The sequence below is a fragment of the Lampetra fluviatilis genome, chromosome 54 (genome assembly GCF_964198595.1).
Source record: "Lampetra fluviatilis chromosome 54, kcLamFluv1.1, whole genome shotgun sequence".
In the NCBI taxonomy this organism is placed as follows: domain Eukaryota; kingdom Metazoa; phylum Chordata; class Hyperoartia; order Petromyzontiformes; family Petromyzontidae; genus Lampetra; species Lampetra fluviatilis.
The window spans coordinates 5008409-5080497 of record NC_136328.1 but is presented as its reverse complement, the minus strand read 5'-3'; the positions used below and the strand labels follow the sequence as shown (position 1 = coordinate 5080497).

The 72089-nt window shown below is 52.9% G+C and overlaps 2 protein-coding genes across 2 annotated transcripts in view; one reads left to right on the top strand and one right to left on the bottom strand.

Annotated features, from left to right (window-relative positions):
• Positions 1-6802, top strand: part of TTR (transthyretin) — a 7037-nt gene extending 235 nt beyond the window's left edge. The window contains exons 2-4 of the mRNA XM_078879630.1: positions 3254-3411; positions 4417-4552; positions 6075-6802. Coding sequence (XP_078735756.1) covers positions 3254-3411; positions 4417-4552; positions 6075-6185 — 405 coding nt within the window. The 3' untranslated portion in view covers positions 6186-6802. The remainder of the gene's footprint in view (positions 1-3253; positions 3412-4416; positions 4553-6074) is intronic.
• A 7952-nt stretch (positions 6803-14754) lies between these two features.
• Positions 14755-58250, bottom strand: LOC144949647 (beta-1,4-galactosyltransferase 6-like). Its single transcript, XM_078879632.1, is given in 11 exon segments — positions 14755-14941; positions 15514-15542; positions 15544-15616; positions 17705-17827; positions 18390-18547; positions 18549-18578; positions 19588-19704; positions 24749-24873; positions 26204-26317; positions 27380-27508; positions 57380-58250. Coding segments are annotated over 11 exon segments (1152 nt in total). The 5' UTR covers positions 57483-58250; the 3' UTR covers positions 14755-14790.
• Between the last annotated feature and the right edge of the window lie 13839 nt (positions 58251-72089).

Here is a 72089-nt window from a genome sequence, read left to right as displayed (position 1 = left end):
AGCTTCCGTCTTCAGCTGTGACGGTTCCACCTGAAGACGGAAGCTTGTGTTGCCTCCGAAACGTCGTGATTTTTTATTTGTTTTATTTTATTTTACTTTTATTAATTTTAATGTTTTACCTACGTGACTTTACCGAAACAACCTAAGAATATGAATCCTTGCAGTCACGAAAGCTTCAAATCTAGAATTAAGTGCACATCATCATCATCATCATCGTCGTCGTCGCCATCACCACCAAACCACCTCCCGTGATCACCTTCGTGTGCATGCCGAACTTCTTTCGCGCCGTACGTAGCCGACCGCGTCTCTCGCTGGCGCGGTGTTGGCGACGTACGGCGCGAAAGAAATTCAACGCGCCCGTCATCACCTCCTCATCGGCCATCCCCACCGCGTCCGTCATCACCTCCTCATTGCGCAACCCTCATCCCTCGCCTCGCCTCTCCTCGCCTCTGCGCTCGCTCCCACCGCCCCTCATCTCCCCTCTTCCTCTCACTTCACCAGTCCCCCAAACCTCCTTCTGACCACGCCGTCGCTACCCCCTCCCCCTCATCATCACACCTCATCACTCACCCAAGCGTACTCACCTCCACTTCACCATCCGTGGGTGTTGTGCGCGTGGGGGGAGCGGTGGTCAGCGCTACGCCGCGCTGTCAACCGGGCCCGGGCGACCCCCTCTAGGTCGACTCAGCCTTAAATGAGTACCCGGTGCGGTGTGTGAAACATCGCCGCTGGGGAGACAAAGGCGGCCGGGCGTGGTGTTGGCCACGCCCGGCCGATCGTGTCACGGGTACCGCTCGCGAACGGCACTTGCCCCAAAAGTCTGTTGCGGGCTGTACGGGGGATCTTTGTCTTTGTGTCTGTGTGTGTGTGCACCTAGCATGGTACAAGCGCCGTGGTGACGTCTCCGCCACTGAGCGATGGGCGGCGGTCTGTGCTGTAGTTGCGCATTCGGGCACGAACAACCGAATGCGCGTTCATGTTTGTTAAACTTCTTTCGCGCCGTACGTAAGCCAACCGCGCACGCCGTAGGTGCGGGGGGGGGAGGACAACAATCTGGACACAACAACAACAACAACAACAACTAGACACCACAACAACAACAACAACAGAAGCAGCTCTAAAGAAACGAGTGTGTCGACTGAGACGATGATTTTAAAAGCCCACGGCTCCCAGTCGCCTCCCAACATCGGAAGGAAGAGAGCGTTCCAGACGGCTTCGTGACGTTATGTCGTGTGTAGTGTATAGTAGTGTAGTGCATAGTAGTGTAGTGTAAAGTAGTGTAGTGCATAGTGTAGTGCATAGTAGTGGTGTATAGTGTAGTGTGTAGTGTATAGTAGTGGAGTGTATAGTGTAGTGTGTAGTGTATAGTAGTGGCGTGTATAGTGGAGTGTGTAGTGTATAGTAGTGGCGTGTAAAGTGTCGTGTATAGTAGTGTATAATGTATAGTAGTGGTGTATAGTAGTGTAGTGTATAGTGTAGTGTGTTGTGTAGTGTGTTGTGTAGTGCATAGTAGTGTAGTGCATAGTAGTGTATAGTGCATAGTAGTGGTGTATAGTAGTGTAGTGTATAGTAGTGTAGTGTATCGTGTAGTGTATAGTAGTGTAGTGTATAGTAGTGTAGTGTATAGTGCATAGTAGTGGTGTATAGTAGTGTAGTGTATAGTAGTGTAGTGTATAGTGCATAGTAGTGGTGTATAGTAGTGTAGTGTATAGTAGTGTAGTGTATAGTGCATAGTAGTGGTGTATAGTGTAGTGTATAGTAGTGTAGTGTATAGTGCATAGTAGTGGTGTATAGTAGTATACCTATCAACCCATACGGTTTACCCCGTATTTTTGTACAGGGAAATTGAGTTTTCAGGTCCATACTGCGTTCAGCCGTTCCAATACGGGGAAACAACATTGTATTTGTTTGTGTTTCCCCCTTGTGTGATGGGATCTTGTAGAATCATATCTATAAGGGGCAAGGGCTGATAAACAAGTGTCTGATTGGTCTGTAACATGGTAGGGCACGGATAATGGGTTGACAGCTATTTAGTAACGTAGTGCATCGTGTCGTGTAGTGTACAATGTAGTGTATAATGTAGTGTATACCGTAGTTTAGTGTATAATGTAGTGTATAATGTAGTGTATAATGTAGTGTACAATGTAGTGTATAATGTAGTGTACAATGTAGTGTACAATGTAGTGTATACCGTAGTTTAGTGTATAATGTAGTGTATAATGTAGTGTATAATGTAGTGTACAATGTAGTGTATAATGTAGTGTACAATGTAGTGTACAATGTAGTGTATACCGTAGTTTAGTGTATAATGTAGTGTATAATGTAGTGTATAATGTAGTGTACAATGTAGTGTACAATGTAGTGTACAATGTAGTGTATACCGTAGTTTAGTGTATAATGTAGTGTACAATGTAGTGTACAATATAGTGTATAATGTAGTGTACAATGTAGTGTACAATGTAGTGTACAATGTAGTGTATACCGTAGTTTAGTGTATAATGTAGTGTATAATGTAGTGTACAATGTAGTGTACAATGTAGTGTATAATGTAGTGTATACCGTAGTTTAGTGTATAATGTAGTGTATAATGTAGTGTACAATGTAGTGTACAATGTAGTGTATAATGTAGTGTACAATGTAGTGTTTAATGTAGTTTACAATGTAGTGTATAATGTAGTGTACAATGTAGTGTACAATGCAGTGTACAATGTAGTGTACAATGTAGTGTATACCGTAGTTTAGTGTACAGGACGAACGTTGAGATGTATAAAGGGGCACGGGGTTGACCAATCGGGTCTCTGAATTGCTCTGTAGCAAGCTAGGGCACGGATAAGGGGTTGACAGCTATTTAGTAACGTAGTGCATAGTGGCGTGGAGTGTATAATGTAGTGTATAATGTAGTGTATACCGTAGCTTAGTGTATAATGTAGTGTATAATGTAGTGTACAATGTAGTGTACAATGTAGTGTACAATGTAGTGTACAATGTAGTGTATAATGTAGTGTACAATGTAGTGTACAATGTAGTGTACAATGTAGTGTATAATGTAGTGTATAATGTAGTGTATAATGTAGTGTATAATGTAGTGTACAATGTAGTGTACAATGTAGTGTATACCGTAGTTTAGTGTAGGTCTCTGAATTGCTCTGTAGCAAGCTAGGGCAACTGATAAGGGCTTGACAGCTACAGCTACGACGACGACGATGAATCGGTGCTCGCTAACAGCCAGTGCGCGTGCGCGTCCCGGACTCAGGATCACAAAAGCCACGAATCGCACGAGGGCGGCGTCAAGGACTCGTGCCCGCTCATGGTGAAGGCGATCGACTCGGTGCAAGGGAAGCCCGCGGCCGGAGTGAAACTCAGCGTGATGAAGAAGCAGGAGGACGCCTCCTGGAAGGAGGTGGCCACCGGGTGAGTGGAACTGTCCCCACACCCCCCAACTACTGCTGCCCCCCCCTGCCCACCAACCCCCCCCCCAACTACTGCCCACCAACACCCCCCCCCTGCCCACCAACACCCCCCCCCCCACCCCCACCAACTCGATCCACACCCAGTAGCTTTTACTTAAAAGTTGGAATTGAGAACTCGAGAGAGAGACCCGGGTCTCGGTCTCACTTGCAAGAGCGAGCGAGCGAGTGAACGATTAGGCGAGCGATTGGGCGGGTGGGTGAGTGGGTGAGCGGCAAGAGTGAGCGAGTGAGTGAGTGAGCGAGCGATTGGGCGGGTGGATGAGTGGGTGAGCGGCAAGAGTGAGCGAGCGAGCGAGTGAAGGAATGAACGATTAGGCGAGGGATTGGGCGGGTGGGTGAGTGGGTGAGCGGCAAGAGCGAGCGAGTGAGTGAGTGAGTGAGCGAGCGAGCGAGTGAACGATTAGGCGAGCGATTGGGCGGGTGGGTGAGTGGGTGAGCGGCAAGAGTGAGCGAGTGAGTGAGTGAGCGAGCGATTGGGCGGGTGGATGAGTGGGTGAGCGGCAAGAGTGAGCGAGCGAGCGAGTGAAGGAATGAACGATTAGGCGAGGGATTGGGCGGGTGGGTGAGTGGGTGAGCGGCAAGAGTGAGCGAGCGAATGAGTGAGCGAACGATTTGGTGAATCATTGGCTGGGTGGGCGAGTGGCAAGTTAATATTAATCTCGATTTGAAGCTTTCGTAACTGCAGGAATCCATACTCTGTGGTTCGTTCGGTAAAGTCACGTGGGTAGAAATAAATCAAATCACGAGGTTTCGGGCGCAACACACCTGACGGCGGACGCTTGTGTTGCGCCCGAAACGTCGTGATTTATTTTATTTTATACCGACGTGACTTTACCGAAAGAGACCAAAGAGTAAGTGAATGTGTGCGTGTGAACGATTGAAATAATTGGTTTAAAAGTGCGTGGCCTCCCCCCCGTCTTGCTCCCCCGTCTTGCTCCCCCGTCAGGGTGACGGGTAAGACGGGCGAGTCTCACCATCTCATCGGCGACAAGGACTTCACGGAGGGGACCTACAAGGTGCGCTTCGACACGCAGGCCTACTGGACCAAGGCCGGCATCACGCCCTTCCACGAAGCGGCCGAGGTGGGTGGTGGCACCGCCAACATCAACATCAACGCCATCAACACACATCATCAACATCATCAACATCAACAACATCGCCACCATCAACACCATCAACACACATCATCAACACCATCAACATCATCAACACCATCAACACCACCACCATTAACACCACCACCACCATCAACACCAACACCATCAACACCAACACCATCAACATCAACACCATCAACATCACCACCATCTCCATCAACATCACCACCATCACTATCTCCATCAACACCATCAACATCAACACCATCAACACCACGACCATCAACAACACCATCAACATCAACACCATCAACATCATCAACATCGCCACCATCAACACCATCATCAACATCATCAACATCATCAACACCATCAACACCATCAACACCACCACCATTAACACCACCACCACCATCAACACCATCAACATCACCACCATCTCCATCAACATCACCACCATCACTATCTCCATCAACACCATCAACATCAACACCACCACCACCATCAACATCAACACCATCAACATCAACACCACCACCACCAACATCAACACCATCAACATCAACACCATCAACATCACCACCATCTCATCAACATCACAACCATCAACATCATCGTCTTTGAAAGGACCTTGATGGAACATGCACGTTTATTAGTTCCTGAAAGTAATGCAATTTCCAACTTAATGTCGGTTGATGTCCGTGCAATTTATCTTTCCTTAATTTCCTTACATTTTATTTTGTGGAGCTTTTGCCATTTTGGGTGACCCCCCCCCCGTCCAGGGGCAGGTCACCGTTGCAAATGACACTTCTACCCTGACCTTTTGCATTCCCACCCTGGTTCAACAAACATCAACTTGAATTGACCACCCCCCACCCACTCAAATCAATAACCCACCCAATCGTCCTGCCACCCACCCACTTAATCACCCATTCACTCACTCACTCACACCCACACACTCGCCCCATTCAATCATTCACTCACACACACACCATTCACTCGCTCGCCAATTATTTCACTCACCCATTCAATAATTCACTCTCACCCACACACTCATTCAATCATTCACTTACCCATTCATTCAGCTCTCACCCACACACCCATTCACTCACCCAATCATTCACTCACACCCACACACCCATTCACTCACTCATTCATTCACTCACCCACATAAATTCACTCATTCACCCACACACCCATTCACTAATTCACTCTCACCAACACTCATTCAATCATTCACTTACCCATTCATTCAGCTCTTACCCACACACCCATTCACTCACTAATTCATTCACTCTCACCACACACCCATTCACTCACTAGTTCATTCACTCTCACCCACACACCCATTCACTCACTAATTCATTCACTCGCCCACACAAATTCACTCATTCACCCATACACCCATTCAATAATTCACTCACCCACACACCCATTCACTCGCCCATTCATTCACTCGCTTTTGCATACGAGAGTTCTCACCTGCCCCCCCCCCACCTTCCCCCAGGTGGTGTTCATGGCTCACGGCGCGGGGCACAAGCACTACCACATCCCCATGCTGCTGAGCCCATACTTCTACGCAACGGGCGCCATCGTGGGAGACGCAGAGGGACACTGAACAACCCCCAAGGCTCCCCCTCCCCCATGGGCCCCCAATAGGGTCCCGTGCCCCTGAACGACCCCCCCCCCCGAGGGGGTTCAGGAACCCCAAGGGGACCCGGATCCCCCCACCACCACCCCCCCCCCTCTCAGCTCCAGTTTTCCAGATTCGTTTCAGATAAAGGGGACGACTTCCCTGCTGCCGCCGTCGTTCAGGGTTTCGTTTCTTACCGCCGCTGTCACGAGCCGTGGAACGTCAAGCCACACCGCGTTGCAACCACACCGTGCAGAGCCACACATCACCACACACACACACACCATCTCAACCACACCTAGACTACATACCGCACCACACACACCATCTCAACCACACCGTGCAGAGCCACACATCACCACACACACACACACATCATCTCAACCACACCTGGACTACACACCACACATATACACACACACCATCTGCACCACACACCGCACCACACATACATACACACCATCTCAACCACACCTAGACTACACACCGAACCACACACACACACCATCTGAACCACACCTGGACAACGCACCGCACCACACAATAGACGAACCATACCACAACGTGTCGCTCTGAACCGGTAATAAACGACGTTGCCATCGCTGGAGTGAGCAGACTCAATTAGACTCAGTGTTTGTTGTGTGACCCAACCACCACCCGAGTTGGGATGGAGCAGTTGGTGTGGTGCGGATGATGCCGTCTCGATCGAGTCCGGTGCGATTGGTTGTGTGCATGGTGCCGTTGATGTGGTTGGTGTGGTTGGTGTGGTTGGTGTGGTGTGGTTGATGTAGTGTGGTTGATGTGGTGTGGTTGATGTGGTGTGGTTGATGTGGTGTGGTTTGTGTGATTGGTGTGGTTTGTGTGATTGGTGTGGTTGATGTGATTGGTGTGGTTGATGTGATTGGTGTGGTTGATGTGATTGGTGTGGTTGATGTGATTGGTGTGGTTGATGTGATTGGTGTGGTTGGTGGTGTGGTTGATGTGGTGTGGTTGGTGTGGTGTGGTTGATGTGGTTGATGTGGTGTAGTTTGTGTGATTGGTGTGGTTGGTGTGGTGTGGTTGATGTGGTGTGCACGGTGTGGTACGCTATGGTTCGTGCGGCGTGCATGGTGCAGTCCGGTTTGGTTGGTGTGGGGTGCATAGTGTGGTGCAGTATGGTTGGTGTAGTGTGGTTGGTGTGGTTGGTGCGGTGTGGTTGGTGCGGTGGGAACAGCGTAGTCCGGCACTCCGGTGATCACGGAGCGTGCGTTCGTGGCGCGCTACTTTGCCACGGGGTCTGTAGCTTCTTCCGCACATCGCGGCCCGGGTTTGCACCGGCAGCCGCTGATCACCACGGCGGTTGAACTCACACGAGGACACGAGACCGCTGTTGATTTTGGGATTCACGTCCCGTCTATTTCACAGGCGATTCAAACGCGAGCCCCGTGGCGCTGCGGCAGGGAGGGTTGTCGCCCCCCCCCGCCCCGCCCCGCACGACAAAACGGGTGGCGAGATTCAGTGACACAAAGACAAGACAAAGATGCCCAACCCCACGTGTAGCCTCGACAGACTGTTGGGGCAAGTGCTGTTAGCGAGCAGCACCTATGAAGGCCGCCACGGCGCACGAGGTGGGTGGGTGGCCAACACCACGCCCGGCCGCCTTTGTCTCCCCAGTGGTGATTATACACCATACCAGGTAGTCATTTGAGGCCGAGTCGACCTAGGGGAGGCCCGGGACCGGTTCAGATAATCGTCACCGGTGTTGGTGGCCGCGAGCGGGAATGGAACTCGGGTCGCCGGGTTCGCAGCGCAGCGCTAACCGCTGCACCACCGCTCCCCGTAGTGACACAAAGACACACAGTGACACACACAGACACACAGAGACACACAGAGAGACACACACAGAGACACACAGTGACACACAGTGACACAGAGACACACAGAGAGAAACACAGTAACAGTGACACACAGAGACACACACAAAGACACACAGACACACACAGAGACACACAGTGACACAAAGACACACAGTGACACAGAGACACACACACACACAGCTGCCGTCAATCTCAGCCTGAACTCATTCAGACCCCCTAAACCCGACCCGCGCTCTCCACTATTCGGAGCGCTGTAAATCCACGACCCGAGACCGGCGCTTGGCCTCTTTTATTAAATTAGCTCCTTTGTACCACTGCAGAGTGTCGAACTCAGGGGATGTAACGACTCGTAACCCTGTCGATTCGATTAAATGTCGTAATTCGATACCACAACAACAACAGCAGCAGCAGCAATAATTACAAGCTGGCAAATGCAGGTCCCTCTAGCGGTCGCAACGGGCCACGTGACGTTGCGAATGGCACGCGAAACGAAAATCGACCCGGCTGGATCCGACCACCTCGAGGTGGTGCGAGGTCGCGGTGTGGTGTGCACCGATTGTTGTGGTGTGGTGCGATCGTGGTGGTGTGCAGTGATTGGTGTGGTGCGATCGTGGAGGGGTGCAGTGATTGGTGTGCCGTGTCCTGAATGGGGCGATTGGTGGTGGGGTGCAGTGATTGGTGTAGTGTGGTGTTATTGTGGTGCGATTGTGGTGGTTCGCATTCATTGGTGTGGTGTGATTGTCGTGGGGTGGTGTAATTGTGGTGGTGTGCAGTGATTGGTGGTGTGATGGTGGTGGTGTGCATTGGTTGTTGTGGTGTGATGTGTTGGTGTGATTGTCGTGGTGTGGTGTGATTTTCGTGGTGTAATTGTGGTGGTGGTGTGCAGTGATTGGTGTGGTGTGATGGTGGTAGTGCGGTGTGATTGTGGTGGCGTGATTGTGGTGTTGTGCATTGATTGTTGTGGTGTGATGTGTTGGTGTGATTGTGGTGGTGCGCAGTGCTTGTCGCGGTGTGATTGTGGTGGTGGGTTTGCTGTGGGGTGGCGTGATTCTTACGCACGCGACTCGCCACGTGTATCCCGGGCTAATTGCGACCTACATCACCCCCTGAATTTGAATCTCAAAAGCCAAGCGAAGCCAAGCATGTGCCAAGCCTGGAAGCAGCTCTTGCACGCGCGTGAACGGTGCAATGCAACAGGCGGTGTAGACCGCGTCACGGCTACGTTACGGACCGGCGGTAAAGGCGTCACGCTGACGAAATGTTACCTCCCTCGCCTGGTACGCAGGAGGTCCGTGGGTTTGATCCGGACCCTGACGCCTGCTGTACAAAATATCGTTTTATTTTTTTATTGTTTGTTGGCCGACCTGCCCCTAACCGGAGTTTGCATTTCATCCCCGTGGTCACACGTCGATTCTCCCCCGGGTCCCCCGGGTTTGCCCTTCACACATCGAAGAATCGAGGTCACGCGTTTTTGGGAGTATTTGGCTGCCGTGCGTTTGCACGCGGCGGCGACGATGATGGGCCGCCAATTTCGTCGGGCGATCATTTGTGGCCAACGTCGCTTCTGAAAAAAATCGGCCGCACGAGCTCGGCGGGCCGTTAGCTGGTAAAAAAAACCCATAAAAAATAAAAATTAATAAAAGTAAAATAAAAATCACGACGTTTCGGAGGCAACACAGGCTTCCGTCTTCAGGTGGAACCGTCACAGCACAATAGCTGTATCAAGTGACGGTTCCACCTGAAGACGGAAGCTTGTGTTGCCTCCGAAACGTCGTGATTTTTATTTGATTTTTATTTTACTTTTATTAATTTAAATTTTTCACCTACGTGACTTTACCGAAAAAACCTAAGAATATGAATCCTTGCAGTCACGAAAGCTTCAAATCTAGAACCATAAACAAGTTTAATTTTCAGCAGAAGTTGGCCAATGCGGCCGCTGCTCCTTGACCGACCCCCTCACTGACCACGAGTGTGGGTCAAACTGCGGCCTCCAAATCAATTCCCACGACCTGCCCAGCGTGGGAGGGCGGAGGAGGTGTCTCTCATCCGGCAGTGGATTGACAGAAAATCTCCTGAATGTATAAAGCTGCACACTGCACACACACACACACAACATATATACTGCACCCAATACACACACAGCCCACGTACAGGCAACAGGCGTGTCCGCATAGCGCGCGGAGGCAACACGTGTTCGCATAGAGCGCGTACAGGCAACACACGCATGTTCGCATAGCGCGGGCAGAGGCAACACGTGTCCGCATAGCGAGCGCGCGCACACACTACGCATGTACACACGCAGCAATACTAGCGGGGCACAACACAACGCAGCTCCATCAGAGGGGGCCAGTGCCTCTCTTCATTGGGGCTTTCGTGGTAGTCGGGGAGGGGGGTGAGGGGAGGAACGCTGCCCTTTTGACCCCTGCCCTTAGGATCCCAGTTCGATCCCCAGTCACCGTACATCGGTAATGAAACCACGCGGATTAGATTACACAGCGGTGAGGTTTAGAGGTCAGTGTCCGGCCTAAGTGGGGATCTTGCGGGAGGGGGGGCGGGCGGGCATGGATCACCCCCCCTCCTCCCCCGACACGGAGTGTTGTCCATAGTGAGTAAGGTGGAGCAGTAGATCATGTAAACAAATGCAGGGGTGGGTGGGTGGGTGGGGGTTAGTACCGACAGTTTGTGGAAATTCGCGTTATCATAATCGCCAACGTCATGAATTATTATATCAACATCGTCGCGAAACATCATCACCGACCCGCCGCCATAGTCACGAATTAAACCGCAAAGTAAAAAGAGGGCGATCGCGTTGACCCTCGCCGTGCCCCACCCCGACCTCCACAGTGCAACTTGCGACCTGAAGGAGGAGCCCAGCTTTCAAACCCAGGTCCCAGATGTGAAACCCAGGCCTCAAACCCAGGTCTCAAACCCAGGCCTCAAACGCAGGTCTCAGGTGTGAAACCCAGGCCTCAAACCCAGGTCCCAGGTGAGAAACCCAGGTCTCAAACCCAGGCCTCAAACGCAGGTCTCAGGTGTGAAACCCAGGCCTCAGGTGTGAAACCCAGGCCTCAAACCCAGGTCCCAGGTGAGAAACCCAGGTCTCAAACCCAGCTTTCAAACCCAGGTCTCAGGTGTGAAACCCGGGCCTCAGGTGTGAAATCCAGGTCTCAAACCCAGGCCTCAAACCCAGGTCTCAAACCCAGGCCTCAGGTCTGAAACCCAAGTTTCAAACCAAAGTCTCAAACCCAAGTCTCAAACCCAAGTCTCAAACCCAAGTCTCAAACCCAAGTCTCAGGTGTGAAATCCAGGTGTGAAACCCAGGTCTCAAACCCAGGTTCCAAGGTGAGAAACCCAGGTCCCAGGTCTCAAACCCAATCTCAGGTCTGAAACCCAGCTATGCTTCAGGTCTCGATCCCAAATCTCAAAATCCAGTTATCAAACCCAAGGCTCACTAACCAGGGTGGCTCAAACTCAGGCCGCAATAGAAACCCGGAAGCCACGATTCGAACCCGAGGCTCGAAGCTCAAGCCCAGAGGAGCACGAGATGCAGATAATCTCGTGTTCCCATGAGCCACGGGGCATCTGGGGTCAAGGTCAGATGTTGCGGGGGTCACAGCCCTGGTGAGTCAGAGGGTAGGGGGGGGTGGGGTGTCCCTCTGTGCGAGAGGACACAGTGCTGCCCACTTTCCGCAAGCGCATCCAGAGCACACAGCGGCCCTGCGGGTGCGCTCACCTGGGAGCGCACTGATCCCAGGCGATCTCACCGGGGGACATAGAGCACACGCACGCGCCTAAGGTGAGCTCGCCTGCAGTGGACAGCACTGAAGGGCGTAGGAGGTATGTGGTGTTCGTGGAGGGCTGTGGGCGAGGCACGGGGTGGGGTCGGGGAAGGCATTTAGAACCAAAAAGGCATTTATGTACAAAGGTAAAATTAAATAAGGACAGGTAAATGGCCGCAGATTATAAAACACGCGCCCCGCCACATCGCTCCTCCCCTCGGCAGACGACGCGTTTCCGGAGCGGAGAGAGTGCACGCTACATCGTCCCGACGATGGACACGCACGCACACGCGCGCTCATTCACACGCGCGCGCTTATTCACATATGGAGACACATTTTTTTTTAAATCGTTCGCTCGGTACGCGCAAGAGATGCTCGCAGGTAAACTCACTCGCACACTCGCATCCCCCTTGGGGTAAGCCCCTGGGAGACTGTTGGTGGTGGGGGGGGGGGAGGGGGGACGTGAGAGAGGGGTGGCAATTGCCGCTCAGCGAGCAGGCTACAAAGGCCGGAATGATGGCACGGAAGGTGACGGCGTGGGGCAGCACCACGCCATGCTGCCTTTGTTTTCTCCAGTGCCGAACGCTTGCACACAGCACCACACGTCCACTTTTAAAGGCCGGGTCAAACCTGCGCAAGGCCCAGGACCGGTTCAAATATCATTAGCGAGCGACTGCTAGCCACGGCCGGGGATTGAACTCGGGTTCGCCGGGTTCGCAGCGGCACAGTGCGATAACTACTCTGCCACCGCTCACGACTCGCGTTCTCTACAGCCGCCCTTTGCCGCTGCGTGGCGGTGACATCACCACAGAACGCTTGTGCCAAGCTAGGTGCACTTTGAGGCCGTCACATGAAGTGTTGAAGGCTCGCACACACACACACACAGACTCGCACGCACAGATGCCATCTCGTGGTTTCATCACCGAGATTGAGGCACAGAAACATCACGTGAAAAATAAAAACGACACCCACACACACAGCTCTCAATCAGGCTCCACCACGGCTCGCACACTCCCTCGCACGCAGCTCACACGGACACACACTCCCGCACAGGTCACTCGCTCGCTCGCACGGCTCACGCAGCAGCAGCAGCACGGCTCAACCCCAAGGGCTTCATAAGCACTGCGAGGCTGCGAAAAGCAAAGTACGCACCGAGCGTACTACACAGAGCGCACGCGCAGCCACGTGACACAACCACACTCGCAGAACAATCACGCACGCACACACAATGGTAAAAAGATCCCCCCCCTCCCCCCTGTATACCCTTTAACAGACTGTTGGGGCAAATGCTGTTAGCGAGCGCCTATGACGGCTGGCACGGCACACGAGGGGTAGCCAACACCGTGCCTGGCCGCCTGTGGCTGCCCCGGTGTGGATGTACACGCACCGCACCAGGCACGCATTTAGGGGAGGCCGAGGACCGATTCAAATGTTTGCCACCGTTATTGGTCACGACCGTGGAACGGAGCTCAGGTCGCCAGGTCCATAGAACAGTGCGGTAACCACTACGCTACCGCTCCCCCACATATTGCTACGACACGAACATGTAGAGCACGCTCGCAGACAAAACAAAGCGCACGCCACGAATCGCACACAATACGACACACGCACGGCACAATCACACGCACGAAACAATCACGTGCAGCGCACAATCACGCACAAATGACAAAAGATCCCTCTCATAATAGCCTTAGCAGACTTTTGGGGCAAGTGCCGATAGCAAGCACCTGCGAAGGCCGGCACGGCACACGAGGGGGGGTGGGTGGCCAGCACCACGCCCGGCCGCCTTTGTCTCCCCAGTGGCGATGTTTACACCCCGCGCACCAGCTACTGAAATCGGCCGGGATCGGCTCGGACAATCGCCACCGGCATCGGTGGCCGGCGAGCGCGCGACCGAACCTCGGTCCGCCGGGGTTCGCGGCCACAGCGCGCCGACCGCTGCGCCACCGCTCCTCAAGCAACACAAATCCAAACCGCGTGCGCGCGCGCGGAGCGAAAGCGCACGGCGGCTCACGACCCGCAAGCGTAAACAACACTCGTTGGGCGAAGTGCCCGTGGACAACGCCGTCGCTCCGTGGGGGTTCGTGGCGGGCGCACCGATGGGCCCGTCCGTCGCCACCACGGACTTCTCCGGGGCCCGCTCAGTAGTTTCGCCAAGGCGAGGAGGGACAGGGCGTCGTGGGAGTGGTGGGGGCGGGGGGCTTGTATTTGAGGTGGTGGGTGGGTGGGTGGGGGGAGGGTTTCATTTTCCTGGGGTGTGAAAGCCACCTCGCCCCCACCCCCCCCCCCCCCATTTTCGGGGTGTATGTGCGGGTAGCCCCCCCCCCCTCCTCCCCCCTTCCCCCACCCTCGCCGTTTTTTTGGACGATCGTCATGGATCGTCAGTCGGTCGGTGCCGGCTAGAGTTTTGTTTAATTTCTTCTCGCGCGCACGACGCGGCCCGGTCGATGCACGGCCGGGCCGCGGGAGTTCATTGTGGTTTTGTGTTTTGTTCTTCACCCCTCCCCCCCCCTCCCCACCCAGACTTGCCGTCTTCCTCCCGACATCTCCACCCCGGTCCATCGTTGATTCCATAAAAAAAAAAAATCTTCGATAAAAAACCACAACCACCACAACCCGCCGCCCACTTCAGAAACGCATCATAAATAATGACCGCACATCGGCGAGACCGACGCTCGCTTCATCTCGGTCGCCACGTCTCTCTCTCTCCTCTTCCTCGACCTCCTCGACCTCCTCCTCCGTCACCGTCACAAATCCGGTCAGCTCCAGGCGCCAGGGGTGGGCGGTGCGCGAGGTTGGGAGCGAAGACGGCCTCCTACTCCCCTTCCTCGCCGTCTCTCTCCTCATCGCCCCCCCACCCACCTCCTGCTGCCCTCCCTCCCTCCTCCTCCTGCCACTGCTGCCCCCCTCCCTCCTCCTCCTCCTCCCGCTGCTGCTGCCCCGCAGGGCCGCGTGTCAGTAGTTGGCGGGCAGCGGCGCGAGCTCGGGGGAGAGGCTGACGGTGATGTTGGTGTAGAGCGGCGTGCGCGCGCGCTGGGCCCGGTAGCGCAGGTTGCTGATGCCGTCCACCGCGTTCCGCTCCCGCGAGTGGCGCAGCAGCAAGTACCTGATGGGGGGTGGAGGGTGGGGGGGGAGGGGGGGGGTGGAGGGTGGGGGGGGGAGGGGTGGAGGGTGGGGGGAAGGGGACTGAGCAACCACAAGCAACTCTGACGCTACACACAACCAACACCGACGCTACGACTACAGATTCCTACCCCCCCCCCCCCCATGTAGCCTCTAACAAACTGATGCGGCAAGTGCTGTTGGCGGAGGAGCGAACCCATGAAGGCTACTGGCACCGTGGCCAGCAACCACGCCCCAGTGGCGATGTTTACTACACACCGCAGCAGGTACTCATTTGAGGCTGAGTCGACCTCGCGGAGGCCCAGGGACGGTTCAGACAATCGTCACCGGTGTTGGCCGTGAGCGGGAATCGAACCCGGTTTGCCGGGTTCACACACCGCTACCACAACTACAACAACAACCACCAACACTCCGATCACCACCACCACCACCACCACGCCTATCAGCGCCGCCGTCATTACCACCGCCACCATAACAACCGTAGAGGTTGTTGAAGAACGGCTTTCACCACCACAGTCAGGGTGAGGGGGTCGGGGGTCACGGTCGTCTCCTCACCTGCCCAGGAACTGCACCTCCCCGCGGTTGGTGGTGGGGGATCGACTTGTACCGCCCCATCGCCCCGGGGGGCCGCGTCACGTTGTACCCTGCAAACATCACCCTGCAGCGGGGCAAGGGTGCAGGGGAACACAAGACAAAGATCGTCCGTCCGCGTGCTACTTCCGACTGTTGGGGCAAGTGCTGTTGGCGAGTAGCAGCTACGAAGGCCCAACACGATTATCCGAGGTCAACTCAGCTCAAATCAGTACCTTGTGCGGTGTGTGTGTGTGTGTGTGAACATCGCCACTAGGGGAGACAAAGGCAGCGGTGAGGGTTTCGGGCTCCGGATGACGTCAGTGCAGTGTCGCGTGACATCGCCATCGTAACAACGCTCTGTGTCAGCCCCCCCCCTCACCCCTCTCACCCCTCCCCCTCTCACCCCTCTCACCCCTCCCACCCCGTCTCGCCCCTCCCCCCTCTCGCCCCTCCCCCCTCTCGCCCCTCCCCCCTCTCGCCCCTCCCCCCTCTCGCCCCTCCCCCCTCTCGCCCCTCCCCCCTCTCGCCCCTCCCCCCTCTCGCCCCTCCCCCCTCTCGCCCCTCCCCCCTCTCGCCCCTCCCCCCTCTCGCCCCTCCCCCCTCTCACCCCTCACCCCTCTCACCCCTCACCCCCTCTCACCCCTCCCCCCCCACCCCTCCCACCTCTCACCCTTCCCTCTCTCCCCCCCTCCCCTCTCACCCCTCCCCCCCCACCCCTCCCCTCTCACCCCTCACCCCACCCACCCCTCCCCCCTCACCCCACCCCTCCCCTCTCACCCCTCACCCCACCCACCCCTCCCCTCTCACCCCACCCCTCCCCTCTCACCCCTCACCCCCAACCCCCTCAACCCTCGCCCCACTGCCCCCACTGATACATTCCTACAGCCGAGCTTGGACGTGGTCAAGTGCGATCCGTTCACAAAAACCGACCGCAGTCCGCCGTGGGCGGTGGGGGCCCCGAGGGTATTGAGCGGCGTGCGGTTGTGGGACGAGTTGGTGAGGGGCGAGTTGGCGAGGGGCGAGTTGGTGAGGGGCGAGTTGGCGAGGTGTGTGCGGGAGGGAGATAAGAGAGAGGTGAGGAGGGAGTGGGCGATGACGGGGAATGGCGATGGCGAGGGCGTGGAGCGAGTTCTGCGGGGATGGTGAGGAATGAGGGGCGTGGGTGTGAGAGGTGAGGGGGTCGGGTGAGCGGTGGTGGGGGGGGGGGGTGAGGGGGTCGGGTGAGCGGGTGGGGGGGGGGTGAGGGGGTCGGGTGAGCGGTGGTGGGGGGGGGGGGTGAGGGGGTCGGGTGAGCGGTGGGGGGGGGGTGAGGGGGGTCCTGGTGAGCGGTGGGGGGGGGGTGAGGGGGTCGGGTGAGCGGTGGGGGGGGGGTGAGGGGGTCGGGTGAGCGGTGGGGGGGGGGTGAGGGGTCGGGTGAGCGGTGGGGGGGGGGTGAGGGGGTCGGGTGAGCGGTGGGGGGGGGGTGAGGGGGTCGGGTGAGCGGTGGGGGGGGGGTGAGGGGGTCGGAGTGAGCGGTGGGGGGGGGGGTGAGGGGGTCGGGTGAGCGGTGGGGGGGGGGTGAGGGGGTCGGGTGAGCGGTGGGGGGGGGGTGAGGGGTCGGGTGAGCGGTGGGGGGGGGGTGAGGGGGTCTGGTGAGCGGTGGGGGGGGGGGGGGGTGAGGGGGTCGGGTGAGCGGTGGGGGGGGGGGGGGGGGTGAGGGGGTCGGGTGAGCGGGTGGGGGGGGGGGGGGGGTGAGGGGGTCGGTGTGAGGGTGGGGGGGGGGGGGGGGGGTGAGGGGGTCGGGTGAGCGGTGGGGGGGGGGGGGGGGTGAGGGGGTCTGGTGAGCGGTGGGGGGGGGGTGAGGGGGTCGTGTGAGCGGTGGGGGGGGGGGGGGGGGTGAGGGGGTCGGGTGAGCGGTGGGGGGGGGGGGGGGGTGAGGGGGTCGGGTGAGCGGTGGGGGGGGGGGGGGGGGGTGAGGGGGTCTGGTGAGCGGTGGGGGGGGGGTGAGGGGGTCGGGTGAGCGGTGGGGGGGGGGGGGGGGGGGTGAGGGGGTCGGGTGAGCGGTGGGGGGGGGGTGAGGGGGTCGGGTGAGCGGTGGGGGGGGGGGTGAGGGGGTCGGGTGAGCGGTGGGGGGGGGGGGGGGGGTGAGGGGGTCGGGTGAGCGGTGGGGGGGGGGGGGGGGGTGAGGGGTTACCGGTTCCACAGGTCGTCGTCTTCCCCTCCCCACCCCCAGAACGCGTTGGGGAAGCCGTTGATTTTCTTGAACTGCTCCGTGGTGAGCCCGCTCACCCCGCCAAAGAACTCGTCGTAGGGCAGGCTGCGGGGGTCACGGGGGTCAAGGGTCACAGGGTCACGGGGTGTCAACGAGGCCGTGTGGGGTGGTGCGCGTGCCGTGTCCAGGCGTAGTGATCGGGGCGTAGCGTTGGGGCGTAGTGATCGGGGTGTAGCGTTGGGGCGTAGCGTTGGGGCGTAGAACAAACACGGTTGTCACCACATCGCGGCGTTTTCAGATGTGCTTTTGCGGCCGTCTGGAACACTCTCCCTTCCGATATTAGAAAACCACTGAAGCTATGCGCTTTTAAATCATCATTGAGATTGAAAGCCAATTGCTTTAGAACTGCATGGAAGGGAGTTCCACCCGTTGGTGGAAGGGAGTTCCGCCCGTTGGTGGAAGGGGAGTCCCACCCGTTGGTGGAAGGGAGTTCCACCCGGTTTGCGCGCTGACCCGTCACCAACGACGCGTCGCTAACCGCCTCACTCAGGAGGCCCTAGGCCGGCAGCGCCGCCCGGCTAACCGCGACGTGGTGGTGGTAGCGGCGGTGTCGGCACCACGAGCGGTAGTAGTGGGGGGGGGGGGGGGGGGACGCGGCGTCACTCACATGTACATGTACTTGTCGAGCAGGTGGGCAAAGTGTCGCGGCATGTCGCTGCAGCCGTAGTAGTTGCGGTCGCTCTCGGGGATGTGGTCGACGTCGTGAAAGACGAAACAGTCCCAGGGCGCGTCGCGCAGCGCCTCCACGAAGCCCACGTTGAAGAGGCATCGCGCGGTTGAACGGCATGTCGCCCGCCTGCCACCGCCGGGGTGAGCACCGCGCCGCCGATTAGCGACGCGCGCCGGGACAAAGTAGTAGCCGCCCCCCCACCGCGTGACGACGCACGGCACAGCTTAGCGCCCCAAACCACATCACCACGCACTGCACAGCAACGCTAACCATACCACGGCACGCCACCGAACACACCGCACCGCAACATGAGCACACATCTTCTTGGTTCTTTCGGGAAAGTCACGTAGAATGGAAATAATAAAATAATAACAATAAAACATGATAAAATACAATTCTCACGACGTTTCGGCCACAACGCTAGCAGCCGTCCTCAGGTGAAAAACAGGTCTGTCGGGAAGACAGCGTCTCATTCAGACGCTGTCTTTCCGTCTCACTCAGACGCTGTCTTTCCGACAGACCTGTTCTTCACCTGAGGACGGCTGCTTGCGTTGTGGTCAAAACATCGTGAGAATTTTATTTTATTACGTTTTATTTTTATTATTTTATTATTTCCCTTCTACGTGATGACTTTACCGAAAGAACCAAGAAGACGAATCCCTGCAGTCACGAAAGCCTTTAAATCGAAATATAAAACAATACAAATTCTCACGACGTTTCGACTGCAACACAAGCAATCGTCATCAGGTGTGAAATCCACAGCAAGAAAAATGTTTTTTCTTCAAATTTTCTTGCTGTGGATTTCACACCTGATGACGATTGCTTGTGTTGCAGTCGAAACGTCGTGAATATTTTTTATTGTTTATTTTTTATTTCCCTTCTACGCGACTTTACCGAAACAACCAAGAAGATGAATCCCTGCAGTCATGAAAGCTTTAAATCGAAATGAGCCACACAGCGCCGTCTAGCGCGTCGCGCCTCTAACAGCGCCGCCCCTCTTAGCGCCGCTTAGCAACGAGTTGCGGAGAGTTGCGCCGTGTGGAGCGGTCCGAGCGTCGAGGAGCAGTGTGGTGAAACGAGGGAGTTGCCACGAAGCGATTCGTGACGAGGTGCGATGAGGTGGGCGCTCGCTAACCTGCTCGATGAGGTAGAAGGCGAACTCGAGGCGCTGGCGCTGCAGCATGGGAACGAGGTGGCGCAGCAGGATGGGCAGGTGCTCGTGCCGATTGCGGAACGGGATGAGGATGGCGACCTGCACCGCACGCACGAAACCCCAGCTACACCACATGCACCTCGGCTAAGCAGCCAACATGCACCTCTCGTTACACCTGCGAGCACGGCCGCCCCCACCACGTGCACACCACAACACTCAAGCCCAACACACGCGCGCGCACACACACACGCACGCGCGCACACACACACGCGCGCGCACACACACACACACACCCACACACACACACGCCCGCACACACGCACCCACACACACACACGCACCCACACACACACACGCACCCACACACACACACACACGCACCCACACACACACACGCACCCACACACACACACACGCACCACACACACGCGCACCCACACACACACCCACACACGCACACACACACCCACACACGCACCCACACACACGCGCGCACACACACACACCCGCACACACACCCACCCACACACGCACCCACACACAAAACGCACCCACACACACACACGCGTGCACACCTGCATGCTGGCCCCACACGCACGGCTCGGCACAGACACTCGACACAACCGCACGCGTCACCACTACAAATCGCACTCTCCCCATCGCTCACTCACACCACAACCCTCTCACCCACCATCCAACACGCTCGCACACTAGACATTCTCACCCACGCACACACGCACACAAAGATAAAAACAAAGATCCCCCGTATAGCCTTAACAGACTGTAGGGGCAAGTGCTGTTAGCGAGCACCTATAAAGGCCGGCACGGCACACGAGGGGGTGGGTGGCCAACACCACGCCCGGCCGCCTTTGTCTCCCTAGCGGCGATGTTTACACATCACACCAGGTACTCATTTGAGGCTGAGTCGACCTAGGGGAGGCCCAGGCCCGGTTTAGATAATCGTCACTGGTGTTTGCCGTGAGCGGGAATCGAACCCGGGTCGCCAGGATCGTAGCGCAGCGCAGCGCTAACCGCTACAACCACCGCTCCCCACACCTTCAGAGGGTTCATGCCAAGGTCAGAGTTCGTGGGTCACCGGGACGCGACCGCGTGCTGGGGGTGGGAGAGGCGGCGGGGTAGGGTGGGGGGATGGGGTGGGGGCTGTGCGGCGGGGGAGGGGGAGGTAGCGGCTGCGGCGACTGGACAGGAGCCAGGCACAACACGCGGCGGCCGTGGCGGCGTGGCGGGCCGTGGCTAAACTCCGCTCCCCAATTTAGATCGTAAACGACCAAACTCATTAAGCGCCACCGCCGCCACCACGACAACAACAACAACAATGGGAGAAGGAGGGGGAGTGGGGGAGAGGGGAGTTTGGCGGAGGAGAGGAGGCTCGAGGAGCGGCCAAAACGGAGCAATTAAATCGGTGAAGGAATGTGTTCATAATGCGAGGGGGGGGGGGTGCTCGTGTGGGCCACCAGGTCACGTGGCCAAAGCAGAAGGACCTCCCTGGTGCCGCCACACACACAGGGCGAGTCGTGGCCACGAGCCGAGCCGCGTCCGCACGGAGACGCGGCCGCGGCCACGGCTAGCATCGGCGATGAGCCACGGATCTGGAAGGGTCCTTCCTGTGCACCGCTAACCCCCACCCCCCCCCCCCCGCAGACCCCCAACCCCGCCCCGCCCCCACCCTCCTTCACCAACCACAGCCGGGATCTTGTGGGGGATCTCAAAAGCTAAGCAGGGTTTTGTGAGACTGGTTTGTACCTTGAGACTCAACTGTGTTGTCCGTTACATTTCGATTTAAAGCTTTCGTGACTGCAGGGATTCATCTTCTTGGTTCTTTCGGTAAAGTCACGTAGAAGGGAAGTAATAAAATAATAAAAATAAAACGTAATAAAATAATTCTCACGACGTTTCGGCCACAACGCAAGCAGCCGTTCCTCAGGTGAAGAACAGGTCTGTCGAGAAGACAGAGTCTGAAACGTCGTGAGAATTATTTTATTATGTTTTATTTTTATTATTTTATTACTTCCCTTCTACGTGACTTTACCGAAAGAACCAAGAAGATGAATCCCTGCAGTCACGAAAGCTTTACATCGAAATTTAACTGGTTGGTAACTTCACTTATTGATCGTAGAACCCGCCTGGGAAAAGCGATCGTCAGGGTTGTTCGTCTTGAATTGCCAGATGGGCGGCCAGCAGATGGCAGGGCGAGCATTGCCATCTTGATAATTGTTTTTTTACCCTTCTATCTGGCAACAAAACTGACACCTTTTTTACAAGGAGTCATGTTTGCATTGACCACAATACCTGCGGTCGGAATGCAAACAAAAAACACAACTCTGATAATGTATGCACTGTCCTTGAAGTTGATTGGTCCACGCCCGAGACAGCTTTTCTTAGAGCCTAGTCTCACATGGTGTTGGACCAGATGACGCCAAAAGGCGCACAACTCAAGGACAATGCACCATCAGAGTATGAGAGCTCGGGGTAAGCATTTACACCATTGGAACCTCCTTTGCCAGTAAAAAATATGATAATTGGTTTTTTTACCCTTCTATCTGGCAACAAAACTGACACCTTTTTTTACAAGGAGTCATGTTTGCATAGACCGCAATACCTGCAGCCATAATGCAAACAAAAAAACAGAACTCTGATAATATATGCACTGATAATATATGCAAAAAAGGTGTCAGTTTTGTTGCCAGATAGAAGGGTAAAAAAAACAATTATCATATTTTTTGCTGGCAAAGGAGGTTCCAATGGTGCAATTGCCATCTTGACTCCACCTGTGCGGCGCTATGAGCCCGACACTTCCATTTTTTGTTTTTTTGCGCGAGGTTGCTCCGGGTTTTTCGCTCCCACTTGAAGCCAAAACTCCCGGAGTGGAACGGGCAGAACATCACGCCAATGCAGCAAGCAGGATCACCCACCAGCACACAAGCGCCTTGAGACTCGGTGAGGCTTACCCAAGGTACATGAGGAACGTTGCCCATAGACTAAGATTGCCGAAAGACTCACACCACCGGTAGACTAACACCGCCCGTAGACTAACACTGCCCATAGACTCAACAACTGCCCGTAGACTAACACTGCCCACAGACTAACACCGCCCACAGACTAACACCGCCCACAGACTAACACCGCCCACAGACTAACACCGCCCATAGACTCAACACCGCCCATAGACTAACACTACCCATAGACTCAACACTGCCCGTAGACTAACACCGCCCATAGACTAACACCACCCATTGACGAAGATTGGGCGTAGACTAACATTGCCCAAAGACTCACATTGCCTGTAGAGTAACATTCTTGTGCACTAACATTATGGATATTTTTTTTTCTAATCTGTGCTTGTGCATCACTGCTAACGCAGCAGCATCACCAAAACATTTGTTAAGCATTCACGGGGCCGCTAGTAGCCTGGAGTAGGTGTCACGTGACCGAGCAGTAGCCACGGGCCCATCGTGGGAGTTATACTGGATGTGGTGTGCCGGGTGCAGAAATATTGGCCAAAAAATGTAACTATCCACAAGAGATCGATCGCACAGTCACACACCCACACAGTGACCGAGGTATGCACGCTCACTTTCACACGCGTGTTCACACGCCAACGGTGCCGCACACTCACACGCGTGCTCAGGCACGCACGCTCACTCAGGCAGCACATGCACATCCGCGATCTCGCACGCACACGATGTGCTTTCTCTCACCTACACACACACAACATGTGCACGCTCGCATACACACTGCGCGCTCACGCCCACACACAATCTGCGTGCTCACAAAGACCCCCGTGCAGCCTCTAACAGACTGTTGAGGCAAGTGCTACTAGCGAGTAGCAGCACCTATGAAGGCAGGCACGGCACACGAGGGCATGGGGGTGACCAACACCACGCCGGGCCACCTTTGTCTCCCTAGTGGCGACGATTACAAACCGCGCCAGGTAACCTATTTGAGGCCGAGTCGACCTAGGGGGAGGCCCAGGACCGGTTCAGATAATCGTCACTGGGGTCGCCGGGTTTGTGGGGCAGCGCGCTCACCACTACCGCTCGTGCTTGCCCGCACGCGCACGCACGCGCACGCACGCGCACGCACACGCACGCACACGCACGCACTGGTTGCGCTAGCTGCCTGCACTTGTTCGCCTCTCTACTGTGCAATGGGTAACCGGAGCGTGTGCATCTTCCTCCGGGTGTGGGCTTCACGCAATCGGCCGTCTATACACAAATCCGCAGCTCAAGTCCTCCATGACCAGGTCCTCATCCTCAGACTTTTACCATAAAATGACAGAGCTCTACCCCGAGCCTTAACCCTACACTCACCTAGCTCTAAGCCATAGCTTTAACCCTAACCTTAACTCTAAAGTTGCCTAGCCCTAGCCTTAACGCTAACCCTAGCCTTAACCATAAACAGACCCAGCCTTAACCCTACACTCACCTAGCTCCAACCCCAACTCTCATCCTAACAAGAGCTCTCGGCCCTAACCTAGCTCCAACCCCGACTCTCATCCTAACAAGAGCTCTCGGCCCTAACCTAGCTCCAACCCCAACTCTCATCCTAACAAGAGCTCTTGGCCCTAACCTAGCTCCAACCCCAACTCTCATCCTAACAAGAGCTCTTGGCCATAACCTAGCTCCAAACCCCAACTCTCATCCTAACAAGAGCTCTCGGCCCTAACCTAGCTCCAACCCCGACTCTCATCCTAACAAGAGCTCTCGGCCCTAACCTAGCTCCAACCCCAACTCTCATCCTAACAAGAGCTCTCGGCCCTAACCTAGCTCCAACCCCAACTCTCATCCTAACAAGAGCTCTCGGCCCTAACTGAACTCTCTTCCTAACATTAACCTAGCTCGGCTCCCAAACCTCACATAACCCTCACCTAGCTCTCAGCCTAACGCCAACCTAGCCCCAAGCCCTGGCCTCTAATCATACTCGTCTGTCGCTTGCTGCTGGTCTAGGGTCTCTGGCAGTGCTGGCAGGGGGTGTTACTAGCGGGCAGCAGCAGCAGCAGCAGGGCAGCAGCAGCAGCAGCAGGGCAGCAGCAGCAGGGCAGCAGCAGCAGCAGGAGCAGCAGCAGCAGCAGCAGGAGGAGCAGCAGCAGCAGCAGTAGCAGGAGCCGGGTGACGGCACGTACCCTCCAGAGGGGCTGGCAGTCGCTGGGCTTCCAGTGTCCACCCGGCTTGAGCTCCCAGGGCGAGTCCATCGAGCGCAGCACATTGTCCATCGTCGTCTCGCTCATGTTCACATCCATGGGGCCCTCTGCACACACGCACACACAGGCACGCACACGCGCACACACACACACGCGCGCACGCGCACACACACACGCACACGCGCACACACACACGCACACGCGCGCACGCACAAACACACACACGCACGCACGCACACACGCACACACGCACACACGCACAAACACACACGCACAAACACACACACACGCACGCACACGCACGCACAGGTGTTTACACACAAATACAACGAGCGACCCCTCTAGCCATACAAGGCTGTTGGGGCAAGCACGGTTTTAATGAGCACACGGTGCGGTGTGTAAACGTAACAGCTGGGAGGAGACAAAGGCGACCGGGCGTGGTCCCGGACACACCACAGCACCAGCTGCCCTTCGCCACCACGTGGCGTCACGACGGTGACGTCACCACGGTGACGTCACCTCGGTGCTTGTGCTGGGCTAGGTGCGCTTTCGAGGCCGTCACGTCAAATATCAAAGGTTCTCCGTTGGTAGGAAGTCATGGGACAGACTGCGATATTATGGGTTGTCCGACTGGCACGTCAAAGAAGACGCACTGGTCACGTGCGCTCCCCCACCGTGCCTATTCGCTGCGTTTCAGCCGACCCGGCGCTCCGCTCGTTGCTATTGCCGAGCGTCACAAAGACAAAGGTCCCCCCTAGAGCCTCTAACAGGCTGCCGAGGCAAGAGCTGTGTGGCGAGCACACCGGTGAAGGCGCACGAAGAAGTGGGTGGCCAGCACCACGCCCGGCCGCCCTCACCGCCGCGAGTGGCGATGTTTGCACGCCGAGAACCTGGCGCTAACTGGAGGCCGGAGCAAACGTAGGGGAGGGCCCGTAGGAGGACCTCGGAGTCGCCGGGGTCAGAGGGCAATGCGCTAACCACTGCACCACCGCTCTCGGTGCCCTTTGCGTCGCACGCGGACGCACCGCAGGCACACGCACACGGACGCACGCGCACACGGACGCACCGCAGGCACGCGCACACGGACGCACGCGCACACGGACGCACGCGCACACGGACGCACGCGCACACGGACGCACGCGCACACGGACGCACGCGCACACGGACGCACGCGCACACGGACGCGCGCGCACACGGACGCGCGCGCACACGGACGCGCGCACACACGGACGCGCGCACACACGGACGCGCGCACACACGGACGCGCACACACACGGACGCGCACACACACGGACGCGCACACACACGGACGCGCACACACACGGACGCGCACACACACGGACGCGCACACACACGGACGCACACACACACGGACGCGCACACACACGGACGCACACGCACACGGACGCACGCGCACACGGACGCACGCGCACGTACTCATGGAGGGCAGGCGCGAGGGGCAGGTCATGTGCGGCAGGTAGGTGAAGTTCTCCGGCAGGTAGGTGCCGGTCGGCATCATGTAGTCACTCGCGTTGTAGCCGTCCAAGTAGTCTGCACCACGCACCACACACCACGCACAGTGCACCACTCTCACCGGGGACCCACTCTCGCCGCGCAACTGTGTGCGGTGTCGTGTGGTGTAGGTGTTGTGTGTGCGTGCGAGTGTGTAGTGTAGGTGGGCGGGCGGTGTGTGACTGTGCGGTGTGAGTGTGTAGTCTAGGTGTGTGCGTGTGTACGTGTGTGCATGTGTGCTTGCGGTGTGTGACTGTGCTCTAAGGTGTGTGTGTGCGGTGCGTGACTGTGCGGTGTGAGCGTGTAGTCTAGGTGTGTGTGTGGTGTGTGTGTGTGTGTGTGGTGTGAGTGTGCAGTCTAGGTGTGTGTGTGGTGTGTGTGTGGTGTGACTGTAGTATAGGTGTGTGTGTGGTGTGTGTGTGGTGTGAGCGTGTAGTCTAGGTGTGTGTGTGTGGTGTGTGTGTGGTGTGAGCGTGTAGTCTAGGTGTGTGTGTGGTGTGTGTGTGGTGTGAGTGTGCAGTCTAGGTGTGTGTGGTGTGTGTGTGTGGTGTGAGTGTGCAGTCTAGGTGTGTGTGTGTGGTGTGTGTGTGTGGTGTGAGTGTGCAGTCTAGGTGTGTGTGTGTGGTGTGTGTGTGGTGTGACTGTAGTCTAGGTGTGTGTGTGGTGTGTGTGTGGTGTGAGTGTGCAGTCTAGGTGTGTGTGTGTGGTGTGTGTGTGTGGTGTGAGTGTGCAGTCTAGGTGTGTGTGTGTGTGGTGTGTGTGTGTGTGTGTTGTGTGAGCGTGCAGTCTAGGTGTGTGTGTGGTGTGTGTGTGGTGTGAGTGTGCAGTCTAGGTGTGTGTGTGTGGTGTGTGTGTGGTGTGAGTGTGTAGTCTAGGTGTGTGTGGTGTGAGTGTGCATTCTAGGTGTGTGTGTGTGGTGTGGTGTGTGGTGTGTGTGTGTGTAGTCTAGCTGTGTGTGGTGTGTGTGTAGTCTAGGTGTGTGTGTGGTATGAGTGTGTGGTATGAGTGTGTGTGTGTAGTGTAGGTGTGTGTGGTGCGAGTGTGTAGTCTAGGTGTGTGTGTGGTATGAGTGAAATCTCCCCGCGCGAGTGCGGTGCGTACCGGTGCCGTTGCCCGTGCCGTTCTTGCGCATGCCGTGCCGAATCTGCTCGTACACCTGGGCTCCGATAGTCCGCATGTTGTTCCGTATCATAATGCTGCTGGCTTGCACCATGAACAGGTACTGGTTGGCTGTGTCGACGAAACGCACCGGGAGACAACAACGAGACCGCGTCCACGTTAGAACGGCAACCACGGTGCAGTCGCGCCGTCACGACAACGACGGTCATTCGCAAACCAGGGGACACGGCAAACGCGGCGGCGACGATCGCAACGCCACAACGCGACCGGTCGGATCGTAGCCGCGTTGTCGCCGCCGCCGCCGCAAAAACCTGCCAACATCTTCTTGGTTCTTTCGGTAAAGTCACGTAGAAGGGAAGTAATAAAATAATACAAATAAAACATAATAAAATAATTCTCACGACGTTTCGGCCACAACGCAAGCAGCCGTCCCTCAGGTGAAGACCAGGTCTGTCGGGGAGACAGCGTTGTCTCTCCGGAAATAATAAAATAATAAAAATAAAACATTTAAAAATAATTCTCACGACGTTTCGGGCACAACGCAAGCAGCCGTCCCTCAGGTGAAGAACAGGTCTGTCAGGGAGACAGCGCTTATTTTATTACTTCCCTTCTACGTGACTTTACCGAAAGAACCAAGAAGATGAATCCCTGCAGTCACGAAAGCTTTACATCGAAATTTAACCTGCCAACAACCACAGCGCACCTACAGACGCGGGGTGGTTAAAGCGGATTGTGGGATATCTTGGTGCCCCCCGCCCCGCCACCCCCGTCTCAGCCCTGATTTATTGTTGATGCTGCTGCTGCTGCTGAATTGGCAGTGGTGATGCACAAGCACAAATAACAACAAGACTCGACGCATTCGTCAATAACGACACGTGTGTGTGACTGTGCGTGCGTGACCCTAAACACTTTTTTTTATTAAAATATTTTCACCTGGAAAACCGCTTGAGATAAAACACCTCATTTGCAAGGGTGTCAAATTGACACACACACACACAGCAAACATGTAACGATACGTGTACAAACAATGTATATCCATAACCCGTACAGTATGCAATTATGCAACTAGTATCACAAGACAAAGGTCAATCGACTCAACATCTAGATTGAAGACAAAGGTCCCCCGTATAGCCCTTACTAGACTGTTGGGGCAAGTGCTGTTAAGCGAGCAGCACCTATGACGGCCAGCCACGGCACACGAGGGTGTGGGTGGGCCAGCACCACACCCACCCGGCCACCTTTGTCTCCCCGGCGGCGATGGTTACACCCCACACCAGGCACTCGTTTGAGACGGTCAAGCTGGGGGAGGCCCAGGACCGGTTCCGATAATCGTCCCTGGTGTTGGTGGCCATGGGCAGGAATCGAAGTCGGGTCCTTGGGTTTGTATCAGAGGTCGCAACCGGGTACCCGATACCCGTACCCTACCCGATACCCGGCTACCCGTACCCGGCCGGGTACGGGTAGCTGGGGTAGCCGTTTGCGACCCTGGTGCGGCCGGGTACGGGTAGGCCGTGAGTCACCGGTGAGTCACCGTTTGTCACTCATTTCGGGTAGGATACGGGTAGGGAACGGGTACCCATTTGCGACCCTGGTGCGGCCGGGTACGGGTAAGGAATCAAAACCCGTTTGCGACCTCTGGTTTGTATCGTCAAGCTCTGCACGACTGCCTCCCACGTAACAAGGGATATCACACCCAGACACACACACACATATCAATATACTAATTATCTATATATCACCGTAACAGCCGCATTTAAGTCCTTGGAGACTAAGCCCAGTCGAGGCTTTGTGGTATGTTTTCGAAAGTCGAAAAACAGAAAGGGATTATTGCGGCTCGAATGAGCACCGCTGCGGTGGCCAATCCTCCTCTTCACAGCCCTGAGACGAGTCGATGAAATGCCACCTTCCTATGGCGGCGGCGGGGGGGGGGAGCTACGCAGCACGCGGCCTGTGATCCATCCAGCGCTGCGCGGAGGCAGCGGCAAGCGGGGTCCCGGCAGAGGTTGCAAACGGGTTTTGATTCCTTACCCGTACCCGGCCGTACCTGTACTCTACCCGTACCCGGCCGGGTATCGGGTACCTGATTGCGACCTCTGGGATGAAGCCATGTTGCAGGCGCGGGTGCGTTGATTCTAGGAACTTGAATTGTGAGAAGAGACAAGACTTTGGGAAATGAGTGACAAACGGTGACTCACCAAGTGACTCAAGGCCTACCCGTACCCGGCCGCGCCAGGGTCGCAAACGGATACCCGTACCCGGCCGGGTACGGGTAACCGGGTATCGGGTAGGGTACGGGTATCGGGTACCCGGTTGCGACCTCTGGGTCCCGGTGGATCACCGCGCAGGTAAACCGCGAAAACTCCGTTCCCGTCTCGGCGTCCAGGAGGTGCCGTACCCCGGCTCGCCAGGAGAGGGCGCCGCCGCAAAATATTTGGACTCCCACCTGTCCCATCTATTCCATCTATTCCATCTGTCCATCTGTTCCATCTGTTCCATCTGTTCCATCTGTTCCATCTGTCCCATCTATCCCATCTATTCCATCTATTCCATCTGTTCCATCTGTTCCATCTATTCCATCTGTCCCATCTGTTCCATCTGTCCCATCTATTCCATCTGTCCCATCTATTTCACCTGTCCCATCTGTTCCATCTATTCCATCTGTTCCATCTGTTCCATCTGTTCCATCTATTCCACCTGTCCCATCTGTCCCATCTGTCCCATCTATTCCACCTGTCCCACCTGTTCCATCTGTTCCATCTGTTCCATCTGTCCCTTATATTCCATATGTCCCATCTGTAACACACGGGTTTCCTGCCACGCGCTCATTAATTGGCTAATAACACCTTAATGTATAGAGGACGGCAGAGTTTGGGGTGGCAGTGGAGGGGGAGAAGCAGGACATTTGGCGCCGGCTCATTGCCTGGCTGCTGCTGCCTCCCCGCTCGTCCGTGGTTCATCCTCGCACCTCCGAGTCGTGCCCCCCCCCCGCCACTCTCTCTCGCTCTCTCGCTCGCTCACGTAGCAATGCTCTCCATCGTCGTCCTCGTCTCGAGGAGCGAGCGAGAGCGCGAGCCGACACTGCGTGGCAGCGAGGCAGTGTTACAAGTTGAAATTAATGATTACTAAGTGTATCAACCTTGTACGTGTTGCACACTCCACACGCGCGCGCATGCAGCCCCCGCCACGTGTCTCACCAATACAGTAAAATCACCAAGGTTCACCATTGCCCAATCCCTTTGGGGAGGCCATGTGGTGACAGCGTACAGCCGTAGACACTATGGGGACCCCAATTAGCGCTTTTCCCGACGGCTTACAACGATGAGTCAAAACAAAAAGCGCTACGGGAGAAAGCGTGCAGGCTCGGGGTGGGGTGGGGGCACGACTCCCCCGCGTGTGCCTAGCAATGCACATTATGAAGCGTGGTCGCAACGTTGAAAATAACAATAATTTGGACTTCTAAGTCTCATGTGAAATGTGTAAACTACTAGGTAAGGCCCACCGAGCTATCAAGCGAATTTTTCAGATGGCCACAAATGATAGCGCGTCGATTCTAAATGTGGAGGGGAAAAAGAACGGGAGGACCTGGAGAAAAATCCACGCGACCACCACGGGAGAAAGAGAGAGAGAGAAAGAACACGCAGACGCCAAATATACGACAGGCATCGGTCAGGGTTCGAGATCGAACCCACGACCTCCCGCATACCAGGCGAGGGAGTTAACAGCCCAGCGCCCTCGTGTAGTTTGCGATCTGGAAGCGATGAGATGGGAGCAGGTGGATGGCTTCACTATTCTGGAAAAATCGCCCCGATCATGTTGGACGTGATGACCAGCGAAACGTCGCACTGTTCAAATTGTAAACGTTGTGGATTTACTCTCCAACACACCGGTGGGCTGAAGGAGTATACTACACTACACTACTGTACACTGCACTATACACTACACTACACACGACAGTACACTAGTAACTAATTGGCGCGTTTTGCTTACGTGACTAATCCCTTACCGATTGGCTGTGTCGGGTGGCGGAGGGTTACGACACATTCATACTTACGCCATCTAACCCCAAAAACCTTTATTACGGGAGCCCATTGCCCCGTCAGCGGCTCACGTTCCACTGCCATTCTCCCCCCCTTCGTGGCGTGAAGCCGCAGCGTGGAAACTGGGAACCGTTTCTGAGAATCGCACGCTTTAGCGCCGCCTCGCCTTCCGCAAAGCACCGGTACACGGCAGCGTGCTGGTACAAGTGCTGCCCCCCCCCAACCCTCTCCCAAGGGTGTCACGTGACCGCCGCCATGCACGGAACAACTCTCTCCGTCTCAGTCCTCGTTTCGCCGCTGCCCCCGCCTGGGTGGGCAGCCTGCACCTTGCAGCTCTTTGCACGCGAAGGCGTGGAGCTGCGTGGAGCTGCGTGGAGCTGCGTGGAGCTGCGTGGGAGTCACACGACTCCTTGCGGTTTGCGGGTTTGCGGCACTCCCGGCCAGAGTTGTGCGTGGGTGAACGTCCGTGTGAACGTCCGTGCATTCGGCCTGCAGCACGTATTCGTGATTTGAATTGCCGGTCAGGATTGCAAGACACACCCTGCAGCCCACCCCACCACCACCACCACCACCGACTCCCACACCTGTTCTGTCAAGAGTACACACACGCGCACACACACACACGCGCACACACACACACACACACGCGCACACACACGCACTCACCTGCGAGGCATCTCCCATATCCACCCAGATGCACCTGCTACAGGGCCCCTTCTCAAAAGTGCGTGGGGCGGGGAGGGAGGAAGTGGTGAGAGGTCAGATATACTCTATCCTGCGATCCAGGTGGGGTGGGCGGCGAGGGTTGCAGAAGAAGCAGCGGAGGGGGGACGGTGCGATGGGGAGGGAGGTGGGGGGGGTGGTGGTGGAGGGGGGTGGTCAGTGTTTGGGAGCGTCCGATGCCAGAGTGCAAAACCACGTCGGATTGGGGGGGGGTAAAACCCAGAACGCTTTGCATGATCGTTACCACAACTCCTCCTCCTGTTCCCCGTTACCACAACTTTGCCTCGTTAAGGCAACAAGGCTCGTTAACACAACACCACCAAGAGGGGGGGTGGGTGGGTGGGGGTGGCGGTGGCTACACCGTGACGACGGCCGGCAATGTTTGCCCGGTGCTTTTGTTGTGCCGCGTCGCTCGCCCGCTCGCCTGCCCGCTCGCCTGCCCGCTCGCTCGCCCGATCGTCTGTCCATCCGAAATGTGATCCCGGGAAGGGTGACACATTTTTCTCCCCATGGGGCGCTGCGCTTTGTCACGGCAAATAAGCCGGAGGAGCCTCGTCGGCCTGGGTTCGCTCTCAAGTGCTGGATTAGAGGCCCCTCGGGACCACTCGGTCCCTTCCTTCACCAACCCGCAAAGACCAACGTGATCAAGCATGGTCGACCAGCAAAAGATTGACCATGGCTGATGATGGTGACGAAGGGCGACAGGCGGGACGGCCAACGCCGTGGAGATGGAGCGATGTTAATTGGCCCTCGAGCGGTTCCCGCGGACTTCACAGAGGACTCGGTCGATAATTACAGAGCGAATTTCGATTCAAAGCTTTCGTGACTGCAGGGATTCATCTTCTTGGTTCTTTCGGTAAAGTCACGTAGAAGGGAAATAATAAAATAATAAAAATAAAACGTCGTGAGAATTGTATTTTATAATGTTTTATTTTTATTATTTTATTATTTCCCTTCTACGTGACTTTATTGAAAGAACCAAGAAGATACAGACCGAATGTTTCGTCTCATCCACCACTCACTCACCAGACCGCAGGTCCCAACACTCACCCACTCACTAAACCACACACCCACCCACCCACTCACTCACCCACTCACTCACTCACGCACTCACTCACCCACCCACCCGCCCACCACCCCACTGACCTCACCTCACCCACTCACCTCACCTCACCCACTCACCTCACCTCACCCACTCACCTCACCTCACCCACTCACCCCAGGTCACCCCACTTCGATTCACCCTTCTGTCCTCGCACGCTCCACTTACAAAAATTCCCTCCCATCATCGTCACTATCTCCCAACCCCCCCCCACCTCCACCCCCCAAGTTCTTATCGTAACCTTGCTCGGTTCAACAAAAAAACGCATTCACTCGATTCCGTATTACAGACAACGATGGGGGGGGCCGCTGTGTTGTTCCGAGGCCCGGCCGCTTGGCGTTTCGAGACGAGGCAGTCGGTCCCCTCGGTGGGCAGAGTTCCCCCCCAAACCCAAACGCCCCCCCCCCCCCCCCCACCGTTTAGGAACCCGACGGGCGAACTTTCATCGGGAACGGCAAAACCCACGAGAGCACAAGCAGCACAAGCAGCAGCGATGGAAGAGCGCGATAACGAGGCGACTGACCGCCCGGCCGGGTGAGCGAGTCAAATCGGAATGACCCCCCCCCCCCCTGACTCTCGCCCCCCCCCCCGCCCCCTGACTCCAGGGGGGGGGGGGATCAGGGAGGGGAACTGAGAGTGAGAGATCCCCAGGTGACACCGGAATGACCGGAATGAGGAAACTGTGAAAGGCGCACACACAGAAAGACACACACATCCACGGCACGGCCACTTGACAGCAGCAGGGGCTCAAAGGGTGGGAGATGGCTCGCCCAGCAACGGACTGTTGACTCCGTCTGCTGTGCGGAGCTTCGGAGCGGAATCGATCCCCGGGTTTTTTTTTAAATCCTTTATATTAAGTTCACTTGCTTGCTTGCGCGCTTACAGCCGTGCAAATCTTTCGGTCGATTTTAACCACCCACTTCCCGTGATCCAATCGAGCTGACATTTTGCACACAGACTCGTTGTGCGTGACAATTAATTTTCGTGAAAAAAAATTTCCTACATTTTACACTGTTTAGGGAAATTTTTTTAAATATTTAATTACCAATTGCTTAATGCTGGCAGACAATCATCTGACCCATAGGTGGCAGCCATCTCAAGCCAGAGGACGTGAGGACTCTAGCCGCCACGCATATAAAGGATTTAGAGTGAAAAACTTTGTTTTTACGGGTTAATTTTTTTTTTACCTCCGACACAAAGTCAAACGCTCATTCGTAGCTTCGATTTTTGTTTTTCCTCACAAACATCCTGACGCAGCAGCACCCCCCCTCCTGCCCCCCCCGGGATATTGGGAAACTTTTCCAATCATCATCATCATCCTTGCACGTGCTTGAAATGCCACCGCAACTGATCGTGTTTTTGTACTGTTTGTTGTTGTAGTGTTCTTACCCGCCCCGACTGGACATCTGTGAAAAAGAGCTTCACAGCTTATCGGATTCCTCCAACGTATAAAGCACCTTACAATTGCCATCTCATCACAACAAGGACCCCCCCCATGCCCACAGTGGCAGCTGCCCCTGTGCGGCACAAGGTACTTAGGCACCTGTGTGTACGTACGTAGAACTTCTTTTGCACCGTACATAGCCAACCGTGCTGATCGGAGGCGCGGGGGAAGGGCAACGAACTAAACGCACACGCAGTGAGCAGTTGCAAGGACGTACATTTTCAATCTGGATGATGTAAAAGTGCCACAGCTCCCGCTAACTTTCTAATAATCGGAAGGAAGAGCGTTCCAGACGGCCGCAGGAGCGCGACGATGCGGTCACCGCCGTCTTTGTTCGATGGGCAGAGAAAATCCGCTTGCGAGGATGGCCGGAGTTCGCGTGGTGGGAATTAGTCTGCCAGTCGATGTTTGCCAAGTGTTTCCCAATTGAGTAATTTGGGGTGTTCTCTTAGAAGAGAATAACGCAACAAAATCCAACGTGCACCGTGACTGCGGCACGCAATGGCCTACTCTTTACGCATTGCGTCAGCGGATCTTTGCGAAGCTGATGGCACGTGGAGTTTTCATGGTCAACACAGTCTCACTTGATGCAGCAATCGTGCTGTGACAGTTCCACCTGAAGACGGAAGCTTGTGTTGCCTCCGAAACGTCGTGATTTTTATTTTACTTTTATGAATTTAAATTTTTTACCTATGTGACTTTACCGAAAAAACCTAATAATACAGTCGCAGTATATTAACCAGGGCGGCTGGCAGGATTCGAACCGCGAACCTCTGCGGCAAGCGGCGAACACCCAACCGCTCGGCCATGTCACCGTTTGTAGTTTCGTGGTTGCTTAATTTTGGGGGCCCACAGGGACCCCATCAGGAACAACAGGGACCCTCGCGGGGACCAATAGGGACCCCACAAGTGTACCGTGGGCATGACGGCCGAAGCTGACCTCCCCGTGACTCGGTGAAGACGTTTCCGTGTGCGTGAAAACGGCCCTAAACAATGGACTAAGCAACAACGGGTGGGTGTGTATGTATTTTTAAACCTAAAGGTTTTTATCAGCGCGATAACGCTAAAACTATATAAAGCAACAGATATCCCCGCGGGTAATAACGTGGGACACTAAACCAGGGGCACCGTCTTCCCCCACTAACGGAGGGGAAAGGGTCAGGGCCAAGTGAGATGAAATGCTGACAGCCTGCTACGGGGTTTGTGCACGTCTGCTAATTAGAGACATTACATCGGCCGTAAAGGCGGGCAAGGAGGCGCTGCTTGGACAGGACATCGCTCGGGAGGAGACGATGGCATCCTGGTGGTCAAGACCGACAGCGGACGGGCAACCAAAGGAAGGAACGCGCGTGCGCCCGAGGATGACGTCAAAACTCGTGGAGATGGAGCAATGAAATTAGTACTATTTGCTCAGACTAAATGTCGATTTAAAGCTGCTTTCGTGACTGCAGGGATTCATCTTCTTGGTTCTTTCGGTAAAGTCACGTAGAAGGGAAATAATAAAATAATAAAAATAAAACATAATACAATAATTATCACGACGTTTCGGCCACAACGCAAGCAGCCGTCCTCAGGTGAAGAACAGGTCTGTCGGAAAGACAGCGTCTGAATGAAACACAACCAGGCTTGGAGCGTATATTTAAGCTGGGTTGGAAGGGGAAGAGCGCCTTGACTTTACCGAAAGAACCAAGAAGATTACTCAGACTTGTTTTTTTTTTTACCAGGCAAGGCTCACAGAGCAAAGTAGCTTTTTTTCTTTTCCCAAAGCAATCCGGCCACATTTTAAATGATAGGTCAACCATGTGGCTTATCATCAGTATGTGGACATTTAGAGGGGCCAAACACCCTCTAAAACGCGTCACGTTGAGTCGAAGTGTGCAGGGGGAAACCAGAGGAACCGGAGAAAATTCCACGCGATCAGAGATAGCAAGGCACGCCAACTCCAAATATACAGCAGGCGTCAGAGTCCGGATACAACCCACGACCTCCTGCATACCAGGCGAGGTAGTTAACATCTCCTAGCCACCATGATGATGATGAGAAAGAGACACGCAAACTCCAAATACACAGCAGGCGTCAGAGTCGGGAACCAACCCACGAACTCCTGCACACCAGGCGAGGGAGTTAACATCTCCTAGCCACCGTGATGATGATGAGAAAGAGACACGCCAACTCCAAATATACAGCAGGCGTCAGAGTCGGGATCCAACCCACGACCTCCTGCACACCAGGCGAGGTAGTAAACATTTCCTAGCCACCGTGGAGCTCATACTGCAGGAGCCAGATGGATTGTCATGTCGCACTGCGGTGAGAGTTTAATAGATCGCGGCTTACGATCAATAACGTTCGGCCCGTTTATTAATTCCCACTGCTGAATGGAGGGCCTGTATTAGTCCTGCGGGGGATTTGTTTGACCACATCTCATCGGCATTTAAAGCCACGGCCAGGAATCGAACTCTGGCCGCCGGGATTTCGCAGCGGGTTTATGCGAATCACGGCGCTCCCACGCCTGCTTTGAATGGAGGAGCGAACTGCACGGAGGTGGCGGCAAGGCGGGGGGGGGGGCAAGGCAAGAGGGGCACACGAAACAATTACCATGGAAAGTACAACGGAGACCCAAACAAGAACAAAAAAAATCCACGAGTCGGGTGACACATCGCCATAGCCTAGCCGGCGGTAGGACAAAGATGCGGGCACGGCGTGGGCGCGAGTGCGTTTCGAGTGGTTGGGTGGGAGGTGGATCGGAATGGAGGTATGAGGAGTCTGGGGGAGGGGGCGCTGCGGTGGGTGCTGGGGGCGAGTTAATCAGGAGGCCAATGGTTAATGAGTAACTCACGGCGAGGTGGCGATGTTCAAGGAGGAGGAGGCTGTCTTCAACGACGATGTCGCAAGCAAGTGCGCTCACCGTGACGGCTTCGGAGAGCTGCGTTGGAACTTGGAACTTTGGGCGGCAGTGCTGCCTGGCTACCAGTTGGTGGGACGCGCGGGGGAGGCTCTGAAAGAGTGACGAAGAGAAACCGATGCGGACGAGTGGATGGATGGGCTGGGTTGGTAGTAGAGAGCGGTGGTGCAGCGGTTAGCGCGCTCCTCTACGAACCCGGCTATGACCCGAGATTCGATTCCCGCTCACGGCCACCAACGCCGGTGACGATTATGTGAACGCGTCCTGGGCCTCCCCTGGGTCGACTCGGCCTCAAAATGAGTACACCCGGTGCGATGTGTGAACATCGCCACTTTGGGGACAAAGGCGGCCGGGCGTGGCGCTGTCCACCCACAACCCTCGTGTGCCGTGCCGGCCTTCATCGGTGCTGCTAGCGCAAGAAGCACGTGCCCCAAAGTCTGTTCAGGCTGTAGGGGTGGAAGGGAGTGGGTGTGGGGGATCTGTTTCTTGTGCGTAGATGGGAATTTAAGAAACCTGTGCCAGTTGCTTCAACCGCTGCACCGCGGAGATCCGAATGGAGCCGGCGAAACCGTTACGGTGACGGTGTTGGTGGCGCCCATCAGATGACCCAAAAACCACCCACCCCGCTCCCCCCTGCAAGCACCGTAATGGCACACGCGTTTTTTTTTGTTGCGCATAAAGTGGTGGCGGAGACGACGAGGGGGGTTACTGGAGCCAAGCCGAGAGCGCGGCGATGGCTATCGCACGCAACTCGAGAGCAGGAAATAAAAGAGTGGCGAGCGGTGATGGTGGTGGGTGGGTGGTTGGGGTACTCGCGAGCACGGCTCTTCTCGCTGCCCCACACCGGACCTCGCCGAGATGGTGGCGAAATGCGCCACTTGCGATTGTGCGTTCCTGCGCGGAGTTGTGCCACTGCAAGTAGCCCAAGGCCGCCAGCCTCCCGTTTCCACCCAGGCCAAGCGAGACCAATCTAGACGAGGCCAGCGTAAGATTTAGCGGCCAACGTTTTTCCCGATTCGTAGTTGCGCACCTGTGTGTGGCTAGCGGCAGTGTTGCGGTCAGGCGTGCGCTGCGCTACGAAGCCGGCGTGCCGAGTTCGATTTCCTCTCACGGCCAACACCAGTGACTCACGCAGTGACATGCCCCATCACTCACACAGAGACCCATAACCTCGGAGAACCATAGACTCCTAACAGAAACGTACAAACAGTCGAACAGCGACGCACAAACTCGCACGGAGACCCAGGGACTCGCAAGACGTTCCCCACAAATCACACGTCCCGGCAGCGCTCGGTTGACCTCCTCCAGCCACCAGAGGCAGCTACATTCACGCGCACTAATCTAGATTAGAAGTGGTTGTCCCACCTGATGACGGACGCTTGTGTTGCGCCCGAAACGTCGTGATTGAATTTAGTTCATTTTTATACCTACGCGACTTTAGCGAAAGAACCAAAGAGTGTTCACGATCACTGTTAAAATAACGGCTCGATTCACAATCAGCGTTCGCGTTCGGCCGTGTCACCAACTAGCCAAATGTGCGTGCCCGTCGCAGAACCTCCCCCTGCCACCTGACACAGTCAAATGAAATTCGACTGCCGCGTGAACGAGCGCGAGACACGCCGAGACAAAGCGCCAACCCCCAGCCTGACCAGCGTGGTGAAATTACTGGGGAAACTGCCCCCCCCCCACCCCCCGCCACCATGCTTAACCGTACTCTTCCATACCTTCTGTTGCGATGACTTATCATGTTGTTGATTACCCTTTTGGTTTTTCACAACGCCATCATCTCCAATTGTTTATCCGTTTCGATTTAAAGCTTTCGTGACTGCAGGGATTCATCTTCTTGGTTCTTTCGGTAAAGTCACGTAGAAGGGAAATAATAAAAATAAAACATAATAAAATAATTCTCACGACGTTTCGGCCACAACGCAGGAAGACGGCTGCTTGAGTTGTGGCCGAAACATCGTGAGAATTATTTTATTGTTTTATTTTAATTATTTTATTATTTCACTTCTACGTGACTTTACCGAAAGAACCAAGAAGATGTTTATCCGTTGTTACTTTTCCGACGGTTTCATTTCACTTTTCAACAGCCGCTGTGAATAGTATTTGGCCATTCACAGCGATTGCGTGTGTCACCCGCAGCACGCAGACGATGATGCAACTTGCGTCGGACAAGAAAAATATATTAAGACGCCAGACTCAGGCGTGGTGCAAGGCCAGCCACAGCACGGTGGCAAATGGCCCATGGAAAACCACCCGTGCCGTGCACAACCGTGCAACCGCCGCTGTGACCGGCGTGGTAAAGTATGGAGCAAACCCTGCCACACCATCCCCCTCACCGCCAACCACGGAGACATTTGCGAACCTCCCCCCCCCGTCGCCCCATATCTTCGACAGAACAGCAAACGGGTTGCAGAACGGTATGTGCGCAGGCCTCTATGTTGCAAGTCCTTTCTTCACGCGCAGGGCAAATATACATTTGCACGTTTTCCCCTTCCCCGCGGCTATTCATATTTCAAAAACACTTGCTCGCTAAGAACAAAAGGGAGTGCGCATTCGACAAACGCGTGCTGGTGCAATAGATACGTGGGGGGAGGGGGGGGGGGGCGCCAGGTCTGCCTCGCGGCCGACGTCAAAGGTCCCGGCACGACGCGACTCAAAAAAAGAGCAGCTGGAAAGGCCACCAACGCGTTGACTAACTTTGACCTCCAACCCAAACCCACCAACGCGTTGACTAACTTTGACCTCCAACCCAAACCCACCAACGTGTTGACTAACTTTGACCTCCAACCCAAACCCACCAACGTGTTGACTAACTTTGACCTCCAACCCAAACCCAGCAGAGGCCACCAGCGTGTTGACTAACTTTGACCTCCAACCCAAACCCAGCAGAGGCCACCAACGCGTTGACTAACTTTGACCTCCAACCCAAACCCAGCAGAGGCCACCAACGCGTTGACTAACTTTGACCTCCAACCCAAACCCACCAACGCGTTGACTAACTTTGACCTCCAACCCAAACCCACCAACGCGTTGACTAACTTTGACCTCCAACCCAAACCCACCAACGTGTTGATTAACTTTGACCTCCAACACAAACCCACCAACGTGTTGACTAACCTTGGCCTCCAACCCAAACCCAGCAGAAGCCTCCAACGTGTTGACTAACCTTGGCCTCCAACCCAAACCCAGCAGAGGCCACCAACATGTTGACCAACCTTGGCCTCCAACCCAAACCCAGCAGAGGCCACCAACATGTTGACCAACCTTGGCCTCCAACCCAAACCCAGCAGAAGCCACCAACGCGTTGACCAACCTTGGCCTCCAACCCAAACCCAGCAGAGGCCACCAACGCGTTGACCAACCTTGGCCTCCAACCCAAACCCAGCAGAAGCCACCAACGCGTTGACCAACCTTGGCCTCCAACCCAAACCCAGCAGAGGCCACCAACGCGTTGACCAACCTTGGCCTCCAACCCAAACCCAGCAGAAGCCACCAACGCGTTGACTAACCTTGGCCTCCAACCCAAACCCAGCAGAAGCCACCAGCGTGTTGACTAACCTTGGCCTCCAACCCAAACCCAGCAGAGGCCACCAACGTGTTGACTAACCTTGGCCTCCAACCCAAACCCAGCAGAAGCCACCAGCGTGTTGACTAACCTTGGCCTCCAACCCAAACCCAGCAGAAGCCACCAGCGTGTTGACTAACCTTGGCCTCCAACCCAAACCCAGCAGAAGCCACCAACGCGTTGACTAACCTTGGCCTCCAACCCAAACCCAGCAGAGGCCACCAACGTGTTGACTAACCTTGGCCTCCAACCCAAACCCAGCAGAAGCCACCAGCGTGTTGACTAACCTTGGCCTCCAACCCAAACCCAGCAGAGGCCACCAACGTGTTGACTAACCTTGGCCTCCAACCCAAACCCAGCAGAAGCCACCAGCGTGTTGACTAACCTTGGCCTCCAACCCAAACCCAGCAGAAGCCACCAGCGTGTTGACTAACCTTGGCCTCCAACCCAAACCCAGCAGAAGCCACCAACGTGTTGACTAACCTTGGCCTCCAACCCAAACCCAGCAGAAGCCACCAGCGTGTTGACTAACCTTGGCCTCCAACCCAAACCCAGCAGAAGCCACCAACGTGTTGACCAACCTTGGCCTCCAACCCAAACCCAGCAGAGGCCACCAACGCGTTGACTAACCTTGACCTCCAACCCAAACCCAGGAGAGGCCACCAACGCGTTGACTAACCTTGACCTCCAACCCAAACCCAGGAGAGGCCACCAACGTGTTGAATAACCTTGGCCTCCAATCCAAACCCAGCAGAAGCCACCAACGCGTTGACTAACCTTGGCCTCCAACCCAAACCCAGCAGAGGCCACCAACGCGTTGACCAACCTTGGCCTCCAACCCAAACCCAGCAGAAGCCACCAACGCGTTGACCAACCTTGGCCTCCAACCCAAACCCAGCAGAGGCCACCAACGCGTTGACCAACCTTGGCCTCCAACCCAAACCCAGCAGAAGCCACCAACGCGTTGACCAACCTTGGCCTCCAACCCAAACCCAGCAGAAGCCACCAACGCGTTGACCAACCTTGGCCTCCAACCCAAACCCAGCAGAGGCCACCAACGCGTTGACCAACCTTGGCCTCCAACCCAAACCTAGCAGAGGCCACCAACGCGTTGACCAACCTTGGCCTCCAACCCAAACCCAGCAGAAGCCTCCAACGCGTTGACCAACCTTGGCCTCCAACCCAAACCCAGGAGAGGCCACCAACGCGTTGACTAACCTTGGCCTCCAACCAAAACCCACCAACGCGTTGACTAACCTTGGACTCCAACCCAAACCCAAGAGGAGAGGACACCACGTGTGGTCGGCATCACGGTTCAAATTTGCCACGTGTTTTTTTTTATTGTTTCAAATCCATTGCACGTTAAGAAATTTCGAAATACCCCCCACAACACCTCCCCCCCCAACCTCCACCCCACACACCCACTCTCTCATCTCATAGCAATCATCACCCCCTCCCCTAGCCCCCACTTTACTGCAAAATCGTAGCCGGGACCCCCGCTTGAAAAGGGGTCTCTTGAGACTGGCTCGGCCCCCGGGATAAATGTAACGCGATTTGGATTCACACAGCGCTGGACAGAGCCCGCAAGGTTGTTTTACTATTTTATAGAGAGGACGGAAAGAGTCCGTCATGAGAGGACCTTGAGTCTGGATCTCAACAGGGACAGCGTGGGAGCCAGGAGCACGAGCGACTGGGGAGTTACACAGATTGTGGGGGAAGCGGAGGAGAATGAGCAGCCTCTCCCACTGGCTGACAGGGAAGATGAGTGAAGGGAGCGGTGGGAGAGTGTGTGGAGACCAGGAGAGCGAGGGGAGAGGTGGGAGAGTGTGTGGAGAGGAGAGCGAGGGGAGAGGTTGGAGAGTGTGTGGAGGAGAGGAGAGCGAGGGGAGAGGTGGGAGAGTGTGTGGAGACCAGTAGAGCGAGGTGAGAGGGGAGAGGTGGGAGAGTGTGTGGAGGAGAGGAGAGTGAGGGGAGAGGCAGGCAGGGGCGAGAGTCATGGAGGATTTGTAATCATGAAATCTATGATGGGATGAGTGGGGTGGGGGGGGGCAGTAGGGAGCCCCCCCCCTGCCCATCCCTGCTGAAGGCTCAACCCACATTTTTTATTCTAATATAAAAGTCAATTTAACACCAGTTATAAAAGTCAATTTAACACGAGTTAAATTTACTTTTATATAAGACACAGGGCGTGACATACCAGAGCAGGACACGCGAGAGAGACAAAGGGCGATCTGCACAGTTACTCATTCTGTTCAGCGATTAACTCGTGTTTAAAGTTTGTTTGACATCCATTGACCTGTATCACGCCCCCGCCCCCTCCAACTATTAAATAGTTAACGCTGCAGGACTGACTGAGCATGACACCTGCACACCCCCCCCCCACCCGTCCCTGAACCCTAACACTGGACCCAAATTCTGGACCCTAACCTTGGACTCCAGATACAGAAATGAAAGAGGGTGTAACCAGGGTCGGGCGAGGAGCAGAGTCTTTCCCCACGAATCAAACTCTAAACCTGCACAGGGTTGTAAACCGAGTTGGAGCACATTCAACGATTGAAACCCCCATCCCTTTCCCCACCCATCCCATCCCCGCCAAGTCTGCCCCCGTGATTCGTTGCATCGTCGCGAAGCGGTTGGGGAGGGGAGGGGGGTGGTCGCGGATTCAGGAATCGATTATTTTATTTTTTCATCGACCGGCAGGACTCTAGCTCGGGGTCCGAACATGCTGGGAGAGTGGCGAGAGTGGTGACGGTGTGTGGTACGAGGACAGCCGTGAAACCGCAAAGGGGATGGGCGCGACGCTCCCCTCCCGCCAAATCTCTCAACGTTTTTCCCCCAAACGTCGCTCGCAATCAGGGAGGCACTCGGGCGGACGGGCGGACGGGCGGACGGACGGCCGGCAGGTGGGAGACAATCCCCGGCTCCTTGCTATGGTAAACAAAACAAAAACCTTCTCGACAATGTCTCTTTCTCATCTCCTCTCTCCTGCGACTGTGGCAGTGGGGTTAGTGGTCGGTCGGGTTACCATCGTCATTTCTCTGGTTTCCTCCTTGCGCAATGGGCAGCCGGTCCAGCTGGCCGTGTCGTCGTCGTCGTCACCTCCTTCCGCGTTCCCGTCGATGCTATACGGCCGAAGAATTTGCATGCAAGGTGGCCTCACGGACTTGGCGTCTGATAATTTTAGCCGCTGACCGCCCCCTCCCCCCCGTCCCCCCTTCCTCCGATAAAACCAAATTTCCTCGTGCCAATACATGCGAAGCAAAGCTGCAAATCATTGGGGGGGAGCGGGGGGGGGGGAAGTTGGTGAGTGATCACAAAATCGCCCCGAGGTGCCGATCACCACTTTTTTCAAGTAAAAGTTCAGGCCGATTTAGTATTATTATTATCTAATAACCGCACGGTTTTGCAAAGGACAGGCACCAAAATACCAAGCGGCCAGCGACTGAACAGCACCGCTGACGGCGTAACAGACGAGTGAGTGCAACACGCTTCTTGAATTTGGCGCGGTTGTTTATTACGAGAGCTTGGCAAAAAGATACGACGATGAGAGGCAAATTCCACAGGAAAGCAGTAACAGGATGGATGCAGAATGAGAAATGTTGTGAGCTGCAGTGTGGCGAGTGGGTGAGTGGTTGGGTGGGTAGGTGGGCGGGCGGGCGAGCGAGCGAATGGGTGGGTAAAGTGGGTGGGTGAGTGTGTGTTTTTGTTGTGACCGGTAGTGTGTTGGTTGAAGTGTGGGAGTCCTCAACACGGGTGGATCAATCGCCGAGTGAAGTTTGCTGGAACAATAACCATGGTAGTAAGTGGTCATGATAAGAGAGTTATAAGGAGGTGGCTGACTGTGCTGTACCCATTATAACTGCTGGGTGAACAGAGGCGGTTAGCTGGGGGTTTTGGGGGAGGGGGTGGTGGGTTTAAGAAATGTTCCCCATCGCATCCACTGCCTTACCGGGAGATTGAATCGTCCTGACAATCTCTGGATGGCACATCCAGCGTGCTGCTAAAACCATTACACCGCGGGAAGCTCCTTCACTCAGCATAAGGCTGCCAAGTAGCCGTTTAATCATTGGGACTTCACAATTTAGAACGCTTACAGCTGCACGCCAAAGGCTCTTGAATAGCCACAATGACTACGGCAACAATGACCTTCACACGTCCATTGCTCCGGAAAAAACGTTCAATCGAAGCGCTGCTTTAATGGCTGCTTGGATATTGGCTTACGACCGTAATCGGCCAGCGGGATCCAGCGCAAGATATTTACGGTCGGGATATTAAATGTTGAATAGAAAATGAGCAACGATAACCACGGCGGCGGTGATATTTTGCCGACTGGTCCCCGCGACTAACTGTGGGTGCCATCGCGTACGATGCCACGCCGTAGCTCAGCAGAAGCTGGGGCTGTGGAGCACACTCCCTTCGGAGCAAGCCCACGTGTGCTCGGGTCAAAGTGCCAAGCGACTTCCTGGCTCAAATGAGCATCGAGTCATTGGCACTCACCTCCTGTTTACAGCCGGGCAAAGACAGGGGTGGAAATTACTAATTCCTCTGGCCGAGAGGGGGGGGGGGGGAAGGTGAGTCTATCCCATAAAACCAACCACTCTCGACTGCCCAACAAAGTTAGTACCTATTTTATCACCCCATAAGGATGATACTGAGCTATGTCAACCAACCCAGCCACCTCCCAACATAGCCACGATTTGAACTCGTGACCCTCCCATTGTGGCCGCTCAATCGACCCGCTGATTCACAGGGACCGGATTGTTCCAGAAGTTGCCCTGTGCCTTCCCCACCCCCACCAGCCTTCAAGTAAGTAAGGAAATATCAGAAGTGTGTAATTATCATTATTTCTACACTTGTTAGCCCAGGAAAGCCTCGCTTAAAAACCTTAGGGACCTTTTCGGAAGGGGCCTGCTCAGTAGGATGGCGACGAAAAGAATCAGAATATTTTTTTTACCCTCGAAAAATTCGATTAGCCACGCAGCAGGGGTGGGTCAGAAATTTACACGACAACAAAAAGGTCAAATAAATACGTAAAATAGAAATACAAATAAGTATACAAGTCAAAATCGCATTAGCACACCGATTCACAGGGTTGGGAAAGGCATCAAATCTCTGCGCTAGAAATGCGGTGCAATTCTGCAAATGCGTTGAACGACTGCGGCGCACGAGGGCCCTTTATCCTTCTCGAACAACGTCAGCCGGGGATCTTTAAAAGTGCGCCTTGCGATGCGGGCGGCGCGGGGTACTTCTTTATTTTAAAACAAGTATAACCCGTAAAAACAAAGTTTTTCACTATAAATCCTTTATATGCGTGGCGGCTAGAGTCCTCTCGTCCTCTGGCTTGAGATGGCTGCCACCTATGGGTCAGATGATTGCATTGCACCATTAAGCAATTGGTAATTAAATATAATATTTTTGTCCTAAAAAGTGTAAATTTTTGGAAAAAAATTTTCACGAACATTAATTGTCACGCACAACGAGTCTGTGTGGAAAATGTCAGCTCGATTGGATCACGGGAAGTGGGTTAAAAAACGACCGAAAGATCTGCACGGTCCTAAGCAAGCAAGCGAACTTAATATAAAGGATTTAAAAATTACGGTCAACACACGCGGTCCCCGCGTGATTGTCCAGGGAGGGCCGTGCCTGCCGGATTCGAACTCGTGAACCTCGGCAACAAGCGACGACCGTGCAACCCGGAGCTGGCTGGGCAGCGTCACCGCGTATGAATGCAGCTTCCATTGTATCGCTAAATCATCACAACCACAACCCCCGGGGTCGAGAGGGGGGGGGGCACTTATCCTGACAAGTCTGGCCTTCCAAAACCAACCGGACCACTCTGAAGTTCACAAGCACAATTACGTGGTAGAGCAAAAGACTGTACATGTGTGTGCGCAGCGCATGCTCAGGGTTTGCGGTGTATGCATACACGCACACACGTGTATCCGTACAGCCATTTCCTCAATCCACTGATGGACGGCATCGTAAGGGGGTTATCGGAGCATACTTCACCACGCTGGTTAGTGTGGGTTGGTGTAAAATCATCACAAATGCCCCCAGGATCACGCTTGCAAATGAGACGAGATCCCAGTTTCTCGAGTTCTCAACTGGTTAAACAAAATTTGCTTAAAACTCAAACGAAATAAACTTGAAAACGGGGAACGTTGTTGATAGACGTGGGAGCATAGAAGTACTGTTCCACGTAGAAACACGTAGCAACATTCAGCAACTCCAACCGCTGCCTATATCACCCATTCTGCATGCCGGTCGCCCATCAAAGCATTATCCAGTCTCAACACTGCTTTGCCTTCTGAGATCTGACGAGACGTGGTGAGATCAGGAGGATTCCAAGGGAATTTCGTATACAACTTTGCGTGTAAATTTCGATTTAAAGCTTTCGTGACTGCAGGGATTCATCTTCTTGGTTCTTTCGGTAAAGTAACGTAGAGTGGAAATAATAAAATAATAAAAATTAAACATAATAAAATAATTCTCACTTTGCGTGTTTCATATACTGCTCTATACACATGTGCCACGAACACAGACTTCACACATACACACAAATTACATTGTAAACACAAACGCAATATACACAAACGCAATATACACAAACCACCCCCCCCTCTTATAATCGTACAGAATGTTGGGGCAAGTCTTGTCAGTGAGCACCTATTAAGGGCGGCACGGAACACGAAGGGGTGGGGGGTGTGGGCCAGCACCCCGCCTCGCCACCTTTGTCTCTCCTGCAGATCTTATTCGTTTTCTCAGGTTTTTTCGGTAAAGTCACGTAGGTAAAAAATTAAAATTAATAAAAGTAAAATAAAATTAAAATAAAGCTTGTGTTGCCTCCGAAACGTCGTGATTTTTATTTTTATTTTATTTTACTTTTATTAATTTTAATTTTTTACCTACGTGACTTTACCGAAAAAACCTAAGAATATGAATCCTTGCAGTCACGAAAGCTTCAAATCTAGAATCTTATTCATTATTATTGTATTATTCCACGCAGGCACGAGGTACTCATTTAAGTCCGAGTCGACCTAGGGGAGGCCACTGGCCAGAGCCGTGGTGCAGCGGTTAGCGCGGTGCGATACGAACCTGGCGACGCGAGTTGCCATTCCCGACCGCGGCGAAACATCCGCGTCTAATATCGGAGCGGTGCCTCCATCGCTCAAACATCCGCGGCACGCACACCTCGCAACAACGAGGAAGTGTCAAGGCCTCGAGCATGAGGTGTGCTCAACTTGCAAATGAGATTGCGATCCCCGTTGGCGGGGCTAAGATTGGTACCCCACCTCTTCCTGAACGTGCGAGGGTTTCGGACCGTGGGATCCCGCAGCTGCAGTGGTTGCTTAGGGGCGTGCGTGCGGTACACAACTCCCCAGGGATAACCACGGCTGGCAGGATGGAAGAGGTGTTGCAGCGAGCCGGGAGTAAAGTAGTTGGGGGGCCACAATTTTTGTTGCCGTTGACAATGTTCACGAAATTACCATTACATTTCGATTTAAAGCTTTCGTGACTGCAGGGATTCATCTTCTTGGTTCTTTCGGTAAAGTCACGTAGAATGGAAATAATAAAATAATAAAAATAAAACATAACATTTCGATTTAAAGCTTTCGTGACTGCAGGGATTCATCTTCTTGGTTCTTTCGGTAAAGTCACGTAGAATGGAAAGAATAAAATAATAAAAATAAAACATAATAAAATTATTCTCACTTTGCGTGTTTCATATACTGCTCTATACACATATGCCACGAACACAAACTTCACACACACACACAAATCACATTGTAAACACAAACGCAATATACACAAATGCAATATATATTATAATAATATTATTATATTATATTTTGTTTTATTATTTTATTATTTCCATTCTACGTGACTTTACCGAAAGAACCAAGAAGATGAAATCACCATTGCTCGGAGGTTCAACGGAATGCGCGGTGCTGCATTGGATGAGCGCGCTGGTGGTGGGCCAGAGAGATGGGAAACTGTCTGAGCAGTCCCGAGAGCACAAACCAAACGCTCTTTGATAAAATAAAAATTACTTGCAACCACCACACCTGATTGTATGGATGTTGAACTTCTTTCACGCCGTACCTAGCCAGCCGTGCTAATGGGAGGCGCGATTAGCACGCCGATGTTGTTGTGTATGTGTTTGCGATGTAGCAGTCGAATTGACAACCCCTTGCAAACAAGATGTTCCCATCTCAAGAGGCTTTCTGGGCGATAAATATTTTAACTTAAAAGATTTGCTTACACGTTTACGTACAGTCTATGGGGGAGGATAGAACCACGGAGACCAATCAACTCGACATGGGGCGAGGGGGCACAGCCATCCCCAGGGTGGACGGCGAATCGGGGTGACCACCCCGGGCCCCGCGCATAGGGGGGCTCCACGCTGCAACGTCACGGCAGGGGAGGGGCCCACACAGTGGGATTTTCCCCGGGCCCCGCACACCAGAGGTCGCAACCGGGTACCCGATACCCGCACCCTACCCGATACCCGGCTATCTGTTTGCGACCCTGGTGCGGCCGGGTACGAGTACGGGTCGGCCGTGAGTCACTGGTGAGTAACTGTTTGTCACTCATTTCCCAACGTCTTGTCTCTTCTCACAATTCAAGTTCCTAGAATCAACCCACCCGCACCTGCAACATGGCTTCATCCCAGAGGTCGCAATCAGGTACCCGGCCGTACCCGTTCCATACCCGTACCCGGCTGGGTACGGGTAGGGTACGGGTACAGCCGGGTACGGGTACGAGTACCCGTTTGCGACCCTGGTGCGGCCGGGTACGGGTAGGCCGTGAGTCACCGTTTGTCACTCATTTCGGGTAGGGTACGGGTAGCGTACGGGTACCCGTACCCGGCCGGGTACGGGTACCCGTTTGCGACCCTGGTGCGGCCGGGTACGGGTACGGGTAAGGAATCAAAGCCCGTTTGCGACCTCTGCCGCACACCCCCCAATGGAAGGCCCTGCCGGGGGTTGGTTCCGATTCGGCCTGCAGCGTGCGGAGCATTACAGGTTCAAATGTGGAAGTAGCCAGCACCTGTGAGGGTGGTTAGCTAAAGAACACATGCTGATATTATCGGTTTCTTAACATTCCGGGAAGGGTTCTGGTAAAAAAAAACACCGAACATTTTGTTTCCACGCGCTCGGACGAGGAACCCCGATGAACACCCCCCCCTCCCCCAGCGATGTTTCGTGACAGAGAAAGTCCCAACAGACACCCCACACACCGTGTTCTCTGTACGCCGCGTGACGACAGCACACCGTTGGCCTTAACGTTCCAGGGAACGGCCCTCCTCCATCACGCACCAAGAAGAGTAAGGGGGCCATTGTACAAAACGCTGCCCATTTTTATATTTTAGTTTTTAAGGCCACGGTGTTATTGACGAGCGTATCGGGCAGCTTTGCTATTTGCACTCGTGCAACGTCGCCAACGCAGTATCACCGAATAATGTATTTACATAGCAGCTCTATTGCCACCGGTCAAGGTCTACGATCCACCATCAGCCCAGAGGCTTTGGGTTGTTCTTCATGCGTCTGGGATCCCTGACCTTATGTCTTGACAAGTCCTGTTTGCGAGCACCTTTGAAGGCCAGGACAGTACATGACAGGGTGGGGGTGGCAAGCACCACGCCTGGCCACCTTTGTCACCCTAGTGCTGACGTTGACACATCGCACCAGGTACTCATTTAAGGCCGAGTCGACCTAGGCGAGGCCCAGATTCAGATAATAATCACTGGTATTGGCTGGGAACGGGAATCGAACTCGGGTCGCCGGGTTTCGTAGCGTTGAGCGATGCACCGACCGTTGTGCCACCGCTCCCCAAAATACATCTCACCCACTTGCATACACCACACGACAAATATGCGCCAAGAATTTCAATTAGAATTTATTCCTTGATGCTAAACATGCCAATTTGGTTCAATTACTTCACTCGCAATTGTATTTCACATTCATCCTTGCCGGTTTACATATCCGTGAAATAATCACTGTAAACCCGTTTAACGTTTCTGCAACTTAATTTTACTACAAATGGCGATTTGTCCGAGCCAAATTTCATTTGCCTGAAAATGAATTTTTCGTTAATATTGATTTACGTCAGAAGCTTCAGTTTCTGCTGTAGCGTGTCTTGTGTTTCGCGCTCGCATTTCATCGCCGCATTTTACTTCTTGTATCTCATCGGTTTATCTTTTTTTTTTGCAACAAATCTTTCTCACCTGGACAATCCAGTTGAGACGGCCGCATTCTCACGTGGCAACAGTGTCACCCCAGGGCGTGTCCAGTGACAAACGCGCAGCAAAACACGTCCGTGGCATAACGTCGGCAAACATTCTAAAGCGTATAAGCGCCGTCACAGTTTGAGGCCCTATTTTGTCATATTGGCGACACTCTTGCAAAATGAGACTAATCCTGAGTCTCTTGAGTTCTCACCTGGTTATAAACAAACACACTTCAAACAATGTGTATCTGTATATACCACGCAACAACAACCACCACCACCACCATTAGCAACTAAGTGGCGGTGACGTCACCAGGGCGCTTGTGCAAGGCTGTGTGTATTTTAAGGCCACGTGAAGTGTCCAACGCCCGCTGGCAGGAGGTCACGGGGCAGACCCAGGTGCCACGGGTCAACTGACTGAGATGACCGAGATGACTGGCCGATGCACCACCTGTGCCCCCTACTGTGCCAACTTGCTGTGTTTTATCCGCCCAGGGCTCCGCTCGTTGTTGTGAGCGTCGCTCCTCAGCCCTCCGTTGTTGCTGGAGGGCGACTGCCTCCAACTGCACCAGTAGCGTCCTTCGCAAGCCTCCTCCACAGAAGCCGATCTTGACACCGCTGGTACCAGTCATCGGCAAGTCCACTCAGGAGGTCACGGGACAGACCCAGGTGCCATGGGTTGACGGACTGAGATGACTGGCCCGATGCATATACCACACAAAGACAAAGATCCACCGTATAGCCGCAACAGACTGTTGGAGGAAGTGCTGTTAGTGAGCACCAATGAAGGCCGGCACGGCACACGAGGAGGTAACATGGCCACCACCACGCCTGGCTGTTCGTCTCCCCAGTTGCGATGCTTACACAACGCATCAGGTACTCGTTTCAGGCCGAGTCGACCAAGGGGAAGCCCAAGACCGGTTCAAATAATCTCCACTGGTGTTGACCACGAGCAGGAATTGAACTTGGGTCGTGAGGTGAGTAGTGCAACAATTTCTAAAAATCAACGCGGGCATTCAATAAATGACGCAACAACTGTGTTGCCACCTCCACTCTGCACCCATCCTCAATTCCCACCATTACCACCACCGTGGCAAACAAGCCCCACTCTGTGTAGTAGCAGCAGGAGTTAAGGCCCTTTTCTTAGTCACCACTTCCTCCTCACCGCCCCTCCTGTCTCTCCGTTTCGTTCCCATCCTTTTCCTCCGATTTCCCATTCTTTCTCTCATATCTCTTTCCTTCGCCCCGTAAATATACTACACCCTTGACTCGACTCCACACGGGTAGAACGTTGCAAGCGCATGGCATACTTGAACACACCACCACCACGCCAACACATACACACACCACCACGATCACGCTCACACTTGCACACATCACCACCACACTTGAACACAACACCACCACCCCACACTTGAACACACCACCACCACCCCACACTTGAACACACCACCGCCACCACACTTGCACACACCACCACCACCCCACACTTGAACACACCACCCCCACACTTGCACACACCACCACCACCACACTTGAACACACCACTACCACCCCACACTTGAACACACCACCCCCACACTTGCACACACCACCACACTTGAACACACCACCTCACTTGCACACACCACCACCACCTCACACTTGAACACACCACCACCACCCCACACTTGCACACACCACCACCACCCCACACTTGCACACACCACCACCACCCCACACTTGAACACACTAACACCACCCAACACTTGAACACACCACCACCACACTTGCACACACCACCACCACACTTGAACACACCACCACCACCACACACTTGCACACACCACCACCCCACACTTGCACACACCACCACCCCACACTTGAACACACCACCACCACCCCACACTTGAACACACCACCACCACACTTGAACACACCACCACCACACTTGCACACACCACCACACTTGAACACACCACCACACTTGAACACACCGCCACCTCACTTGCACACACCACCACCACCGCACACTTGCACACAACACCACCACGCCAACACATACACACACCACCACGATCACGCTCACAATTGCACACAACACCACCCTTGCACACTCGTAGAAGCAGCGCACTTGCGAAACGGCTCCAGCAATGTCTATTGTTTTGTGCGTGCGGTGTAATACTCCCAAACTTGCCAAATGTTCACCGTCAAGTCGCCAGGCACGTGGTCAGCACGTGCGAACAACGTCACGGGACTTTAACGTCGTGCCCCCTCCACACCCCGCGACACGGGACAGGCACCGCCTCAGTAAATTGCACATTAAGTTTTTCATCACCGCTCGGCAATAAGTGACCAAACGTACAGACGTGGCTGCTGATGGTGGTGGTGCAATCCATTGGGGAGAGGGGAGGGAGGGTGGGTGGGTGGGGGGAGCACACGTCACTCGCCATATCTGTTCAAATAATTTCGGCACACCTTGGGCAGGAACCGGCCTGAGCGAGCTCTGTGTGGCCTTTTTTTTTACACGTTTTATTTACAAGCACAGTAAAAGCGCCGGGCACTTACACCGCGACATTAAGCCTCAGTTTATCTAAGCCGAGTAGAACAGGCCAGTTCTCAAACAAACATTGCCCGGTTCGGCTACAGTGGTCGGTATCATAACCGGGTTGAACCGGGTAACCGCACCGACAATTTCAGCCACAAACGCTTACCCTACCCAAAAAAAACCACACACACACACTTACACCACTTCAGTGCAAATAAAGAAACACACACACATCAGCAAGTACACTACATGCATACGCCAATGCACACCTGTATACCACACGTGATCACACCAAGACACACACCTCTAGCGCACACACACACACACGCACCTATCATACATGTCTACACCAAGACACACACCTGTCAAGCACACACCCAAAGCTCTCTAGAGCACACCTAGAGAGCTTTGGGTGTGTGCCAGGCCAGGTGCACACTTTGAGGCCACGTGAAGTGGTCGACAGGAGGGTCACGGGACAGACCCAGGTGGTGCCATGGGTTGGCCGACTGAGATGACTGGCAGATGCACCACCAGCTGTAACCCACTCTACTACGCACACACATCACAACCACACACACACACCAACAAACAGCCCACTACTCCACCTTAATACATTTGCACATTAAAGATAAAGCTCACCCGGACACCATTGGAACCTCATTTGCCAGTAAAAAAATATGATAATTGGTTTTTTACCCTTCTATCTGGCAACAAAACTGACACCTTTTTTTTTTACAAGGAGTCATGTTTACATAGACCACAATACCTGCAGTCACAATCACCCGGACAGCCTACAGAGTTATATTTACTAGACCCTACTACGGTCAACACTGCTCGCACGGAAGAGGGGAGGAGGGAGGTTATTTCCCCGGTGCCGATGATGACAAAGACTCACACACACACAACTCACACAAGCCAGACACGGTACTACTGATTTAAGGCCGAGCCCACCCAGGGGGTCGACGCCCAGGACCTGGTTCGGATATTCGCCGACGATGTTGCCGAGCCGGGGGGGGGGTGAGGGTTGCCTGGTTCGTAACGCACTGCGATTAGACCGCTCACACCACCGCTCTCTCTCTCTCTTCCAGTCTCCCGATGGGGGCACAACACTGACACTTACCCCCCAAACACACACACACATCCAACACACCCGCCACAATGCATCGTGGCATTATCGGCTGCAGCGTGTTCAAATGAACTGCGCAGGGTCAACCGGTACGTCCGAGGATGTGGTGTGTGTGGTGTGTGCGCATGTGGTGTGTGTGTGGTGTGTGCGCATGTGGTGTGTGTGTGGTGTGTGCACATGTGGTGTGTGTGTGGTGTGTGTGTGGTGTGTATGTGGTGTGTGTGTGGTGTGTATGTGGTGTGTGGTGTGTGTGGTGTGTGCACACGTGGTGTGTGTGGTGTATGTGGTGTGTGTGCTGTGTGTGGAGTGTTCGTGTGTGGTGTGTGTGGTGTGTTCGTGTGTGGTGTGTGTGGTGTGTGTGGTGTGTGTGTACATGTGGTGTGTGTGGTGTGTGCACATGTGGTGTGTGTGGTGTGTGCACATGTGGTGTGTGTGGTGTGTGTATGTGGTGATTGCACATGTGGTGTGTGGTGTGTGCGTGTGTGGTGTGTGCGCATGTGGTGTGTGTGGTGTGTGTGGTGTGTGCACATGTGGTGTATGTGGTGTGTGTGCTGTGTGAAGTGTTCGTGTGTGGTGTGTGTGTACATGTGGTGTGTGTGGTGTGTGCGGTTGTGGGGAGCGGTGGTGCAGCGGTTAGCGTGCTGCGTTGCGAACCCGGCGCCCCGAGTTGGACCGGTGGCGATTATCTAAATCGGACCTGGGCCTCCTCCCCTAGGCCGGCTCAGCCTCAAATGAGTACCTGGTGCGGTGTGTAGTAAACATCGACACTGGGGAGACAAAGGCGGCCGGGCGTGGTGCTGGCCACCCACCCCCTCGTGTACCGTGCCGACCTTCATAGGTGCTGGCTAACAGCACTTGCCCCAACATTCTGTTAAGGCTACACGGGGGATCTTTGTTTTTTTTTGTAATGCAATTATCAGAGGGCACGTGGTTGTGTTGCGCGAGTGTCATCATCGGGGATACAAAGGTGTCCGTGTCTGGTGCTCGCCACACTACTCATAGTTGGTTGTGTGTCGTTGTGAATGTGTATTCCCCGTGTCCGTGTGTGGTTGTGTGTGGTTGTGTGGTTGTAAATGTGTATACCCCGTGTCTGTGTGTGGTTGTGTGTGGTTGTGTGGTTGTAAATGTGTATACCCCGTGTCTGTGTGGTTGTGTGGTTGTAAATGTGTAAACCCCGTGTCCGTGTGTCTGTGTGATTGTGTCCGTGTCTGTGTGTGTGTGGTTATCCCGTGTCTGTGTGTGTGTGGTTATCCCCGTGTCCGTGTGGTTATCCCCATGTCCGTGTGTTTGTGTGATTATCCCCGTGTCCGTGTGTGGTTATCCCCATGTTTGTGTAGATGTGTCCATGTGTGCGAGTCTGGGTGTGGCTGTGATGAAGACCGCAGTCAACGTGATGGTGTTCCTGGTCATGTGGCCGTGTCGCTTGATGGGTGCAGTTCACGTAGTCCTGTGGATGATGTGTACCTGCTGTGTGTGTCTGTACGGCTGGCGTATACTTGATGTGTGTGGCCGATGAATGGCTGACGTGTACCTGCTGTGTGTGTCTGTACGGCTGGTATATACCTGATGTGTGTGTCTGTCTGATGAATGGCTGAAACATCACCTGTATACCTGATCTGTGTGTGGCTCTGATGCATGCCTGACGTGTACCTGCTGTGTGTGTCTGTACGGCTGGTGTGTACCTGATGTGTGTGTCTGATGAATGGCTGAAACTTCACCTGTGTACCTGATCTGTGTGTGGCTGATGAATGCCTGACGTGTACCTGATGTGTGTGTCTGTACGGCTGGTGTGTACCTGATGTATGTGGCCGATGAATGGCTGAAACATCACCTGTATACCTGATCTGTGTGGCTGATGTGTGTGTCTGTACGGCTGGCGTGTACTTGATGTGTGTGGCCGATGAATGCCTGACGTGTATCTGCTGTGTAGCTCACGTGTGTGTGTGTGCCCGACATGTGTGTGTGTGTGTGCCCGACATGTGTGTGTGTGTGTGCCCGACATGTGTGTGTGTGTGTGTGCCCGACATGTGTGTGTGTGTGTGTGCCCGACATGTGTGTGTGTGTGTGTGCCCGACATGTGTGTGTGTGTGTGTGCCCGACATGTGTGTGTGTGTGTGTGCCCGACATGTGTGTGTGTGTGTGTGCCCGACATGTGTGTGTGTGTGTGCCCGACATGTGTGTGTGTGTGTGCCCGACATGTGTGTGTGTGCCCGACATGTGTGTGTGTGCCCGACATGTGTGTGTGCCCGACATGTGTGTGTGTGTGCCCGACATGTGTGTGTGTGTGCCCGACATGTGTGTGTGTGTCGCCGCAACTCACCGAGGCCCGGCGACACGTAGATGAAGTAGAGGAAGGAAGACGACAGCGAGAAGAGGAACAGCAGCGCCACCATGGAACGGTTCCTTAGCCGCAGCGTTCGCATCGCGGCCGCTTCCTCGCCACCAATCAATTAACGACCTCCCCCCCCCCCTCTGACCAAGCTGACAATTAACGCTTCAGCTAATTAGGAGGGTAAAGCCCCCTTCCTCCACCACCCCCCAACGGAGGTGCTGAGCGGGCTAGCAGAGAGCTTCTTTTTTCATCGTCATCATCGTCACCATCATCATCGTCACCATCACCATCATCGCCGTCGCCGCCGTCGCCACCGCCGCTTGAGGGGTCACTGCGGGCCGCTGGACCGGGGCTGGCATGGCCAGACGGGGGCCTCTGGGAACGTCGTCGCTGGCAACTTTGAACTACCACCACCACCACCAGCACCACCACCACCAGCAGCAGCAGCACCACCAGCAGCAACCCACCAGCAGCAACCCACCAGCAGCAACCTACCAGCAGCAACCCACCAGCAGCAACCCACCAGCAACAACCCACCAGCACCACCACCAGCACCACCACCACCAGCACCACCAGCAGCACCACCACCACCACCGCTACCCGCGGGGCGTTCTCGCCTCGGCTGCTACCGCCGCAAAGAACCACGTCCGCCCGGCGGCGAGCAGCAAGCGGAAAGTGTGGGCATGCGGGCGGTCCCTTTATAGCGAGCCGGCAGGCAGAGCCGCCGGTGGTGGGGAGAGAGGGAGGTGGAGGTGGTGGTGGGGAGAGAGAGGGGGAGGTGGTGGGGGGAGGAGGAGGAGGGGGGGAGACGACGGCGACGATGACGGCGGCGGCGGCGTCGACTCAGCCAGCGCCCTGCTTGCTTCGCCCCCCCTCCACTTGCCTCCTCTGGGCTGAGGCAAATTTTTACGCGTGACGTCATCACGCACGATCTCTGCTGGCTTCCCCCCCCCTGCGTGACGTCATCACGTCATCGGTTCATCGGATCCGCCCTACGCCCCCCCCTCCTCCATTTTTTATTATTTGATAACGGGGTTGGGGGTGGGGCGGTGATGACGTAATCACGTACGATTGACGCTGCCCTCCCTCCCTCCCCCATCCCCCGCGCCGTTTGTATGCGAGCGGGGCGCGTGACGTCATCGCGTGATCGGATCCGCCCATCCCGTTTTTTGTGAATCCGAGGTTTGGGTGGGGCTGTGGTGACCTCATCGCGTTCGACCGTAACGGCAATGACGTCATCCTTTATACCCAAGCGGGGCGGGTGACGTCACCACGTAATCAGATCCGCCTTGTCCCCCTATTTTTTTTGTGTACAACGGGGGTTTGGGTGGGGCGGTGGTGACGTCATCGCGTTCGAAACGTAGCGACGCCCACCCCCTGACGTCACACGCGCTCTTCCTTCTTTCGCAATAACTGTCCGGGTTTTGCCGGTGCGGTGACGTCACTTAAGGGGTGGGGGGGGGTAGGCGCCCTTAGCGACGGCCCCATAGCAACCAGGGCTCGCACTCACCGCCGGTGATGTGGTTAGTGATGTTGTTACAGTGATGTTGTTACAGTGATGTTGTTACAGTGATGTTGTTACAGTGATGTTGTTACAGTGATGTTGTTAGTGATGTTGTTAGTGATGTTGTTACAGTGATGTTGTTACAGTGATGTTGTTACAGTGATGTTGTTACAGTGATGTTGTTACAGTGATGTTGTTACAGTGATGTTGTTACAGTGATGTTGTTACAGTGATGTTGTTACAGTGATGTTGTTAGTGATGTTGTTACAGTGATGTTGTTACAGTGATGTTGTTACAGTGATGTTGTTACAGTGATGTTGTTAGTGATGTTGTTACAGTGATGTTGTTACAGTGATGTTGTTACAGTGATGTTGTTACAGTGATGTTGTTACAGTGATGTTGTTACAGTGATGTTGTTACAGTGATGTTGTTAGTGATGTTGTTACAGTGATGTTGTTAGTGATGTTGTTACAGTGATGTTGTTACAGTGATGTTGTTACAGTGATGTTGTTAGTGATGTTGTTACAGTGATGTTGTTAGTGATGTTGTTACAGTGATGTTGTTAGTGATGTTGTTACAGTGATGTTGTTACAGTGATGTTGTTACAGTGATGTTGTTAGTGATGTTGTTACAGTGATGTTGTTACAGTGATGTTGTTAGTGATGTTGTTACAGTGATGTTGTTACAGTGATGTTGTTAGTGATGTTGTTAAAGTGATGTTGTTACAGTGATGTTGTTACAGTGATGTTGTTACAGTGATGTTGTTAGTGATGTTGTTAGTGATGTTGTTACAGTGATGTTGTTACAGTGATGTTGTTACAGTGATGTTGTTACAGTGATGTTGTTACAGTGATGTTGTTACAGTGATGTTGTTACAGTGATGTTGTTAGTGATGTTGTTACAGTGATGTTGTTACAGTGATGTTGTTACAGTGATGTTGTTACAGTGATGTTGTTAGTAATGTTGTTACAGTGATGTTGTTACAGTGATGTTGTTACAGTGATGTTGTTAGTGATGTTGTTACAGTGATGTTGTTACAGTGATGTTGTTACAGTGATGTTGTTAGTGATGTTGTTACAGTGATGTTGTTACAGTGATGTTGTTACAGTGATGTTGTTACAGTGATGTTGTTAGTAATGTTGTTACAGTGATGTTGTTACAGTGATGTTGTTAGTGATGTTGTTACAGTGATGTTGTTACAGTGATGTTGTTACAGTGATGTTGTTACAGTGATGTTGTTACAGTGATGTTGTTACAGTGATGTTGTTACAGTGATGTTGTTACAGTGATGTTGTTAGAGTGATGTTGTTAAAGTGATGTTGTTAGTGATGTTGTTACAGTGATGTTGTTACAGTGATGTTGTTACAGTGATGTTGTTACAGTGATGTTGTTACAGTGATGTTGTTACAGTGATGTTGTTACAGTGATGTTGTTAGTGATGTTGTTAGTGATGTTGTTACAGTGATGTTGTTAGTGATGTTGTTAGTGATGTTGTTACAGTGATGTTGTTACAGTGATGTTGTTAGTGATGTTGTTACAGTGATGTTGTTACAGTGATGTTGTTACAGTGATGTTGTTACAGTGATGTTGTTACAGTGATGTTGTTAGTGATGTTGTTACAGTGATGTTGTTACAGTGATGTTGTTACAGTGATGTTGTTAGTGATGTTGTTACAGTGATGTTGTTACAGTGATGTTGTTACAGTGATGTTGTTACAGTGATGTTGTTAGTGATGTTGTTACAGTGATGTTGTTACAGTGATGTTGTTACAGTGATGTTGTTAGAGTGATGTTGTTAAAGTGATGTTGTTAGTGATGTTGTTACAGTGATGTTGTTACAGTGATGTTGTTACAGTGATGTTGTTAGTGATGTTGTTACAGTGATGTTGTTACAGTGATGTTGTTACAGTGATGTTGTTAGTGATGTTGTTACAGTGATGTTGTTACAGTGATGTTGTTACAGTGATGTTGTTACAGTGATGTTGTTACAGTGATGTTGTTACAGTGATGTTGTTACAGTGATGTTGTTAGTGATGTTGTTACAGTGATGTTGTTACAGTGATGTTGTTACAGTACTCCACAACCACCGGTTGTTTGTGGGTTAGATCGCCTAAATATATAAACGTGTGTCGTTAAACCCGCCGCCACCCGACACAGACAATTAGTAAGTTTTACTGAAGTTTATATTATTGATATCGGTCACGATAGACTCCCACGTGTTACATTGCACGGTACTGTGTACGAGTCCACAGTGGATGGAGCATGATTGACCTTACTGACAATGATGTGTAACAGCCACCCCCCCCCTGCTGATGGATGTGGCACTCACTCCGTGAGGGGGGTGTATGACCATACTTCACCACGCCTGGCCAGTGTGTGGGGTGGTGGAAAAGGCATGGAGGCAGGGCCAGATTAAGATTTTGTTAGCCCTCTGGGCTACAGGTAACTGTGAGTCCCCCAGTAATATTTTTAAAAAGAAAAGAAAGTTAAAGAAAAAAATAAAGGAATTTTTTACAAGGCTAACGAAAAATAAAATTTAAATTACAAGGCTAACAAAAATAATATTCAGCATTCACAAATGAAATAACGTTTCACTTAATTTTCGATTTAAAGCTTTCGTGACTGCAGGGATTCATCTTCTTGGTTCTTTCAGTAAAGTCACGTAGAAGAGAAATAATAAAATAATAAAAATAAAACATCATAAAATAATTCTCACGACGTTTTGTAAACATACAAAACATATATTTCCATGCATGTAGATTAGCTTTCATTCGCCTTCTTAACGCCATTGGCTTCTTTTTTCAAATTACACACTTGTGAATTTTAGTCTGGATATATTAAATGTAAAATTTTTGTCGTATGTATCATTGTATTAATATACAGACTGGCTCAACGTTCAGGACACAATGTTTTATTTATCTTAACAAATTATTAAACAGACTGCCATTAACGTTAACGCATGCATGTACAGTATTCTATTTTGAAAATAACTTGAGACTTTTTTTGTTTTAAGAATATATCTTTATTCTTTAGCTTCCCGTCAAACAGAATGTATTCTCGTCAACTTAATTTCCATTTTTTTCAAATTTCATCTGAAGAGGAAGAATAAATAAGAATAAATAGACGATAATAATGACGGCAGATAAACTATTACATTTCGATTTAAAGCTGCTTTCGTGACTGCAGGGATTCATCTTCTTGGTTCTTTCGGTAAAGTCACGTAGAAGGGGAATGATAAAATAATAAAAATAAAACATAATAAAATACATCTCTCACGACGTTTCGGCCACAACGCAAGCAGCCGTCCTCAGGTGAAAAACAGGTCTGTCGGAAAGACAGCGTCATTTATTTTTTTTATTTCATTATTTCCCTTCTACGTGACTTTACCGAAAGAACCAAACAGATAAACTATTACCTTTAAATATATATATTTTTAAATATTTTAATGCCAGCGTTAACATAAATGAAATCACGTATTTGTCCCCCAACCCCTGTATCACGCAGCTCACCGATTGCACAAGAGGATAACGCAAACCTGTCAACCCCTTATCAGTGCCATACCTTATTACAGATCAACTCAGACCCTATTCGTCACCCCGTGCCCTTATAAATCTCAACGTTCCCATCACAAGGGAGAAACACAAATAGACAAAACAATGTTGTTGTCCGTATTGAAACGGATGTACGCCGTATGGACCTGAAAACTCAATGTCCCTGTACAAGATTATGGGTAAACCTTACGGGTTGACAGCTGTGCTACAACACTACCATACACTACACTACTATACACTACACTACTATACACTACACTACTATACACTACACTACTATACACTACACTACTATACACTATACTACTATACACTATACTACTATACACTACACTACTATCTACACTACGAAACACTGCACTATACACTACTATACACTACACTACTATACACTACACTATACACTACACTACCTTTTAACGCTCCCCAGCCGGCTGTCGCCAGCCGGCTGTAATGACTCAACGACACTCGACTTGAAATGCGTCCAGACAGCTCGTCACCAACTCATCACCAGCTCGTCACCAGCTTTGTTTTGTGTTGCTGTCACGTTCTGAACCCGCACCTACTTGGACATCTCCAGGGTTGGGCGGGTGTGGCAAGAGCTTTACAGATCATCTGATTCCTCCAATATAAATAATCAGATTTTTGTTGTTGTTGTTGCACGCTATACACATGCCTCGCCGAGTCTCACGAATCGTAAGTGGGGAGATTGTTCGCGTTCGGATGTTTGGCTATTAATTGCACGTGCTTCCAATGTGTTTGCTGTGGCTGCCCACTAAACAATGGACTTGCTCCGCTCAACAATGGACTTGCTCCGCTCAACAATGGGCTGCCCGCTAAAACAATGGACTTGCTCCGCTCAACAATGGGCTGTCCGCTAAAACAATGGACTTGCTCTGCTCAACAATGGACTTGCTCCGCTCAACAATGGGCTGCCCGCTAAACAATGGGCTGCCTGCTAAACAATGGACTTGCTCCGCTCACCTGTCAACGGCCCCCGTCGACTCCAACACAAAACAGCGTCACCGATGTGGTGGGCAACCCCCCCCCACCCACACCACCCACACCCCCCACCCCCACCCACACCACCGACACACCTTGACGGTGGTAACAGGAGCACGAGATGATGACACGGGACACGTTACGCTCTCCACGATAAAGATAAAGACAAAGATCACCCGTGTAGCCTTAACATACTGTTGGGGCAAGTGCTGTTAGCGAGCACCTATGAAGGCCGGCACGGCACACGAGGGGGGGTGGGTGGACAATACCACGCCCAGCCGCCTTTGTCTCCCCAGTGGCGATTTTTACACATCGCACTAGGTATTCATTTGAGGTTGAGTCGACCTAGGGGCGGCCCAGGACCGGTTCAGATAATCGTCACCGGTGTTGGCCGTGAGCAGGAATCGAACGCGGGTCGCCGGGTTCAGTAACGCAGCGCGCTAACCACTACACCACCGCTCCCCATAAGACAAAGATCCCCCATATAGCCTTAACACACACACGTTGACACTTGACACACCGATTAAGATCCGCTTCACCATCCCCCCCACCCCGTTTTGCCCGAACATATTTTTTTGAGTGCAAGTGCATCCAGCGGCTAAAACTAAAGAGACATTAACGCCAATACTGACGCAAACAAGAACAACAACACAAGCGCTGACACGAACACAATGGCACCATCGCGAACGCACGCACGCTGACACCGATAATGACACACACACACGCTGGCAACAAGCACACACGTGTTGCCACTGACACAAGACACTGGCACGACACGCACGAAGACGCGAACTCTTTTACGCCGTCGCCAAACGCAGACGAACGTCCACACGAACAACAATGACTCAAACACGACATGAACAGTGGACACGATCGCTAATTATTGACACTGATGGAAGACAAACACTGGCACGCAGTCCCTCGGTATACAGACCGGTGAAATACCGAAACTCTTCTTCTTGGTTCTTTCGGTAAAGTCACGTAGAAGGAAAATAATAAAATAATAAAAATAAACCATTTTCTATTATTATATTATTTTATTATGTTTTATTTTTATTATTTTATTTTTTTCCTTCTACGTGACTTTACCGAAAGAACCAAGAAGATGAATCCCTGCAGTCACGAAAGCTTTAAATCGAAATTTAACTACCGCAACTCTGTAATTTTTTGTTCCTAAATTTTTTTTCTATTCACCCGCTAGAGCACAATGAGCGATTCGGGTTATGTTCAGTGGTGACCTGGCCACACGCGATGATTGCTCATCGAAATAATTTGTTATCATTGTCGTCATCGTCATCGTCGTCATCATCATCATCATCACACGAATGGTATTTTATAAATAGCAGCCAAGAGGACATTTAAAACACTCGGACTCCCACATTAAAACAGGCATCGCCTGGGTCTGGGATCGAACCCACGGGTTTCCTTGCGTAACCAGGCAAGGGAAAGAGAGAGAGATCAAATATAATTACCGCCTTTAAATTATTTCAAACTCTTAGACCCACTCAACATGAAAAAAAAACATATATATATACCCCATGACGCATACGTCAGCCTGGGTATGAGCCCACGGAGTTGCGAAACGCATGAGCACACCATGGCGATGATGCACGGGCACACTGCGTGACATACCAGACGTGCATGCGTGCACTGGTGACGACTTGGCTGGCTATTCGTAGGTGTGTGTGTGGGTGGTGTGTTCCTTTGGGCTCCCTGCCAGGGTGGAAAGCCGCAGTGGTTCACGTCGTTTTAGCGCCCTCACAGGCGTGAGAGCGCCTGGGTTCCGATCGCCAAGGGAGGTTTCGTGCGTAATTCGCTGCGTCCCGTGAGCGTGCGTTCTCATTGTGCGCCTGTTCTGCATGGGATCTCCTCTGACCCCTCGGGTTTCCCCTCTCAGCTAAACCGTCACCCTCTCTCTTTCTTTTTTTACAATCAGTGGAAACAAGAAGAAGATCGGTGTAGTCGGCACTTTGCTTCGTTCATCATTTCGTATTTTTAAAAATCCTTTATATTAAGTTCAACTTGCTTGCTTGCTTGCGCGCTTACGACCGTGCAAATCTTTCGGTCGTTTTTTAACCCACTTCCCGTGATCCAATCGAGCTGACATTTTGCACACAGACTCGTTGTGCGTGACAATTTATTTTCGTGAAAAAAAAATCCAAAATTTTCCACTTTTTAGGGATTTTTTTTTTCATATTTAATTTAAAATACCAATGTGATAAAAAATGAAACTCTTACTCAAGAAAAACAGAAATGAATAATAAAATAAAACCGATGCCACGCATATAAAGGATTTATAGTGAAAAACTTTGTTTTTACGGGTTAATTTTTTAAACTTTGCTTCATGTCACCCCCCCCCACCTCGCTCTCTCTCTCGTTCTGCACGCAGCCCTTCTCGCAGTCGAACGGCCTCCGACGCGTAGCTCATGTCCCTCTCTCTCTCCCTCCCTACCCCCAAACCCCCTTATAACCCCACAGCAACAACAACAACAACAACCCCACACAGCGTGACAACCGCGACTGGCCAAACATCCCATCGCTGACAAATGACATGGATTTTTCGAGGACCAGTGCTCCACCGAGATGATTATTGCAACAGCGTCGGCTGGACTCGCGTCGAGAACAAGTCGCGAGGGTGTCGCGTCGACGATGAAGCTTTGCCGGCGTTGTGCCGCACCGTGAACTTCTTTCGCGCCGTACGTAGCCGGCCAAGGAACCCACCCGTTGCGGGCACGGAGGCGCGGTGGTGAGCAAAGATCGATGTGGCCACGGCGGAAGATCAAACGTGGCCACAGAGTTGCAAGACCGTGAGTTGTTGTTCTCGTAGTAGAGTCCCTGTGGACTCAATCATCGATGTTACAGAGTTAGCCCAAGCCGTAAACCTTCCGTGTGCACCGATATAAAATATACTGTATTTATAATAGTTATGGTGACATTGGAGATTCAACAATTGAATGTTGGGTTTGGCCACGGACTTAATTGTCCGGCCAAACCTACGCCTGAAGTGAAATAAAAAAAAAAGTAAGTCGTAATGTAGTTAATACAAAAAAAATATTATTTAAAGGGCGCTTTGCTTGAAATGCCACAGCAACTGGCAAGTGCCTTCAATCACCATCTCGTGTCAAGAATTGGAAGGAACTCCCCATCCTAAGTGGTACCTGTCCTTGTGTGACACCCGGTGACTCACTGGGCATTCACAGTCAGAATATTACTGGTAGGAACCTCCTGGTTACACCAGCCCACAGGGGATTATTGTGTCCGTCGTGCAGGGAGGGGCTGGGTGGGGATGGAGGGGCTGGGTGGGGAGGGGCTGGGTGGGGAGGGGCTGGTCACCTCGTGGTGCCCTCATAAAACTCAACGTTTAACCTACTCACGCCGGCTTGTGCCCACCCTCACAGTCGGCCATATTTGCGGAATACACCACGCCGCCGTTGACCCTGGCCATTGACCCAGCAACCCAACGTTCCTACCAGCTCCCTCCGCAGGACAATGTGTTTCATACCGGAGGAATCCCGTGAGCTGTGAAGCTTTTTTAAATCATTTATATTAAGTTCGCTTGCTTGCTTAGGACCGTGCAAATCTTTCGGTCGTTTTTTAACCCACTTGCCGTGATCCAATCGAGCTGACATTTTGCACACAGACTCGTTGTGCGTGACAATTTATTTTCGTGAAATTTTTTTTCCAAAATTTTACACTTTTTAGGAAAAAATAAATTATATTTAATTACCAATTGCTTAAAGGTGGCAGGCAATCATCTGACCCATAGGTGGCAGCCATCTCAAGCCAGAGGACGAGAGGACTCTAGCCGCCACGCATATAAAGGATTTATAATGAAAAACTTTGTTTTTACAGGTAAATTTTTCTCTCTCTCAAAGATGTCCAGCGCGGGGCCGATGATTGCTGCTGCGCGCAATCCTTCCCACCGTCAGAATCAGATGTTATTTATACTGCAGGAATCCGATGAGCTCTGAATCTCTTTTTCACAGATATCCAGTCGTTTTCCCGAATGTTGCTTGAAACCACAGAGGCCTCTGCAACCTTCTCCCCACTCCGTCCACTCTGGCCTCTTCTTCGCTCCCAAGATGCGCTGTGGCACCAATGCCGGTCGCTTCTTATAGCTGTTTAAGTCTGTGGGTCTCTGTGTGAGTCTGTGGGTCTCCGTGTGAGTCTGTGGGTCTCTGTTTAAGTCTGTGGGTCTCTGTGTGAGTCTGTGGGTCTCCGTGTGAGTCTGTGGGTCTCTGTGTGAGTCTGTGGGTCTCTGTGTGAGTCTATGGGTCTCTGTGTGAGTCTGTGGGTCTCTGTGTGAGTCTGTGGGTCTCTGTGTGAGTCTGTGGGTCTCCGTGTGAGTCTGTGGGTCTCTGTGTGAGTCTGTGGGTCTAAGTGAGCCTATGGGTCTCTGTGTGAGTCTGTGGGTCTCTGTGTGAGTCTGTGGGTCTCCGTGTGAGTCTGTGGATCTCTGTGTGAGTCTGTGGGTCTCTGTGTGAGTCTGTGGGTCTCCGTGTGAGTCTGTGGGTCTCTGTGTGAGTCTGTGGGTCTCTGTGTGAGTCTATGGGTCTCTGTGTGAGTCTGTGGGTCTCTGTGTGAGTCTGTGGGTCTCTGTGTGAGTCTGTGGGTCTCCGTGTGAGTCTGTGGGTCTCTGTGTGAGTCTGTGGGTCTCTGTTTAAGTCTGTGGGTCTCTGTGTGAGTCTGTGGGTCTCCGTGTGAGTCTGTGGGTCTCTGTGTGAGTCTGTGGGTCTCTGTGTGAGTCTATGGGTCTCTGTGTGAGTCTGTGGGTCTCTGTGTGAGTCTGTGGGTCTCTGTGTGAGTCTGTGGGTCTCCGTGTGAGTCTGTGGGTCTCTGTGTGAGTCTGTGGGTCTAAGTGAGCCTATGGGTCTCTGTGTGAGTCTGTGGGTCTCTGTGTGAGTCTGTGGGTCTCCGTGTGAGTCTGTGGATCTCTGTGTGAGTCTGTGGGTCTCTGTGTGAGTCTGTGGGTCTCCGTGTGAGTCTGTGGGTCTCTGTGTGAGTCTGTGGGTCTCTGTGTGAGTCTATGGGTCTCTGTGTGAGTCTGTGGGTCTCTGTGTGAGTCTGTGGGTCTCTGTGTGAGTCTGTGGGTCTCCGTGTGAGTCTGTGGGTCTCTGTGTGAGTCTGTGGGTCTAAGTGAGCCTATGGGTCTCTGTGTGAGTCTGTGGGTCTCTGTGTGAGTCTGTGGGTCTCCGTGTGAGTCTGTGGATCTCTGTGTGAGTCTGTGGGTCTCTGTGTGAGTCTGTGGGTCTCCGTGTGAGTCTGTGGGTCTCTGTGTGAGTCTGTGGGTCTCTGTGTGAGTCTATGGGTCTCTGTGTGAGTCTGTGGGTCTCTGTGTGAGTCTGTGGGTCTCTGTGTGAGTCTGTGGGTCTCCGTGTGAGTCTGTGGGTCTCTGTGTGAGTCTGTGGGTCTAAGTGAGCCTATGGGTCTCTGTGTGAGTCTGTGGGTCTCTGTGTGAGTCTGTGGGTTTCTGTGTGAGTCTGTGGATCTCTGTGTGAGTCTGCGGGTCTCTGTGTGAGTCTGTGGGTCTCTGTGTGAGTCTGTGGGTCTCTGTGTGAGTCTGTGGGTCTCTGTGTGGTGAGTCTGTGGGTCTCTGTGTGGTGAGTCTGTGGGTCTCTGTGTGAGTCTGTGGGTCTCTGTGTGAGTCTGTGGATCTCTGTGTGAATCTGCGGGTCTCTGTGTGAGTCTGCGGGTCTCTGTGTGAGTCTGTGGGTCTCTGTGTGAGTCTGTGGGTCTCTGTGTGAGTCTGTGGGTCTCTGTGTGGTGAGTCTGTGGGTCTCTGTGTGAGTCTGTGGGTCTCTGTGTGAGTCTGTGGGTCTCTGTGTGAGTCTGTGGGTCTCTGTGTGAGTCTGTGGGTCTCTGTGTGAGTCTGTGGGTCTATGTGTGGTGAGTCTGTGGGTCTATGTGTGGTGAGTCTGTGGGTCTCTGTGTGAGTCTGTGGGTCTCTGTGTGGTGAGTCTGTGGGTCTCTGTGTGAGTCTGTGGATTTCTGTGTGAGTCTCTGTGAGTCAACGGTTCTCTATGTGAGTCTATGGGTCTCTCTGAGTCTATGGGTCTCTATGTGAGTCTGTGGGTCTCTGTGTGAGTCTGTGGGTCTCTGTGTGGTGAGTCTGTGGGTCTCTGTGTGAGTCTGTGGGTCTCTGTGTGAGTCTGTGGGTCTCTGTGTGAGTCTGTGGGTCTAAGTGAGCCTATGGGTCTCTGTGTGAGTCTGTGGGTCTCTGTGTGAGTCTGTGGATCTCTGTGTGAATCTGTGGGTCTCTGTGTGAGTCTGCGGGTCTCTGTGTGAGTCTGTGGGTCTCTGTGTGAGTCTGTGGGTCTCTGTGTGAGTCTGTGGGTCTCTGTGTAGTGAGTCTGTGGGTCTCTGTGTGAGTCTGTGGGTCTCTGTGTGAGTCTGTGGGTCTCTGTGTGAGTCTGTGGGTCTCTGTGTGAGTCTGTGGGTCTCTGTGTGAGTCTGTGGGTCTATGTGTGGTGAGTCTGTGGGTCTATGTGTGGTGAGTCTGTGGGTCTCTGTGTGAGTCTGTGGGTCTCTGTGTGGTGAGTCTGTGGGTCTCTGTGTGAGTCTGTAGATTTCTGTGTGAGTCTCTGTGAGTCAACGGTTCTCTATGTGAGTCTATGGGTCTCTCTGAGTCTATGGGTCTCTATGTGAGTCTGTGGGTCTCTGTGTGAGTCTGTGGATCTCTGTGTGGTGAGTCTGTGGGTCTCTGTGTGAGTCTGTGGGTCTCTGTGTGAGTCTGTGGGTCTCTGTGTGAGTCTGTGGGTCTTTGTGTGAGTCTGTGGGTCTCTGTGTGAGTCTGTGGGTCTCTGTGTGAGTCTGTGGGTCTCTGTGTGGTGAGTCTGTAGGTCTCTGTGTGAGTCTGTGGGTCTCTGTGAGTCAACGGTTCTCTATGTGAGTCTGTGGGTCTCTGTGTGAGTCTATGGTTCTCTGTGTGAGTCTATGGGTTTCTATGTGAGTCTATGGGTCTATATGTGAGTCTATGGTTCTCTATGTGAGCATGTGGTTCTCTATGTGAGTCTATGGGTCTAAGTGAGTCTACAGTTCTCTATGTGAGCCTATGGGTATCTATGCGAGTCTATGTGTCTCTATGTGAGTGTGTATCTGAGTCAATGGTTCTCTATATGAGTAAATGGTTCTCTATGCGAGTCTATGGTTCTCTATGCGAGTCTATGGGTCTCTATGTGAGTCTATGGGTCTCTATGTGAGTCTATGGGTCTGGATGTTCATACGGTGCTGTGTATATGATTGTATTGTTTGTTGTATTGTTGTTGTATCGTTTGTTGTTGTATTGTGTGTTGTTGTATTGTGTGTTGTTGTATTGTTGTTGTATTGTGTGTTGTTGTATTGTGTGTTGTTGTATTGTTTGTTGTTGTATTGTTGTTGTTGTATTGTGTGTTGTTGTATTGTTTGTTGTTGTATTGTTGTTGTTGTATTGTTGTTGTATTGTGTGTTGTTGTATTGTTTGTTGTTGTATTGTTGTTGTTGTATTGTTGTTGTATTGTGTGTTGTTGTATTGTTTGTTGTTGTATTGTGTGTTGTTGTATTGTTGTTGTATTGTGTGTTGTTGTATTGTGTGTTGTTGTATTGTTGTTGTATTGTGTGTTGTTGTATTGTTTGTTGTTGTATTGTGTGTTGTTGTATTGTTGTTGTATTGTGTTGTTGTATTGTGTGTTGTTGTATTGTTGTTGTATTGTGTGTTGTTGTATTGTTGTTGTATTGTGTGTTGTTGTATTGTTGTTGTATTGTGTGTTGTTGTATTGTTGTTGTATTGTGTGTTGTTGTATTGTGTTGTTGTATTGTGTTGCTGTATTGTGTTGCTGTATTGTGTTGTTGTATTGTGTGTTGTTGTATTGTTTGTTGTTGTATTGTTGTTGTATTGTGTGTTGTTGTATTGTGTGTTGTTGTATTGTGTGTTGTTGTATTGTTTGTTGTTGTATTGTTGTTGTTGCATTGTGTGTTGTTGTATTGTTGTTGTATTGTGTGTTGTTGTATTGTTTGTTGTTGTATTGTTGTTGTTGCATTGTGTGTTGTTGTATTGTTGTTGTATTGTGTGTTGTTGTATTGTTTGTTGTTGTATTGTGTGTTGTTGTATTGTGTGTTGTTGTATTGTGTTGTTGTCACTTGCCGACCCGCGCATACTGAACATCAGTAAAAAAAAAAAGCTTCATAGCTCATCGGATTCCTCCAGTCCATTTAAAACCATTCTGATTCCCAAATATATTTCATCGCATGCATTGGCCAACAGGGGGCGATCACGAACGCAGCGACTCACCCCACCCGGGTGCCTGCAAGGGCGCGTCACGCGCAAACCCATTTACATACAACGCGTGCGAATCTGAGATTCTAGATTTGAAGCTTTCGTGACTGCAAGGATTCATATTCTTAGATTTTGTCGGTAAAGTCACGTAGGTAAAAAAGTAAAATTAAAATTAATAAAAGTAAAATAAAATAAAAAATAAAATAAAAATCACGACGTTTCGGAGGCAACACAAGCTTCCGTCTTCAGGTGGAACCGTCACAGCCCTACAGCTGTATCAATGTATGTATATATATAAATAAGTATATAAATAAATCATTTACTTGATACAGCTGTAGGGCTGTGACGGTTCCACCTGAAGACGGAAGCTTGTGTTGCCTCCGAAACGTCG